We start from the raw sequence: 71615 nt of genomic DNA on the forward strand, positions 1-71615 counted from the left end.
ATGAGTTTTAAATGTTGAGTTGTTGAGGGCTTGGGTCCACCGGGTACTCCAAATGCCCAAGTGATGCACGCATTTGTTCAATTGCTTGAGTCCTATGCTCTCGTGCCATCGTATCTACTTATTAGTGTGAACTTGAATCTGCTCACCACTGGCCTATGCGTCTTCCCTTAGTCTGAATCAGCCATTCACCTTCATTACGATTCCATTACTTGTAGGCACGAGAGACACCGGGAATATTACACTAATATCATCCTTGGCAAAATGGAAGGATCTGAGGCTACCAAGCTCCTCCTCTCATCAATCTTGAGAAAATGGAACAAGTCAGGCCTCCTTCGTCCAGAAACGTAGAGGGCGAGGCCAGATGATATGCACAAGGAGAAGTACAAGGTACCAAATCTTAAGAGCCACTCAAGAGCCAAGGGCCGGCGCTGCACTTGTGGTGCCTCTTTGGCAACAGGACGTGGCGGGATTTGGTGGTGGCCATGCGGCAAATGTCGTGGACGCCGGCTGTGGCTGGCTGGTAATGCCTCCGTGGACGCGACACCGGCCGGCTGGATGCATTCATCGGAGAGCTAGGGGCGATGCACGGCGGCAGTCATGCCCTCCCCTAGGATGATCTGCTGCCAAAGGCAGAGATGTCGGAGGTAGTGGAGGCATGTAGTGGTGTCGTCTATCGTAGATCAACCATCAGTTGCCACTTGTGAGGACAGTTCAAGGCTGCCGAAGCGTCCCAAACTCATGATTTTGGCGGTTCCAATGATCTTATTCTCTCGTCAAAGATTTTGTCGTGTGTGCAACTATGAGCTTTCATTGCTCAGTGCCCTTTTGTGTTGTTCAGGACCGAGCATGTAAACTGCTACTCGGATCATGGCAAATGGAGGAGACGACATATGATGACTTCGATTGGGTGGTGCTTTCTGGGTGAAAACCCTAGGTCTGGCCCTAGTTCATTATACCAGGCAATGATGGTGTTTTTGCGCCATTACCCTGTTGAATCATTGCTCGGAGTTTGCTCGGGCTAGATCTTCAGGGTGAAAACCCATGATCTGACAGTGGTTGGATCCGGCAATGATGGCATTTGCACATCGTTTCCTTTTTGGTAGTACTTGTGTTGTCAAGGGTTAGTTGGTGTCGAAGGTCGTCATTGTATATCGTCGATCATTGTTTTGATCACTTCAAGGTTTTTTCTCTTTCTTCCTCCGCCTAGCATAGCTTTGGTCTTCTATGACTTTACTATCTACTGGCGTGTTTTTCTTTTTGCATGTGTCTATTGATATTGGCTATGTGCATTCTAATTATGCAAAGGTCGGGTGTATTCATTGTGTTTGTATCACCTTATGCTTCATTATGAATCAATCAAAACGGCCTTTTTCTGAAAAGCAGATACCTTCAGCGAAAGGCCGTTGCTTACCTTGATAAAACTTGGCAAGTGAAACGAAATTGTAGAGTGAAACACACCAATAGACCATTAACCCAAATTGGTTGCGCGTTTTAGGTCAACAACTCGGAAAGTGGTTAATTCGGGTCGTAAACTTGTTTATTTGAACAAATAAGGTGAAACCCAATTTGGGAGGGAAAAAGCCGGTCACGTGGATGCCATGCGGATTTCTGCACATTTTTCAAACCCGTGAAGTTTTCTTTTCCATCCAAGAACCCTTTTCAAATCCATAAATATTTCTTTAATCCACGAAATTCCAAATTTGTGAAAAAAATGTGAATTGTTTTCATTTAATAATTTTCTTTTTCAAATGCATGTACTTTTTTAAACTTCGTAAAAAATAAATTTGTAACATTTTTTAGTTCCGCAAAAAAGACAGTGAACATTCATCAACTTTATGTAGATTATTCTAGAACTTCATATTCTAGAACTTCATGTAGATTATTTTATTTCTTAGAAAATCAAATTCATCAACTTTTCCAAATATTTGAACCTTTCCAAAATCCTCGAACTTTTTCCAAATCCACGAAAACTTTTTCTAAACCCGCATACATTTTTTGAATATGTGAACAATTATACAAAATCATGAACTATTTCGAATTTACAAGCCATCTTTTTCAAATTTCATTAACATTTTTACCTAGAAAACCAGCCCTGTTTTTTTAAGAACAACATACCTATGCTATAGGAAAACAGGAGCAAAAAAATGAGCAAGCGGGTGGGAGCCATCTGTGAGCATTACTGGGCCGGGCCCATGCGGACGACACCCAGGTCGCTGGTTCCCCAAGTGGCGGTGAGCAATTAACCAATGGTTACCCCTTGGCTCCCACAAGGGTCACATTTTTGGCCTGAGAGTATGCCAAGTGGTGCGTCCAGTTGACGTCATGTGTCGCATGCTGATTGCTGAGTGCTCCCCCTGGATTTTGGTTCTTTTTTATTTTATTGTATGTGTTTTGGGGTTTTAGATGGGGTTTGGGGGCTTTTTTGGCTTTTTCTGGTTTTGTTTTTACTAGGTCTTGGGGTGGGGGTGGGGGGGATTTTTTTCTGCAAAGCACAACTTTGTTTCTCAAAAAAAAGTGCTCATGGAAACACAGATTTGTTTCTATGAGAATCATAACATGTGCTTTCACTAGAATCACGGGTTGTGCTTCCACGACGAGCATAACGATGCTTCTATGAGAAGTACAGATGCGCATATTGTGGTTTTAAAAGAATAGCATGTGCATCTACAAGTGTGCTCTTAAAAGGCACGGTTGTGCTTCTCATGTGCTTGTACGAGAAGCATAGTTGTGCTTTCATGAGAAACACATCCTTATTTCTGTGAGCAGTACGACCTATGCTTCTGCTAAAAAAAACACACAACATGTTCTTCTAGAAAAAGTGAAAATCGCAACCGTGCTTTTGGGCTTCAGACTTTTGCTTCCGGTTGTTTCAGTATAGTATTTTCGCTTGCATTTTTTTGATTTTCTTTTACTCGGATTTTTCTTTTGGTATTCCTTTTTTTCGTTATGGTTTTTCCTGGGGTTTTTCGGTTTTCTTTTCAAAAGGTTTGTCTAAACATATTAACATGGGATCTAATTTTAAAGATCATTACGCAAGAATTTCAAAGGTGAAAATGGTTCATTATTTGGACACACGATTCAAGAGATAAAATATTTAAATAGACAAATCTATGAAAAAATGAAAATTTCTCATGTTGTGACAAGTGATGCACATACAATGTGCCACTTTTTAGCATCACAGAAGGTGGGGAGTGACCGTTATAAGTGGTGCCTTAAGTGCCAATGAGGATGACTCGTGGATCTATACCTTGCTTATAGCGAGGTGTGTATCGCACTCGCCTATACCTCACAGATTATGGACCTGGCCCAACAATGTTGTTCTTTGGAAAAATCAGTATTTCAGCGAGAGGTTTACTATGTTTCCTTTTTTTCTTTTTTCTTCATACTTTTAGGTAACAACCATTATGCAATCTAGAGGCATTTAAAATATGATCATCATTTTAAAAATATGTCCATTAAATTTTAGTAAATGTTTATATGATGTAAAAAATGTTACATAATTTTTTTAGAAACTACTATCATTCAAAAAAATGTTCTGGCATCTAAAACAAATATTTAAATGTTACAAAAAATGGTTGTGACATTTGGAAAAATGTTTTTACAATTTAGAAAATATCACGTAATTTAGAAAAAGGTTTAGTACCATGCAAACAAATGTTTGCGTCATTTCAAAAAATATGTTCACTCATTTAATAAATACTAGCTATGCCCGCGCGGCGACGCGCCCCATCAATACATTACGTGTGTCGTGGTATTTTTATTTTGTGTGAGAATTTAGACCAAAAAATACTTTTATGCACATATGTTTGTAGTCACGGAAACGAAAGTCATGCATTGAAGTAATTTGAAATATATACATTTATCATCACCATATTTATATAGAAAGAAACACTCCAGAAATTTCGGAAGAAGCGGTGTCGAGAGTCTCAACACAACCACACCTGACGAATTTCGCGCGGGACGCAACTACGTGCATGGGAACATGTGGTCATATCACGCATCCATGAACACGTGGTCATATCATGCACCACGTTAGTTATCATGCAAAAGGTAGCAATGTAAGAAGCAAACCGACTGATCTCTACACCCACTAAGGGCATTTACAATGGGAGAGAGGCACTTTTTGGGGTGCTTAGAACATTATAAAAAAATTAACCAAGGAAGAAGCGCCGATGGAGAAGTCTGCCTACTGGAGCACTATCGTAGTCGGTTGAGGATCTGAGCGCTTGTTAGAAAGGATCACGTGAAAAAAAAGGAGGCCAGGCACCCGACGACTGGCTTGGCATCCATGCCAGCTAGAATCCTGGGAACGTTCAGGATTTTTACGAAACGACCAGCAATTGGAACCTAGCGCCTTATCTTAGCACCTGCATTGTAGATACCCTAAACAGTGAAACATGGATCACACATCAACAAACAATTGGCAATCCACCCAAGAAAATGTGCCCAACAAAATCCCTGAATAATTCAACATAGATTAGTCCAATGAACACAAACAGAAGTTCAAACACAAAAACCTCTTCGAAAAAGCGAATCAAAGATAGACATATTCATCGAATGATAAAAAATAAATTTTAGACAAACAAATACCATTTTGTAAATAATAACCAAATGGAGAAAACAGGCAGCACAAATAAAACAAACAAAATGGTACAATATGTGATTTCAATAAAAAAATGTAGAAGTTTTCACTAACCAAATAAAGCAATTGTATAATCAATTAACTAAATAGAGAGTCAAAGATAGACAGATTCATCGAGTGATAGAAGATTCATCAAGTGGTAGAATACAATTTTGACAGATAATTACATACCAATTTAAAATAATAACAAAATGGGAAAATTGTGCAGCACAAGTAAAACAAATAAACTGGTTACGATTTCAGTAAAAAAATGTTGGTAGAAGTTATTTCACTAACTAAATGAAGCAATTGTACAATCAATTAAGTGCAAATAGGCATTGAACAATCAGTTGTATCAAGTAATACTCCTATTATGAGAGAAATTGATACTTAGTGGAAGAGATCCATGAATGTTTACAGCAATCTACAAATCAGATTCAGACTTGGGGGAAAATTATGTCTAGAAACTACATTTTATACCAATTTATTTAAGGAAGACCATACGTGTCCAAGATTGTCTATTATCTAAGCACTAAGCAAGTTTGGGGCATGATTTTGCCGAGACCTCCACAGATGTCATTTCATCACAAAAATTGGCACGCATGTGAAAGATACATAAGTGTTTGTTGCCAAAAAGTTTCAGATTTTTTTGATTTCTAAAAAGATTGATTTTACTGTAGCAAAGGGTGCATGTGAGCTCGAGTTCACATACTCCATGCCCCTATACACACACACACACACACACACACACACACACACACACACACACACACACACACACACACACACACATATATATATATATATATATATATATATATATATATATATATATATATATATATAACTTCTAGAGTTGTAATCACACCAGGAATAAATAGAGTAAACAACAGCCACGTAACATGCCCATGTTTTTTTTTCTTCAAAGAAGTGTCAGGAGCTTTGTCATTTCTATTAGGACTAGCTGGATGCCCGTGCGTTGCCACGGAATGGCAAATAATATACACACAAATAGAACTCCTTAGTTGCCATTTGTATCTCCTTACCTAACATCCTTGCAATCAGATACTTACATGCAAGTGGTGTAAATGGTAAGGGATAAATGTAGGTCGCGCGCCGCTATTTTATCCTAGCTTATTTTTTGTCAACAAATAGGATGGAACAATCCTAGCTCCAATCACGTGTTGTATAAATTTATGCTAAAATAAATATTTATATCCAAGCACAAAACAATGCAAATTGCAGCTCACAATTTTGTAAGAAATATGGAGTATAATACATCATAAGTGGTACATGCTACGGGATCAATCAATTAGAACTAATATTAAACCAATCATTTGCTTGCTTTTTTCCTCAGTATCTTCAGAGGAAAAGAAGACAGATAGATAAACCAAATTTTGAGCTAGCTCCGTATCTTAATATAATGGGAGGTGGGAAGCAAAAAAGGAAAACAAAAAAGAAGGTACAGAAGCCTCACATCCAGGTTTTCAAGAGAGTGGCTTTGAAATGTTTCCATTAGTATTTCAATACAGCAACATGCAGTGCTCACATTCAAAATCAGAACAGAGTATATGAAATGCATAGCATGTCCATCACCACAGAAACGAGGCAAGGAATCAATCGACGAGGGCGTCAAACATAATACAAAAACTGCTGATAATATAAATGACACTAACAATAAAACTAATTCATACATATTTTTTCTTTCTCCTCTCTCAATGGCTATGATGTGAAATAATGCTCAAACTATTCACACATATAAGGGGAGAAGGTAAGGTCCTGAGTATAGCTATCAAGAAGATGGATATTTCTTCAAGGCAACTACAAACAATTAACTGTGTAACCTGCAGGGATAACACAATACTACAAATTATAAGATTTATTATTTGCGAACCACAATATCTAGCTTTGGATACTAAGAGCCAGTTAATTGCATGAGGTACATCCATCTTCTAGCAAGGCTCAGTGGCTACTTGAAAGCAGAACATGGCTGTTGATGCTGCCCTCCACCTCCAGATCCTTACCGAAACGAGATAGAATTGCATTAGTGTACAAATAATAATGAGAACACGATAAAAGATGCTTGGTCAATTTGCCAGTGAAACGATGCATATGGTATTTGACAGTCAAAATACAAGGTCTTTTGTACCTTTTTGCAGGGTCAATGTTGGTGTATGAAATATCAATACCTGGACACTAAATATGAGCTGGTAAATTTGTGCAGATAATAAAATAAACATGTGTATGAGCTGCAAATTTCTAGAATATAAACATACCTCTACATACATGCTGCTAATTTAACTAAGCAACACATTTTACGTTGAATGTAAGGAAACTTTACTGAAGTAAAACTGTTGGCAATCCTGTAGCAATAGTCACCACGCTTCAGTCGAGGATTAATTCATCACTAAGGAACCAACTCCACCAGCAGGATGATTTGCTGAACCCGCGATGACCAAATCCTAAAACTAAGCACAACGGGAAAGAAGCAAAAAAACAGGACACACATACGTTCTTGCCTTCTTGATGTACTTCATGGGAACGAGCTCCTTGATGTTCTTGTCCTTGACCAGCATCATGTCGTCCGCATTTGTTCCTGCATGCGTCCGCAGCTGTTAGGCCTTCGTGTCGTCCACACAGCCTATGATTACCCCTGGTATGCTCGCTCGTCCTTTCCATCACGCGTTGCCGCTGCAGCCCGTATATATGCAGCTGCTTCCCTACAGAATTGTCCAGGATGTGGCAGGGTGGAGTGAATAAATATATGGAACGACCAATTATATACTACTCCATGGAATCATGAACCATCCAGATGCCAATTTTGTATACCACGTAAATTAGAGAGATGCACATCCAGTCCAGGTTGATGCTGCTTATAGGATGTTAAGGATCTGAAACAGGAACCACTATCAGGGTCATAAATCAACCCTCTACAACCCTCTACTTTCAGGTAGAAACACAACCTGGGAACAAACAAAAAAGAGATGAATTCATATGAGAAGTTAGGTCAGGTAACACCTACTTCCTCTCTTCGTAGGCCGGTAGGCGGCGTCTCCCACGGCGTCGTCGTCATTGGCGCGATGTCCGTGATGCCGAAAGACGACCAGTGCCACGCGGAGATCGGGATCGTGCTTGCTCACGCCCTAGGGCGCGGCGTCCATAAGGCGGAGGCGCTCGACGTTGGCGACCTACACGGCTTGGAGCGTGTTGAGGCGCTCGTGGACGCCCGCTCTTGAGAAGGTCGGATTTCCACTGCCACCGCCGCCGCCGCCCTGTACCTACTCATCCTCCCTCTCTTTCTCCATCATCTCCTCCGGGCGCGTCATGGGTGGGGATGGGGGAGCAACCACATGAAAGGACAGAGAGGACGGAGGAAGGGGGTCACGATGGAGGGGATCGTGGGAGCCTCGTATGAGAGGATCGTGCGTGCGTGGGTTTGTTTACTCGTGGCGGCTATTTTAGCGCTGCTCTTTTTTTTCATTTGCGTGTTGAACGGGGGAGCGATCGTGGCCCTCGCCAGACGCGGAGAGTTTTTTTTCGTCGATGGTTATCGCTCGTGGGGTAGAGGTCGAACCATCACAACGACGGTAGATTACCCTTTAATAGTAGAGATGAGTGAGAAATAGTACATAATCAGACTACAGATACGGCAGGCTTTAAGAAAGCACACGAAAAGCGGCACCGATTAAAGAAAATAATATAGTCAAAACGACAGCGACAGGAGAGAGAAGCACACAGAAAAAACAATGTCGTACGGACTGTTCCCCAGCCAGTAAAAAACACTAAACTTACCAAGCAAAACTGTACGCTAGTTCAAAAAAGTTGAAACAAAAATATAGGCACACCACTCATTTCTACACAGCGATATACCAAAATAATACACGTGCCATATTCATATTTACCCATGGGTCATTTTCAGCCAAGTGGTTTAACCTTGGAGCAAAAACTTGGTTAGATATAGTGGTTTTGGTATGCTTGTGATATTTTAAAAAAAATGCGTATACAATGTAAAGATTTGCCCACGTGAATTTTAGAAAAGTTGGGTATCATCTATATCTATACCTCTACCTCTATACCAATATAAAAAGACCCAAATGGGCAGATCCAAACCATCTCGGCCGTCAAATCATGTTATCTAGCGGTTCAAATTGCTCCAATGTTAAGCACAAAACACGTTTAACGCTCTAATTATCCATCAGTGCCATTGGGTATAAACACGTTTTGACTCAACGCTATCCCTTGAAATTTGTCATTTAATTAATATCCTATCATTCCCGCGAAAAAATAATTGATATCTTACTAAATACCAACGTGCAATAGATATATCTTACCTAATATAACGTGCAACTAATATCTTACCTAATATAAACGTGCATTGCACGTACATTCGTTAAGAAAATGCTAGTAACTTTAAAAAAATCTAACACTTAACAAATATTTTGCATCTTTTAAATAAATAATAATGTTATTTATGAAAAAAATTCAATGTGTGTTAAAAATATATTCATAGTGTATCCAAAAAAATGTTCAATGTGAGAAGTGTCTACAAATTGGCTGCTGCTGGGCTCCCCCAGATGGCCCAGAACCCATCAAATTCTTCTAAAAATCCAAATGATCGTAGCATATGGGACCTGATCTGGAAAGCCAAAGTCCCCGGGAAGATCAGAAATTTTGGATGGAGGGTGGCTACGAACACGCTCAGGGCCGGTCCTGAGTTTTCGGGGGGCCGGGGCGAAACTAGAATCCGAGGGCCCCTAAATATAAACATCAAACTAATAGAATTTGAACTTTGAAAAACTTTTCTCTACATAAACTTTGGTGCAACTTTTAAGGTTTTCGCTAGTTCATCACATCACAAACAAAATATACATCCCCCTAAAAAAATACAGTACGGCCCATTAATGTTTTCTATAAAACAAAATGGTATGGGAAGTACAGTCACTTTGATCCCTAAGCTCACAACATTAGCATGGTTTTTCTCTTATACTTTGTTGCGGTCCTAGTTAATAATACAACAAAATTAACCACACCAACGTCCTAAGATTTAATTATATAGCGTATTTTTTACCTATGTTCTATATTTCGTTTATTACTTTCCTCGAACTGAAAGTAACTTCACTTGGCAAGAACAGGCAAACACTATTTATCATTGACCAATTTAATCCGGCCAAGAGGCAGAAAATTTAAAATCTACGATACTTTTATTGTATAAAGAATTTACATGGTAGTATCTGTTTACTTGCATGCGACAGATGTATGGCTCATCCCCAAATTGAGCCCTCAAGCCGTCCATGGATTTCTCCCCATCCTCCAAGGACTGAAGACAACACTCAAGACGACCTTTGGTTCGGCTTGAACAGGCACGGCCTACGAGCTATGATCTCGCTGAAGTCGTACGCCGCCCCTGAAGACCTGCATCTGGCCAAGGTAGTGGATGGGCACGGCGAGGTCGCTGAAGACTTGCAACGCGGTGTACTCTTTCGGCCCGCCGGAGGGGGGCCTTGGAGTTGCCGTACCCCGCATATCTCGATGTGTGGCGCCCGATGGGCCGATGATCTCGGGCGCGCTAGATGTGAACAACAAGCGCCGATGGATGAAAATCCGGAAGACGGCGACGCGCAATGGAAATCCTGTAATCAAGCGTCGCCATTACAGGCAGAGTTCTCGCTGTGGCTTACGATGTTTGTTGGGCCTCGATGGAGATCGTTGAATCAATGAAAAACTGGTGCCTACACTACTTTGGGCCAACAAAGTTGGGGGGCCCTCAGTTTCGGGGGCCCGGGGCAGCCGCCCCCCTGCCCCCCCTCAGGGCCGGGCCTGAACACGCTAGCAACAAAGGAAAACAAGTGGAAAAGAACTCTGGAGACGGACGCCATTTGTAACATCTGTGGGAATGGTATTGAGGATGAGTACCATGCAGTGATCATGTGCACAAAGAGTAGGGGCCTAAGAGCAGCCATGAGAGAATCCTGGAATCTACCGTCGGAAAAAAAAATTCAGGCACACAGGTGATGATTGGCTACAAGTGCTCTTGGACTCTGTTAATGAGGACATGCGAGCAAGAATCCTTTTGCTTATCTGGCGCAGCTGGTTTCTCCGGGAAGATTGTGTGCGCAATGACGGTAGGGAAACAATCGGACGGTCGGTTCACTACCTGACACAGTATGAGGAGGAGCTGAGAAATGCAGAAACTTCAGTTGAGTGGACGGGAGGGAAGAACACCTGTGTCAGGGATTGACACATACCCAGGATATAATGTGGAGCCCTCCAACGCATGGTACTGTCAAACTCAACACCGAACACCGATGCGGGTTTTTTGGCCGAAACAGGTGAGAGTTGTGCTGGTGCTGTTGCCCGTGGTTCCAGGGGCTGTGTACTCTTCTCTTGCTGCAAAAAGCTGCCTTTATGCAGTAGCATGGAAGAGGCCGAGGCCAGAGCCGTTCTTGCTGGCATCAAGGAGCTGACCAAGTTTTCAAATGGCCGTGTAATCATTGAGACGGACAACCAATTCATTGTCAATGCAGACTCCCAGGCGCTGCCCCTACTACGGAACCATGATGGGTATCCGTCAGGCCATGAGTTCCTTCTCGGAGAGCTCTGTGAGATACGCGGAGAGAAGCAGAAACTCCCTGGCTCACAATCTGCCAGCACTGACTAGGAGTGCTGGAGATATTCGGTTGATTGCAGATGTCCCGACTAGTTTACGATCCCTTCTGATATCTGAATATCCTAGTCTTTCCGAGTAGGCCTGTCTACTTCAGATCTCAAAAAAAAAAATGTTCAATGTGCATTTACCAAATAACGTGTATTTCAGAAAAATGTTCAGCGTATATTTGAAAATTACTCAACCTATATAAGAAAAATGTTCAACGTATATTTTGAAAGAAGTTCACATGTATTGAAAGAATGTAGGAAAATTAAAAACAAACAGGAAAAAAACAAAAAACCGATGATAACGAATGAAAAGAAAAAGAAAACATGAACCTAGAGAACCACCCACCATGAAAATCGCCTTAAACCCGGATTGGAGAAGAAATCGCTTGTAAACCGTTATAGTTGTCTCGTACTGAAACAATTGTTGTTCTCGTCCACCGTACGGCGGCGACCAAATTCTAGGTGCTAGAGGCGAGTCTAACATATATCTTGCAGTAAGCGTGCTTGACTCGGATCAATTTGAGAATGGATGACTGACTGAGAAGTTCATACTGGGAGCGCACAAGGACACTGTGCAAAAGGAAAACTAGTGTTGCTCTGTGAGCCCAGTCTAGATCCCACCAAACGGAAGGGCCAAGAACCTGTGGTTGTGGTCGGGGAATACACGAGGTATCGGTACATGTGTGACTTCATCAATAACACAAGAGTTGAGGGCAACTCCAATGCAGTTCACCAGAATGGGCATCACCAAATGACACGTTTGGACGTGTCCACAAATAGAGATAGGGGGAGGCCATCCAAGTGTAGTTACCAAATGTTCCCGCTTTTCCTCGAAAAATGAAATAAAATTAAACCAAATGTCCGCCTTGATACAACCTTACTTTAACAAATGTCTCTAAATTAATAGCAATTCAATCATACAATTTAAATCCGAAAGAATTGGATGTTCCACCAGTTTTTAAAATTCATCGATCTCAAAACCACAAGAACCAGTGCCAAATACCTCACTCCTCAAAAGTGGCCTTCATCTCAAGCTTCCTCTCCTTGAGCTCGGACTTCTTCATAGGCACATATCAATCCAGTTGCTATGCCCATTGAGCGTCATCCAACAATGCATCAATATAAAGGCTTGCTCTCGGTTGTTTGGTACAACGTGCATGCCCGTCTGGACTAGACAATGATGTGATCAACAAATTACAACGTTGAGGAAAATAATTACAGGACCAACCCGTAGAGTAACAAGAAGCAAAACTTGCAAAGCTCTACGAGTGACACATTCATTATCGACCGTCTTTGCACTTGTGCATGCACACTGCAATACTTGTTGATGGTCTTTTGAATGGTGTAACATCTATGGAGTAGCGACTTTGCATCGCGATCACAGATCACTTCCATGTTGTAGGGTGCGTATTGCTTTTGCTTATTAAACCAAACATGCACACTTTTTCAAAATGCAGCATTTCCCCTCATGCCTTGAAACTCCGCACTTGTGGCCAACCAGCCTCACACACAACAATCCATCCTCCTTCACCAACTACGCATTCATCATATTTCCTTCAACGACAACAATGACAACGCCAAAATATTCTGCTATGGCATCGAATACTTGTTGGGTATGGCATCCACCATGGATGGCGTCAACATGGGAATATGGTACCTAGGCGCTGATGGAATCCGAGGTGGAATGGCAGCGTAGGCCTAGGTGTGCAGGCGTCTGGCTAGAGTGGCAGAGGTTTGGCAAGGCCAAGGCGGCGGGCAAAGTGGTGCAATGGCGGTGGCGGTCATGGGAAGATGGTACCTAGGCGCTGATGGGATCCGAGGTGGAATGGCAGCGTAGGCATAGGTGTGCAGGCGTCTGGCTAGAGTGGCAGAGGTTTGGCAAGGCCAAGGCGGCAGGCGAAGTGGTGCAATGGCGGTGGCGGTCTCCGAGGGTGCAAATACAGAGCATGGGGGAGGGACGAAGTGGGGACAAAAGGGCTCCGGATGGGGTATTTGGATAGGCCGATGGTGTCGGAGCCCAATATGGTGGATGTCAGGACTTCCCCAAACCTCCCCAGTTTGGTTCCAATTCACGGAAATCCGAACACCTGGCCTGGTCCCGAGAATTTTGATGACCCCGTTTGATGGCAAAATAATGAAAGGTCGGGCAGGCGATTTGGTGATCCACGTTGGAGATACCCTGAGTGGGACTTTGTTAAGCTAGAAAATTGCTTCACACCAATGGATATTTAAGGCATAGTATAAAGAAGATTCCACTGTGAACGCGGCGCCAAGAGGATTTCTGCTCATGGCATTACGAGCACACTGGGGTCTTTACGGTCCGTTCAGCATATCGGCTTCTAGTACATACCCAGAAACGAAGAGAAGTTGCGGCGACGACGGATGATCCACGAGGGATGAGTAGTTTAAAAGTGCCGTCCCCTACTCCCGTCTTACTAAAGTGCTCTAGTCGGAAAAAAATTGTGGCCTCGAGTGCTATTTAGAGTTACAAAAAAATCTTGGCTGAAGAAAAATGATGGTTCAAATTAAACAATTTTGAACGCTACCGCTTCTTTGAGAAATTTCAGAGAACAATGTTGAAGCCTCAACTTATGTCTAATGGCCCTTCTTTATAGACATCCCCCTCAGCGTAAGTCAATTAGTTCCAACAAGATCCTGGATTTGCCCTCATTAGTTACCTACTAAAAAAAGAGCTAAATGCATCAGTAGGACATTTGCTTCTTGTTTCATCATGTCGAAAGAAATTCCCACAAAGCTTCGCTCGACCACATCACACGTTGGAGTACACTTTCAGAGAACTGCTGGTTCTTAGGAAACAAGAGGGACCAACATTTCTCTGATCTCATCAAAGAGCAAAAGGATGTCCCCAGCTGCCACGGTGGTATCTCGATGCTGGCAAAACCGCCCGCCCAGGTCAGTAAATCATTGGAGATGGAGCATTCAAAGGCGAGGTCGACGGCTGCAACATCAGGGAACCCTACTTAGATCCAGACATCCAATGGACTCAGCATAAGCAGCAGCAAGTGGACCGGGATACCGAACTACTGCCGGTTCACCTTTTCAGTTCCATCTTGTTTCCAGATTTCAGGACTAGAACATATATAAAAGGTAGTAATTATAGCGAAAAAGATGATATGCAGAAGAAATTTCTACCTTATGAGAAAAACAAATAACATTGCAAGTTCATGAAGTAGGGGAGATTTATTGATACTTCTATTTTTAACTCATCTGTTCCCATGCAAGGGGATATACTCTATCATGTTGTACATGAATATTGTGACACACAATATGTTTACAAAAATCAGAATTTTCTGCACTCAACATATTACTTATGGAAGCAAATTCTAATGGAAATAATATCTGGAAGGAGGGGGGGGGGGGGGGGCACTTCATATTCACCTTATTAAAACACTTCGGGGTAACATAGAACATATCCTACTGGTGTCATTTCAGCCAGGATTCCAACTCACTAAGTTGCTGCATGAAGATTGTTACCTTGTTTGTAACCCTCGTTATGCTGCAGTCACAGGAAACATGTGCCCTCTTTTCAGAGTCTCCGAAGGTGTTCGGTTCAGCTGGCACCCCACAAAGGGCAAGCACAACACTGAAATCCAAGATGCCATTATTGGCTTATGAAGGATTATACAAATCGCACATAATTTTTGAAAATACCTGACAAATATACAGCAGATGTGGTCTCTTGATCATATCCACCCACAGCTTTCAAGTCTAACATCTTGTCCAAGTAGGTACAGTTCGAGAATACCTACTCGCAGAACTGCAGAAACTGCTGTAGTTTGATCAGGTACAGTTTGAAAACAATTATTTAACCCATAGCTAGCATCTTATGTAAGTATGCCAATAGTAACCTATTCCTGCACTGCAAATAAAAGTTCTGAAGTTCCCATCCTGGCTCTGAAAAGAACAAACCATGCACATATTTCTATCTCTGCCATATTTTGCTAAAATGATTACTTACCATATAAAATAGGCGTTAATACACCCAAATAAGAGGCAACTAATTAAAAACTGCAAGCTTGCCTTCCTTTATTCCTTCCTCTCCACAATACAACTTTAAGAAAATTGCTGAAATTAACAAAGACTACTAATATCGACTACAAATTATTATTACATTAAAGTTGGAGCACCAGATTGTTCCGTTACAGCTGCAAGCAATCTTGGCATTGGGGGCACATCAATCTCCTGTTGACCCTCGAGAACCCGGACCACTTCACCCATTGTCGGGCGATCAAACTCATTATCTTGGATGCACCAACCTGCAACTTTGCAAACCCTTTCAGCCTCTTCCAAGTTGAAGTCACCATGTAACTGTGGATCCACCAAACTCTTCAAATCTCCGCCATGAAGCTTGCTGATGGCTTGGACAGGGAAATATTTAACATTCTGGTTACCGCTGCTGCTAGCGTTGTATGATTCTTCAGGTGAGGAATTCCTCCTCCCAGATATGATTTCCAACAAAACCATGCCGAAGCCGTAAACATCAACTTTCGGTGTGATTGCCACTCCGGTAAGCCACTCTGGGGCAAGATAACCTGCAGTGCCCCTGAATGAAGTCAGAATTCGGCTGAAATCCCTTCCCACAAACGCTGCCAGCCCAAAGTCTGCAACTTTAGGAACAAATGATGTATCCAGAAGTATGTTCTCCGGCTTAATATCGCAGTGTATGATGCACTCACGACAACTCTGATGCAAGTAGGATAATCCTCTAGCAACTCCTAGGGTTATCTGATATCTGGTGTTCCAACTCAGGACGGCAGCATCAACATTGCTCTTCTTAAATAGATGACCATCAAGAGACCCATTAAACATGTGTTCATACACAAGTAATCTGTGGTTGCCTTCGCAGCAGAAACCAATCAATTTGACTAGGTTTATGTGCTGGATCAGTCCAATTGAGCTCACCTCGGCCCTGAATTGCTTCTCTCCTTGACGGTCACCATCAAGCTTTTTCACTGCTATAGTAATCGTCGAATCACTTAACATTCCCTTGTATACAGAACCAAAACCACCACCTCCAAGCTTTTCTGAGAAGTTTTTAGTAGCACTAACTAATTCAGTGTATCTGAAGGCTATAATTCCACCAGCACTACCTTGATTGCCGTATAAAGGCAAACCACACCACTTGAATTTGTTCCTCCAATCAGTAACAACAGCATGAGCATTAGTAACCCAAAACCAATAATACTTGCAGCAGTAAAAACTCCGACGTTTGGTTTTCTTTTCTTTTTTCTGGAACCTGGCAGCAAATCTTTGGTGGCAAGGCGAAGGTAAAGAACATCTTCAGAATTATTATCAATGCCATCATTCAGATTTAAACTAAACAATTCCCCATGCCAGACAGAGCATCTGCTATTGCTATAGGAATAAGCAGTGCAGGAGCAGGAACCGAGACATGCTTCTTCACATCTGCTCTGAGTGGTAGCAACATCTATTATTTGCGGGTTGTAGGGCAATTGAACTTGAGCAATGGGGTGGAACATGTCTGATGAACTTGTCATGTTTTTGCTGTTACCACTAGTGCTGCAATGTAACGGTGTGTTTCTGATACATCCTCCTGTTCGATCCTCAAACTCCCAATCCTGCGGTGACTTATGGGAGAAGCTCTCCATACAGTCACAGGGTGGATGTGCAATGCCATTGCAGACCGTGAAAGGTCCGCATGTAGCAGGTGGGCTGCAGGGATCTGCAGGCTCAGAATATATGGTTTGCCAGGACTGGTTGGCTTGTGACCAAATATTCAGTTTGACCTGACCAGAGATGTCTAGTGAGACAAACATGGAAGTTGATGATTCATCCAGTAAAGTGTACGTGTAGTACTCCTCTTGGTTGTTATCGACATATATTGGGTTAATCAAACCTTTGGTCCGGGGATCCAAATCTAGTAATGACTTGAGTACTGGTATCAAAGATGATGATCCCGTGGTTGCATAAGTCAGATACTTTACCAGGGGGTTGTTGCTGCGCTTGAGGACAATCCCGCTGGTGTCTTTTAGTTCAATGCTGTATGAGCCAAGACCCAGATCAATGAGGCTCTTTTTTGATATGTACTGGCGACTGAAACCAGTGACCTTGTTACGGCCCAACTTGGCGCCAGGAAGCCTGATATCTGTTGGGTAGTCGAAGCTCTGCCACAACATCTCTTGGCTATTTACGAGTAGGGCAAGGTTTCCACTGTTCAAGAGAACAACGGAGCTAGAGGTGGTGGTGTTTATGCTACTGTTTTTCCTATTGACAATGTGAGTGGACCAAACTATGGATTCAGTTTTGGCGGCATGGTTTACGATGACAAGATTGCCATCGCTTGATATCTTGAGCTGTGTTAGGTTGACACTAGGGTTGGTGATGGGCTGATCCCTATTAGCAACCCACACGGTAGTGAAAACTGGGATCTTATTGAACCATATGCCAAGGTACCAGCTGGAGCTGGGGGAGGTGGCATTGTGGGACGACTTACTGATGCCGCTTGCTGCTGGCTGGAAGAAGCCGAGGGCAAACTTGCCGTTTCTTGAGACGAGCTTGCCACCGACGGCGAGTGCTTGGCCTGCCGTGAGAGAATCTTCATATGCAGCTACAGAGAAGCACCAAAGAGGAGTGTACAAGAGGAGAAGCCCGAATAGTATGTAGAGGGGAGGCATGCTGAAGAAGAGTGAATAATTTAGAGAGGAAGAGTGGATGTATATATAGAATGGAAGGCCAAGTGTTCAGCTGGCTGAAGCTGACGGGGAAGTCCACTTGGGGTCAATTAAGTTCACATTGGAACAGAATAGCCATAAATACAATGCAGTGCTACTCCCTCCTTCCATCTATATAGGGCCTAATGCGTTTTTCGAGGCTAACTTTGACCAAATACTAAAGCAATACTCCCTCCGTTTCTTTTCACTCCGCATATAAGATTTGGTCAAAGTCAAACTACACAAAGTTTGACAAGATTTATATGAAAAATATGAACATCTACAATACTAAAACTATATAGTATGAAAATACGCTACATGGCATCTGATAATATTGATTTCATATTGTGAATGTTTATATTTTTTTAATATAAAGTTAGTCAAATTTTACAAAGCTTGACTTTGACCAAACCTTATATGCGGACTAAAAAGAAACAAAGGGAGTAATATATGACATGCAACTTACACAAAGCACACTGTTAAATTCGTGTGTGAAAGAAGCTTTCAATGATATAATTTTCACATTGTGCATGTCATGTATTATTAATCTTGACAATAGTCAAAGACGGTCTTAAAAAACACATTAAACCCTATATAGATGGAAGGAGGGAGTACCATAATTGCAAGGCAGGACTTTCAATGGACCATGGTCAGGTCAATCATGAGGCCTCCATCAAGCTCACTGTTCACCAATCAGTGAGCTTCAAACCAGAAAATATACCTCACATATTAGAGCGATATCTTCGAATATAACCTTTCTAAACCCACAAAATATTTGCTTCAACGCATGGTTGAGCATTAAAAATGCAAATTCAAGGCATATCAACAACAAAAGGTCCCTCCCTGAAAAAGCGCCATCACAGAAATACAAAAATGTTGAGCTGAAGTCGGCAAACTTAAAACACAAAAAAGAGAGCTCGAGAAAGAGCACAAATTAACAAAAAGGGGTGGTGCTAGTGCCAATATCAGACTCACAACTTTAGTACAGAAATTCAGCTTATGCTTAGATAAGCTTTGGGACCGTCCCAGGCTAGGAGAATAGGTAAGTGCACCTTAGCTGGTCTGCGAGGACTTGCATGGTCATTGGTCAAGTCAATCACGAGGACTTAGCATGGTCATTGGTCAAGTCAATCATGAGGCTTCCAGCAAGCTTACCGTTCACCAACCCTCATGGCAATGGCTTCAATGAGCATGGCAGGCTGGCATAATAGGGGACATGGCAACACCCAGAAAAGCAGGTAATAGAACTCTGTTTTTGAGAAATAGAAAGAATCATCAATATAATGGTAGACGTAATTTGGCAATGTCGGTAAATCATAAATAAGTAACAGTGAGGGAGCTTCCTTCTATATCTCCTACAACTGGAAGTGTACATGTCAAGAACCCTCATGGCATGCTATTTGTCAAAAGATGAGCCAACAAGGCAATGGCCTAAATGATCATGGTATTAACCTAAACCAGAAAGAAAGACCTCACTTATACGAGGGTTATATTCTACAAATACAAATTCCACATATGTACAAAAGCTCCCATCTCTTTAGGACTGATATTTAACTTCTACCTAGACAAGCTATGGCACCATCCTAGGCTCATTGGACCATGGTCCAACCAAGAAATCAGATTCATCGATCCCTCTCATTAGGTCGATCACATGCCTAGTGTGAAGGCAGTCAATTCTCCTTCTTGGTAAACTTGAGTGCGAATGGTTAATCTACAAAAGGTCAGAAAGAAACCACCTAACAGGCAAGCTTATTTTTTTTATAGCATGGCCATGTTCAGGATAAAGGAAAATACAGCATACATCGACATCTAAAAGCAGAGCGCCCATAGAATAGGCTGCCTCCTATCCCAACTCCCAAGTCTGAAAAGAACACCTGAACTATCACTTGTACTACATTTTTATCGAGGACGAAGCGAACCTGCGGAGGAGAAGGTGGTCGATGAGGATGGTCGGGGTCGTCGTAGAGGTGAGGTGAGGTGCGCGTCGCTCCCCATCCGCCTCACCACGCACGACGCCCGCTTGCAGGCCGAACATCGCTCGCCGGTAATACCATCTCCGGCCGCCGCGGCGAGGCCGGCTGGGAGGCGACGGCGGAGGGTCGGAGAAAAAGAGGGGCGCGCCTGACGGCAGGCTCGCCCACGAGCAGCTACAAGGAGCCGGTCGTGGGCTGGCCCAGGAGAGACGAGTCGCGCTCAAGTCATGCCCACGTCACACTAATTTATGTTTCCTTATTTTCATTTTTTTGTTAGAATAAATATATTTTAAAACTTAAATTTTACTTTAAAAATAAAAAATGTGATTTGTGTAGTGCACCATACAGACGTAGGCGTTTATATATGTGCGTACACTCAACCTCTATGAACACACACGCATATCCTACCCCTAGGAGGATCTCCGAGAGACTGAGCTGACATGTTTTCTTGAGATTGACGATGTCACCACACACACTTCGTAGTCGATGGGAATATCTCCTCTTGAACGCGCAACATCATTATCCTCCTAACCATCCAACCACAAGTTGGTTCGCAAAAAAAATGTTAACAGGTATAAAAAATGTTAGCGCGATTAAAAAATATACATGACAATGAAATAATGTTTCTGTGATTCAAAAAAGTGTATGTGAACTTCTTGAGAAATGTGTATATAATGTAACAGGAATGTTGTGCGTAGTATAAAAAATGTTTCATACCATTTAACAGTGTACATGACATTTTAAATAAATGTTCCTGTGCTGAAAAAAATTGTGACATTAAAAATCATGTACTTTAAGAAAAAATTTATTACCACTAAAACATGTTTCAAAGATTTGAAAAAATGTTGGCCATGTATCCAAATAAGTGTTCAAAATGTATTGAAAGAAATTTGTACATCATTTATTTGAAAAATATTCAGTTTGTATCAACAAAATGTTTTACGTGTACAATAAAAAATGTATGTTGTGTAGTAAAAAAGGTAGCCATGTGTTTTAAAAAACAAAACCAACAAAGAAAACAAACAATGCAAAGAACCAAAGAAAAATGAAGAAACCAAGAAATAAATAAAGAAAAACAATTTATAACAAAGAAAAAGCAAGAAAGAGATAAAGACCAACGTATAACAAGGATAAAAGGAAACCAAACAAAACCGGTGAAAATAAAGAAACCAAATTATAATGAAGGAAAAAACCCAAAGATAACTGATGAAGAAATTTAAAAAGGTAAAAAAGACACTCGATATTTCCATGTTTATGTTAATATTCTTCGTAGTGTTGGGTGAAGTGCACCACTTAATTTTTGCCTATTTCGACATGAAGGGTATTACTATCTAGATGAAGCGGGGAACGAAGGTATTGCGGTGAGAAAAGCTACCTAACTCCTCGAGACTCTGCTAAATCCGTGTGATGGTGGGATGTGGAAGTACGGATGTAAATGGTACAGATAGTTTTGGTTCCGAATCCGTTTTTAAGGATATTATACGCACTTGCACGAATCCGCCGATATGGACGCGGATATGGATTTTGACAAACAGATATCCGTGTATTCTGTATTTTTTGCAGATTATCCGAGGTTATCAAATAGGACTATCTGATAAATTTGCCATTAACAAGCCCAAATACCCAATTAGCCTGCTAATTAGAATCACCACATATAAAATTGTTACTGTATTCGTGTGCGTTATGACATCAAACAGCTAGACACACTCCAGCGTTATGTGGTTGGAAAAAATTGTGTTCATATTTTTTGGGTACTAGAAATAAAATCATGTCTCATTGCACGTATGACTCGATATTTTCTTACCCGTTTTCGGCTCGTGTCCGATCTGCTCCGAACCCGGAAAAAATATGATAAAGGATATGGGAAAAGCATTATCTGATCCGACCCGATCCACAGTAGCTACTTATCTTCCCTTTCTGATCATTCGGTAGGGGAATAATGGAGATCCCCATTGGCCACGTCCACGAGGAGACTCTTAATCATCATTGCCATAACCTCAATATGGGGAGGAACCGTGGTTAGGTTGCATGCACGCAGATCTGCCCCGAGACGAAGGTTGCCCCCGCGTTGATTTGCTCGTTGATCTTCACTCCAATCGAACCGCGATGATCGCTTAGCAAGACATGCATGGGACACCAATGACGGAGATTGACCCGAAAAATCTTGAGGTGGGGGATCCCAAGCTAACCATCCAAGCACTATATATGGTAACAGGGATACAAGGTTTTACCTAGGTTCGGGCTCTCCGAGGAGATAATACCCTACGTCATGTTTGTTTTTATTACATTGGAGTAGATACAGAGCACATATGACTACCTAGAGATCATAATGTGTCCTCTACGAGCCCAACCCCTCAATTTATATAGATACCCGGGGTCTAGGATTACAACATCCTAGTCGGTTACATATGAGGAAATTGAGTCTTAGATGAATCCAACATCTTGGAGCACACGACAAGTCTTATAGAGTCTCCCGTTTATGCGTCACGGGCCGCTCGATGTGGGCCACTCCCGAACCGACAAAGGGGCCCTTGCCCCGACCCACCAGGCTGAGAGACGACGTTGTGAGAGGCCCCTGGATGGGACACCATCAGGGGGGTCGGTCGAATCGGCGACAAAGCTGGCGGCACTAAAGACGAAGATCTATCCCAACACGTAGATAGCGTCGGATCCGATCATAACTCCCATCGAGTTGCGATGATCACCTAGCACGGGAACATTTAGGATCACCTAGCACGAGCACCCACCACTATCGGAGCTAATTTCGATAGATCTCTCGGTAGGGGATCTTGAGTTAGGCGTCTTGGGACGATGGTAACAAGAATACATGATTTTACCCGGGTTCAGACTCTCCGAGGAGATAAAACTCTACGTCCTGCTTATGTTTTATTGTGTTTGTGTGAACTGGCGTGGTGAGAGACCCCTCACCCAGGACACCATCAATGTTAGCACTAGAAAACATGCCAAAAAAACATTTTAGCATTCTTTTGGCATGTATTTTGCACATAAAAACATATCGCAGCAAGAGGTACAAGATAATTATACAGAACAGTCTATTCTAGTATTTTTTTTTTGTCTAAAGTGTGAATGCTTAATGTTTTAAACAGTTGTCAAACACACAAATTTGGTCTAAGAGGCCACTAGAGTAGACAATCCCATGTCCAAAGTCCAAACTAACTAAATCCCACACCTGTCCCCGCCCCACCACTCATTGCACTGCCATTTATATCTTCTTCAAGTTTATGCTCGGCTAGATACTCGATCGCTCAGTCCACTTCAAGATCTATGTGACTGCAGGTGGGACCTCCTGTTGTGGTTTTTTTTTTTTTTGCGTTGTGGGCTTTTTGTGAGTGCTCTTGAGAGTTGGGTTGTGGGATGTCCAACTGATTATTTATTCAGTGAGGTATTCTAAAAGAACAGTGAGGTTGAATCATCTATTTGCTATGAGTTGGCGGGTCCACGGGATGGTGTGTTTTTGATCCACAATGGTTGGTATTTTCTTATAACTAGTAAGCTTACACGATAAAATTCACGTATATAGAAAATAGTCTAAACATAATAGTTAAAACTATTACAAACGAATTTGCTCTCTCCCTCCCTCCCTCCCTCTCTCTCTCTCTCCCTCTCTCTCTCTCTAATGGAACATGATACAGTAAATGTGACCCACCGCTCTTGTTATGTTCAATTCGTTCCATCCCATTGTTGTTCTGTTACCACCTAGCTGTTCACAATGCATTTGTATGAAGTTGCTCAATCCCTTTTGTTGAAAGACAACGCAATCCCACTAACAGATGCAATGCAAATGTGAAACAGAGTCCAAGGTAGGTAGTCTACAGATTAGAAATAGTTGAGCTTCAGAACGCAAGGCAAACTTACTTGCTTAAGGACCGGGGGCGGCGGGGCAGAGGCCAGGCCAAGCTGAGCGGGAGCGCGACAGGCGGCTCCGGCGACAACCTACGAGGAAGGGGCGCGGGGCGGGGCGGCTCCCGCTCTAGCGGCGGCCCGCGGCGGCTCTAGTGGCGAGCGGCGAAGGGCGACGGCTCCAGCAGCGAAGGGCGGCTCCGTCTAATGGTTGCGGGAGTTTGCGAACGGCGCGAGAGGAGGAGGGCGAGAGGTCGTGTGAGCGTTTTTTTTTAACGACGGACATGGGTTAGCGATAGATGGTTTGTTGGATTAATGCATGGTTTGCAGCGTTAAACACCGAAGGATTAAGGACCATTAGATCTTGCTGATGGATGGATCTGATTGTTTGAATCTGCCATCTCTCTTCCTTTTATAGGGGTAATAGATAGATAGATTATATAAAAAGAATATATCCTACCTTAAATTAAAAATACCCCATGTGTGTTCTCCACATGTACAAAGAGCCTTCTCCGAGTAGAAGAAAAAAGTTTAAGAAAGAGCACCCATTTACACATACCTTATTTTCATTTTCAGCGTTGGTCATTTTCAAGGGCATCTGATCACCATTCAATGGTCATCTTGTGCGCGTCATATTCTTCTTCTTCCTCCCAAACTACCCTATCCTAGCTGCCCGCTTCTGTCCTAACCGCAGCGAGTGATGCTTCTTGCCGCCTCGCTGCCCCACCCTCCCCTCAACCTCCATTTTTCCGCCGCCTCGGCCAGCTCTCTAAGCCCCCATATCTCCAGCACCAACGACGACCCCACACCCCCCGGCTCGCACCCATCAATCTGGTTCCTCGCCTCCCCGCCTTCGGTCTTTCTACGAATCCGCTTGGCTCTAGAAAATATTTCAGGTACCTATGATTTAGCAAACATGTAAAAAAAGGATACACACCAGGCCGTCACCAACATCGCGTAACTCCAGCCCACGTAAATTCCATATGTACAAACACAACTATACCTGGTGCGTTCTAAGAGAAGAAAAGAGTTGGGCACAACGAAGTGTGCCGTACCATCTAGTCTGGATATATAGCTATATAATTTGCTCCCATGCTAGGCACTTGTTTGTTCTCCACTTTTGCTACCTCCGGCTACTACTCATTCCCACTTTCCTTGGCATGGAAGGCATCAAGAAGTCTTGGAGTAAAACAATGGTTGATGGAGGATTTATCATGTTTAACTATGATAGCAATATCATTATCTTTAGTTGCTGCCAGTTCCTGTGTCACATTTTTTTATGTTCTGATGGGGAAAACAACAAAAAGTACGGCTTATTAAGGGCTAGAAATGATCTCAAGTGCAAGTATGCTGGCCCGTAACTTACTAACTACTCCACTTAATCTTTTGGACTTAATTTCATATGATTGTCTAGTGGTTCTCATATTTACTATTCATGTTGTTGTGAGATGATTGATGTGTCGTAAGGCTTTGTAGTTGAATGCCTCATCAACTAGTTACGGCATATCGTACCTAAAATTTAGATATATTATAACTGAGCACTTTTTCTGCCCTCTCAGGCCATCAGCGTTTCTGACCATCCGATCATCAGTTTCAGTCGTTTTCGGTCATCCAATTAGCTTGGAATCCCGCGCCTGATCGCTTCTGATCGCCACCACCGAGCACTAACCTATTGGTCCACTGCTCCCGTAACAATTTCGGAAGTCTGACATGAAATTGGGCCTAACAGGCTTTAGTCCAACTGAGGGGAAAATATAGCATGGAAGGTGAGGCGATCTCCAGATTCGCCACCACTTCTCCGCCGCATGGGATCGCCGCCAGACCCTGCAGTACCCTCTTGGCCTGGGAGATGAATCTCCTCCTCCTGCCCTCACCCACGTTCTTATGGGTAGAGATGCAGCCTCGTCCTTCCCTCCCCGGTCCCGGTCCAACATGTTGGCGTCCCCTCCTCCCCGCCTAGCTGTTGTCGTCCATCCTCTTCTCTCCTCCTTCTATCCTGCTGGCTTGATGTGGCACAATTTCTTGATGAATAATGAATCAAACTCCACCCCATGATCTCCTGGAGAGAAACGCAGAAAACTGAGGTACTGCTATGCTGCATGATCTTCCTTCTCCCCAACGGATCTCCTCCTGCGTCATCCCACGACGGTCGTTGTGCAGGTATTGACTTTTATTTCTATATTTTAGATATCACAACAGGGTAAATTTTTGCCATGAAGATGACTAAGCATGGTTTCTCTTTGTTGTCCACTATTTTTCAGTGCATAATATCGCACCTGACAAACAGAATTGAGGGGACTAGAATGCCGCAAGAACCTTTTCTAAACCGGCTAACACATCTGCAAGGATCCAGTCTCTCGGTATTACATATCCATTGCCCCAGCCATATAAAATCAAGCAGGGTAGGTTATATCGATGAATACTATTAAAAACATTTCTTCATACATTGTGAACAATGTGATTTATTTCTTGTTGCGTAGCATCGCTTTGTGGTCTTAACTCTGGAATATGCTTGCAATAATCGAGTAGAAGGAATACTTATGATGTTGTCGGCACTTCCGTAAATTGCAGTTCTTTTTATCATTGCTACCAGTATGATTTTCAGATGTACGTTTTAATTATTTTTCTCATTCTCCCATTTACAATGCATAGGAGTTACAGATTTCTATCATCCACAAGTAAAATCATTCACTGATTATTATATATTGCTTTTTGGCTTTGAAAAAAGTAAAGCATAATAATATATAAATACTTCTCAATATTAGTGACCAAATAGAAATGTAACATTAGATTTGATAGTGGTTTACCTCTTTGTACGTAAAAAATCAACTTACACTTTTTACTTCAACGTTTATGTGGAACAACTGGATGTATATGGTCGTCCTCTTTGGTTACTATATACTTATCCAGATGGCTGTAGCAAGACTTTTGTTTCATAACATTGCATTTGGTTACTACACACTTTGTCCGGACAACCATAGCAAGTGTGTTTTGGTGGGACTATACCAAGTGTTTTTTTGGCAAGACTATATCAATTCTTCATTTTAGGACATCGCCTTTGGTTACTACATGCTTATCCGGAGGATAATAGCAAGTCTTCTTTTGCACCACAATAGGAAATCTTTGTTTCATAGCATTCCATCATTTCTTTCTTTTCCTCTACAACAAGAACTGCAAGTTTTTTTGAGATCTATGGCTGTTCCTACATGAAAACTTTCATGTAACTATGGTTCTCGAAAAAGTGTAGCATAAATTGTTTATCTAGACCCATATGATTTATTATTGGGACAAATACCGTAAGCATATTAGCCTGTAATGTTGCTGTAGATTCCGGTGTTTGCATTTGTGACCTTGATTTCCTTTTCATGCGGTTTTAGTAAGACCATCACATGGGTGTCAGGAGGGCCCAACATCCAACAAGATATGGTGTTGCATACTGAATGTGTAGTTCGTCCAGCTAATCAGGTAAGAGTGTTGCAGTAACCATGGTTGTTCATATCTTATTTTCCTGTTATGATTGCTGATCTCCTGATTCTGTTGTTGTTGCTTAGTAGTGACCGATTGTCATACATGTGTTATTTCAGTCTATTTTTATCATTTCCATTGATTATGTTGTCTCCATGTATTTACAAAAAATTCTCTCTCTCTCTCTCTATGAAGAAAAATCATAATACACGGGCGCAGCAATGCGCGCCCTCTCAGGCCATCAACGTTCCCAACTGTCGGATCGTTACTTTTGAGACTTTCTGACCGTCAGAATAGATGTGAATCCCGCCTAATCTAGCTCCATTCACTAATAACGTGGTTAATTGGGCCCTCCTTCTCTCGGCAGGCCCATTTTTAAAACTAACGAGGAAACAAGGAACGAGCCAGCCACCGGGCTCCCTTCGCTCGACGCCCTCCTCCCTTCCTTTCGACTTCTCTCTCTGTCTCCCTCTTAGGGCAAACCCTAAACGGCGCCCTCTGCGCCCGTTCCTTCGATGTATGCAATCGGGCGCACACCCCCCGCGCCGAGGTGGGCTGGCCCATATTCCCTTCTGTTTCTGTTTTACAAGGTAGCTTCGATAGCCAACTAGACCAAACCCACCGATGTGGTTATTTTCAACCTTTTATTCCTTTGCTCTTTTGTTTTTGTTTTTGTTTTTCCTTTTTCAAATTCAACGGAAAAAGTTCATCGAATTTGATGAACTTTTTTTTCAAATCTAGTGAAGTTTTTAAAATTCATTGCACTTTTTCAAATCCGATGAACTTTTAAATATCGATGAACTCTTTTTTCAAATTCGGTGAACTATTTTTCAAATTCGATGAACTTTTTTTGAAAATCGATGAACTTTTTTCAAAATCGGTTATTTATTTTTCAAATTTGATGAACTTTTTTTTAAGTTTGTGAAAGTTTTTTGAAAATCGACGAACTTTTTTCAAAATCGGTGAACGTTTTTTCAAAATCGATGAACTTTTCTTAAATTTGATGAACTATTTTTAAAAAATGCGATGAATTTTTTTTTGGAAACGGGTGAACTATTTTTGTACGTTTTTTTCTGAGTGGAGAACGAAGCGTACGTCTTTTTTTGAGTGAAAGAACGAAGCGTAGGTTTTTTTAGAAAAGAACGAAGCGGAGCTGGCGACCGATTCACTGATTGCCTCATGTTGGCCTGGCCCATACCAGGTGCGGTGTGGGCGCCAGAAACTCCAACCGGCGCTGAAGGCGCCGGTTAGGAGCTCCCCCCTCTTAGCGCCTCCTCATCCTGACCACTCTTGGGCGGCGGTGCCGGTGAAGTGCCTCCCCCCTTCCAGGTGAATTTTGTTCTAACATTACAATTAATATTGTGGCGATGCAACTGAAACTCCTATGGTATTAGAAGTTTAGAACACAATTATGATCTTAGGGTTTGGTAAATAAACTTTACGATTGTATTTGTCCTATGTTGTCCTGCTGAGAAAAGTTCGTCTATACTATCCTTCCTAAGATATCAATATTCTATATCATAAAAGAAGAAAATTCCATCTACATTATCCTCCTAAGAACCAGTACATCTATTTTACATAAAGGATGGGCGCGGTAACACACGCCGTCGTGGTCTAGTATTCCACAAAAAGGTACTCCCTCCGTCCCATAATATAAGATGTTTTTTAACACTACACTAATGCCAAAAACGTCTTACATTATGGGACAGAGGGAGTACTAAATGGCACAAGATAGTTTTTCTCATGTATGATGGTATATCATTTACTCATAGGCAAGAGAAGAATTGAGAAATTGTTAGTAGGGTGAAAAATGATCAAGGGTATGCAATTGAAAGAATGGATTTGAGTGTGACAATCATATCTCGTCGGGGTCATTGGCTTAATTAGCAACAATATACATTAATGCATTTCCATCCACTACATCTAAACAATTTTACAAATAGGGCATTCAGTGTGAGTATGTGGGTTATGAGTTTGTAACCATACCCAAAAACGAGAGTTCATGTAAAGAAAAGTTTGTTGCTGAAAGCTAGCTACAAACGTAATCCCTCATGCCGGTTTTGTGCTTTAGGTGTGCTACCAAAGCATCGAGATATCAATCTATATGGTGTTTTTTCGATGTTTGTTTATCACTTAGTAACACAACAACTGGTCCTAATAATTTAGTCACCCTTTAGTGAAACTAAAATTTGAGCATTAAACACGATTGATGGAGGCTTTAGTATGCCAAATTAGGATGGTATATCACCAATTTTGGTGACCTATGCCCTTTTTATGTGTGTTTCAATTTTATAATATAGCAAAATGTATAGTCTCTGAAGGATTGGAACTGCATGGTCCCCAAGTGCAATAACGGTTAAACCCCAATTTTATAATATAGCAAATGTGTAACCTCTTAAGGATTGGAAGTACATGATCCCCAAGTGCAATATCGATTAATACCCAATTTTATAATATAGCAAAATGTATAACCTTTGAAGGATTACAACTTATCGATTAATCCACCTTGGACTTGTTTTGAGATAATTGTCTAGTTGTTGCCATAATTACTACTTCCTCCGCTCCATAATATAAGATCTTACATATTTGATGTAATAATATCTTATATTATGTGACGAGGGAGTACATTACAGATTTTTTGTCGAACACCTTGTGAACTAGTCACCAAATGTATTTTTTGTGGGAAATAGTGAGATCTCATTGCTAACAGGTAGGTTATACAATTAGCAAAAACTAGTTGGAAATACAGTATGGTGGTTGGGGCAACCAACATGCAGTGCACTTAATACTTTTCATGGTATGAATCGTACGCTTCACAAATATATTTACCAGCGCTCGCTCTGATGATATATGGTATGGATGGCCTCGACATATTTGTCTTTCCCTCACATACACTCAAGACACCAAGCTCCACTTTCACAAGACTTACACATTCATGTGTTAGACGATATGTTTTCTCATGCACAATGGCACATCGATAATCTACTTGTGGGCATGAGAGACATTAGGAAACTGGAAGTAGCACGGTGAATGACGATAGATACAAAGTTCATTTGATATGGACACGATATTGTCAACAACTGATACTTCAGAGCTTCAACTTGTTAAGGAGTTAATCCATGAAAAGTTGTAGACGAGACCGTTGTGGATGGGAGCTAGATTTCACCAAGGAAGGGTTGTTCCTTGTCCCCATTGTGTGGGCTGAGAGTTGATTTTATCCCCCGCAAAAAAAAAGAGAATTGATTTTATGTAATTAGCAGATCAAAGACCAGCTATGTGACGCATGCATCGGGGTGTAAGAAAAATACGATTGGATCGTCAACACATACACTTTTGCACTCACATGCACAATCATGTTTCATCGAAGTGAAAGAAATGGAGAGAGTACACATGAGATGGAAAGATACTCCATCCGTTTCTTTTTACCCTGCATACAAGATTTCTCTCAAGTCAAACATTGTAAAATTCGACCAAATCAATTCGTATGAAAAAATACCAACATTCACAATGTTAAATCAACATTAGTAGACGTATCATGAAACTATTTTTCATATCGTATATCTTTAGTATTGTGGATTTTGATATTTTTCAATGCAATTTTCGTATAAAAACCAATAAAGTGTACACTCAAAAAACAAAGAAAGTGAGAGAGGGGCAAAGCCATGGACGACGAATGAGAATGCACCGCCCTAAAAAGGAAAACCGACGAATTCGGCCCAAGGGGCCGCCGGACTGGACAATCCCTAAAGCCCACACCGGCCGAAACCCTTACCTCCTCCCCGACTCTATATAATCCAAACCCTAGCGCCACTGACTCCCAGCAGCAGCAGGCATCTCCCCTCCCCTCGCGCCGCCGCCGCCGCCGCCGCCGCAACCAAGAAAGTCGGTAACGACCCCCTCCCCTGCTCTCCGCCTTCCCGCCTTTGAACTCCAAGCGGAGCGAAGCAGCCAGCATGCTGTTGCTTCCTCGCCTAGTTCTAGGTCCGTAGGCTGTGCGAGCTGTTGATATATGCTACTAGTAGTCGGATAACCAGGATGGATTGCTGTTGCGTCCGGATGAGTTCCTGTAGTTGCGCATCGCAAAAACTGATTACCGACGGATCTCATTGCCGCCGCGTATGAGACGATGCCACAGCGATCCGCCCCGCCGTCGCCGTTCTCTATTGGGCTCGCTTCTGCGGTCCAGTAGGTGATGGTGGTGTACATTGCCTTGCGATCTTACGTTTCCGTGCATTCATCAGGGATTTCACTGAATATTTATAAGTTGCTAACTTGTTAGCTCTTTCTTCTGATTATTGTCCTACACAGCTTAGGTGCTGTTATTTAGCATTACAGTAGGTGATTGCTGTCGTTGTCTGCAAAGGCATTGTTTCGTTGGTTATTCCTGTACACAGCTTAGGTGCAAAAACATTGTGTGCTTCTAAGATAATTTGGTGTCCTCAGAAACTAGTGTCGTTGGCTAGGTTTATATGTTGGTTCTTTTCTTCTGGCTGTAGTTTCAGCTGTTGGAATTTATATTTCTTTCTCGTTTTTGCTGCTGTTTCTTGGAGGAGCATTATTGATGCAGATGAGGAGACACTAGTTTTATGGGTAATTTGCGTCTGAGGCGTCTCTGTGATGTCACACCCTTTTCACCTTGGAGATCTGATGCATCCTTGATAATATCCTTATTCTTTGGTTTTTTTATGTTTGATTCGTTTGGGTGAGATGAGGATATAATTACATTGTTGATGGATGATATGATGTCCAATGAATCATGTATTAGCTCTATCTGATCATACCCATACAGGTTTTATTTGTGTCTTCAAGAAAGAAAACTTTGAACTCCGCCTATGTCTTCTAGGCATAGCCGGTCCCAAGCTCTGGTAAAGGAGGAGGGTTGTGATAGGCTTGGCGAGCCAACGTAAAAACTAGCCAGTCTTTTGGGTATGAAACCCATTTGGGCGAGAGTAGTACTAGGATGGGTGACCTCCTGGGAAGTCCTTGTGAAAGGGTTTCATATCTAGCCTACCCCAACTTGTTTGGGATCAAAGGCTTCGTAAGTAAGTAAGTAAAGAAAGAAAACTTTGCCGTTTTGTCTTTTTTTTTCTTATTCTTAAGCAGCATGTTTTTTTGAAGGAGTTGTCGATGCAGATGATGAGACACGAGTTTATGGGTAATTTGCGTCTGAGGCATTTCTGTGATGTCACACTCTTTTCACCTTGGAGATCTGATGCATCACCCTGTCCATGTCTTTTGTGTTCTTTGTACTTATATTTCAAAAATCTTTTTGTTTGGTGTTTTAATTGGCGAAAGATGAAATGATGAATGAGATTAATTTCCCTATTGGTTTGATTGGCTGACATGATAGCCTAAATACTGAACCGAATCTGATCATCCTGCCTTCTCCTATGTACGAAGAGAAATGAATTTCTTTTAACCTTTTCTAGTTCCAATGTTATGGTGGTGTTTGTTGCAGAATGGTACTGAAAAAATGATTCTAGTGTTGTTTAAAACAAACAAAGTTAGATCAATTCAAAAAGAAACTTTGTTTTCTAATTGAAATGGGCATAGTTGATGCAAATGAGGAGACATGAGTTTATGGGTAATTTGCATCTGAGGCATTTCTGTGATGTCACACTCTTTTTCACCTTGGAGATCTGATGCATCTGCCCTCACTGTTGTACTTCTCCTTGTTGGTACTTTTCCATCTAAAAATATTTAATAATGGTTTTAGTAGGTGAGAGGTGAGATGATGAATGAGATTAATTTCCCTATTGGTTTGATTGGCTGATATGATGGCCTCAATACTGAACCGAATCTGATCATCCCCTTGCCTCTGATATGTTTTTACTTGCCTTGCTTTATCATTGTTATCATTGCTTTGTTCCATAGTAATTTCATCTAATCAGTTTCTAATTTAATCAGTGGATTTGAGATGATGAATGATTAATTTCCCTATTGGTTTGATTGGTCAACATGATGGCCTAAATACTGAACCGAGTCTGATCCTCATCCCTGGTTTGATAAGAAAAAGTTATGTATTATCTTAGCTTTCTGGTTTTGAAATGTTGTAACTCTGCCTTGTATGATGGTGTCAAAAATGAGTTTGATTGTTTCTTGCTGTCTTCAGTTTTTTAAAATTGTTGCTTCTGTTTTTGGGACGAGTGTTGTAGATGCAGATTAAGAGACAAGTTTGTGGGTAATTTGCGTCAGGCATTTCTATAATGTCAACGATCTTTTCACCTTGGAGATCTGATGAATTGTTGATAATGTTCACTTATTTTGATTTCTTCCTTTTTGTTTCATTTATTTCTAACATCTACTTGGATCTTGGCTTCTATTTTTTTTTTGCTTTCTGTGCTTCTATTTTTTTCTTTTGCATTTTTATCAGGTGTAATTCAAGTACTTGTGGTTCTTCTTGTTTAGAGTTGAACATTTGGTGGTGCAATGATTATAAACCATTCCTCGTACTGATGGAAGATCCACTTGAACGACTCCTATACACCCATAGAATCTGAGCACCAACAAACCATGCATCTTCTGCATTTTGTCCTGATAGAACAAAACCCTGAGGTCTGTTTTGCATTTGGACATTCTGGTTTGTTACCTTCAGAGTTGATATTTGATTGACATTAGTTCTGTTGTCCTGCTCCATGACACCAAACTCGTTCATAAGCGTTTTAAATCTTGTAAAGAGTTATTCTTGTGCAGTGATTATAAAACATTCCTCGTACTGATGGAGATCCACATGAATGACTCCTATACACCCATAGAATCTGAGCACAAATTAACTAAATTGATCTTGTTCCAGGTCTACTTGCAGTTGTTATCCTTATGCCTCTCTGAAATGCTTTAACCTGTTGAGATTCTTCAGCTGATGATTGGTTTACTAGTAAGTGTTTTGTTTGTTGGTGGCCAAGGATTAATATAAATTAATAGACAAGCATATGTCCGAATTTTCTTCATGTGGACCAATCTAATCTTCTCTATGAGGCCGTTATCATGCTCATTTATGTATCTGTAGTTTATTTGATGTTTTTTGTGGTTGCATGATGCTGATGATGATTAGTGTGAACCTTTCTCAATGAAATCACTCATGATTGCATAACCTACTGCCTTCCTTCTGAGGCATCATAATTCCAGGAATAGTTCTTCTATTTCCTTTGATTTTGTTTCGTTTCTCTCTTGAATGCTGGTTGCCTATGTCGAATGATGATTACAAGTGCATAGTTCATATGATCAAATCATGATTACTTGAACAAAAATAGTCTTTCGCTCCTATCTGACGACCTTTCATCCTCACCTTTTTTATGAGAATCAAACCAGTTTTTGTCTGCTCTGTTTTGCATTTTACAAGGACAATCCTGCATTAATATCAAACTTAGAGGACGGTGAAGATTGATATTTGGTCTCGTTCGTCGTAACTGGCATTTATTGCCTTGCCGACCATCCTGCTATATCACCACCCATATTCTGAGTCCTTATAACATTTACTATCGGTGTTTGACATGCCAATCTTTTTATGGTGTTTGTCCTATGATTAAACTAAACTCCTTGAGAAGCAATTTCCATTTGAATAATAAATAGTGAATTTTTTATTTGCTTGGATTTGAGCAGTGATGAGACAATTGAATAAATATGATCATCTAGGTGTGATTATCAATCGCTACGTTCTTACTGAGCTCTTATCTTTTTACTTTTGGCAGTTCGATTGCAAAAGTGTATCAGTTCTTCTAATTGTTTGACTTTGATTGCTATTGTACAACATATATTTGATGTTAGCAGTGAGATTTTAAACCTTTTTGAGGATGATGACTACATATTTGTCGCTCCACGCTTAGGGCCACCATCGGTGGATCTATGCAGATTGACATACTTATGAATCTGACTCTAGTTATTTCTTCCAGTTAGTTCTGTTTTCTTTCAGACTTCTTTTATTCCTTCTGTGATGGCAGTGACGATTTGCAAATATTCAAGCTCAACAGACCAAATCACAGGTTTTCTCTTGGGAGTTAATTTGTATGCCGAATATCCCGCTGAACTGAGCCATCCGATACCTGGTTTTATAATCAGTTCATTGTTCTTTTCTCGTGTTCCCTCTTTTCTGCTTCTTTTTGTTGGAAGGATCATGCTCATTTCTTTATCTATAGTTTTGTTTAGTTTTTTTGTTTGTTTTGGTGCACATAGTTGCGATGAGGATAACAAGCTCCCTCTTCTGAAAGAATTGACGACATTGCTGGCAGAATCGAACCAATTAAATATTGCCACCACTGAGCAACTATGTGTCTTGAACAATATTTCTTTGCTGTTATTGATCGTTTGCTTCTTTTAACTTCCAGTTTACAGATTTGTTTGGATTGTGATTAGGGATTTTGCTTCTGGCGAAGCAGCGAGTTCATGCGCAAGTGAATGAACGAGCAGCGAGTGAAGTGCAACAGTCATAAGTAAGTCTCGCCATGTTCCTAAAAAGGGTGACCATCTTTCCTTCCCTTCTACTGACACTGAGCGAGCAGCAAGCATAGGCAATAGTTTCCATAGGGGTGGGGCGCAAGCAAGTGTTTTCAGGCTCCACTAGCTAGCGTACTCTTATGCTATCAATGAAACTGAAAGAAAAAACTAGTGCCCTTTTGTATAGATAGACACAGTACTTTTTCTTTACTTCTTCCATACTAGGAAGAATGGAAGGAAATCCTTAGATAACACTTCTTCCTTATTTGAAGAAATGATATAACACCCGTGGAAACTCTCTGGGCGTTGCTATTAAAAAAGTGGGTCTATCCGCCCCGGCGTGACTCACACTTGACCAACCACTTCTATCTAAGAAAATACTTAGGTAGGGTCAATCTCCCTTACGGGTTTATGCGTCCTAGTCCGAACCATTGGATCGATCAGAAGAAGAAATTCAAAGGAATTGAAAGGTACCGAATGATGTTTTTGTGCACCCTGCCTTTTTTATGCGGCTAGAATGCAATTGATGCCTATGATGATTAGCTTTCCCCGGCCCAATGGTCTTCTTTTTGTTTTTCACTGTTATCCAACACTTGCACCTTGCCTTTTTTATGCGGCTAGAATGCAATTGATGCCTATGATGATTAGCTTTATGTTGGAATTACCGTCAGATACAGAATGATGATACTTTTGCGGCTTTCTGAGGTTAAATTTGGCTCTGTTTTATTTTCTGGCTGTGTGCTTTGCTCTGTTTTCTCCGTATCGTCTTTTGCTTTTTATGTTGATACAACAGCCACTAATAACCACTGAAGTGGGGATGGTCCTTTGGCTGTAATCTCTGTGTACACCTGATTTGATTCAGCTGTGTCCTTTGCTCTGCCTTTTTTTGCAATGTCTAATTCTCTTGTGTATAAATTTGCCTGTTGCTATGAATAGTTGAATACTGATCGAAGATGCTTTCATATGTTGATATATATGTACCTGAGACCGTGTTTATTGATTTATAGATCTATATATTTATTATGCCATATGGTCTGATAAACTGGGGAAACTGTATGGCAGTGATGATGAATTTAAGGCTTGTTTCTCAAAACATTCGCAGTCGCCGCCTAAGAGCTTTCGCCCAGCCAGGCTTGAGAGCTAATGCTGCTAATTCCTTCCTTGGATGTCTGAGCCTTGTTAACATCCCCATTTTGTCTTTGTTTCAGCTTTATTAGTCTGTTGTCTTCACTGCTTGGTTCTTTGCATAGCAAATGAAGATCAGTGAAAGGCTTGTTTACAGTTTGAGTTGCTGCCAAAGTGTTTTTGCTAGTGCTGCTACATCGTTCCTTTGAATGGCTGGAACCATAATTTTGTTTAGTGATTGATTTCTTTTTGTCGAAACTTAGTGATCAATTATTGAGAAGCAATCGCGCATTGTGAGTGCCTATCAGCAATGTTGAAAAAGCGTCCGTTGCCACCTGAATGAATGGCAACGAAAGAAGGGGGAATATGCTTCTTGTTAGAAGACCATCGATCAGATATCCTGCTGTTTGTTTACGTTTTCTGTAGACATTGGTGTGTGCATGAAGACTACCAGAATCCTTGTTTGGTCGAGGATGCTCTTTTTATTTTTGGTTAACATTTCTAATGTATTTGAGTCCCTTTCTAATAAAGTTTGCTTTGGCTCAGCATATTGCTCCTGGAGCACTATTTTTCTGAAGCCTGAATTTTATCTGTCAACGTAGTATTTTTGGAAGCAAATGCCAACTGATCCCTGGTGATGTGTTTCCATGAAGTGTAGATTCCCTTGGCATCCTGTTAACTTGTCAATAGAAAGTGAAATCGATAGATGTTCATTGTGCACCTCCCGCATAAAAATGTTTTTCCAGCGCTTCAGGAAAATAGACCCTGCTGGGCATTGATGACTGGACTTAACGCAAGAGCCATCAATACCCTGCGCCAGTTATTAATATACTAAACCTAGCCAGAATTGATTACCTGGTTTTTTGACTTTTTCATAGTACAAACCTGGCCAATGAGGTGCTGACATGCCCTGAGCGTGTACGCATTGGCGATTTGCATTTATTCAGGTCTGTTCACTTGAACGGTGGCTATCCTTCGGCCTCTCACCTCTCTCACCTCAAAGGAACTGGTCATATCCCGTGCCACCGCTTTGCCGTGTCTCCCTTCTGTCCAACGAGCCCGCGTTTTGAGTTCATGCACTCTTAACCTCGATTCTGTTCAACGCGCCCGCGTTTCGAGTTCATGCACGACGCCTGTGCCCTTAACCTCGATTCTGTCCAACGTGCCCGCCTTTCGAGTTCATGCACGACGCCTGTGCTCTTAACATCGATTCTGTCCAATGCGCCCGTGTTTCGAGTTCATGCACTCTTAACCTCGATTCTGTCCAACGCGCCCGCGTTTCGAGTTCATGCACGACGCCTGTGCTCTTAACCTCGATTCTGTCCAATGTGCCCGCGTTTCGAGTTCATGCACGACGCCTGTGCTCTTAACCTCGATTCTGTCCAACGCGCCCGCGTTTCGAGTTCATGCACGACGCCTGTGCTCTTAACCTCGATTCTGTCCAACGCGCCCGCGTTTCGAGTTCATGCACGACGCCTGTGCTGCGCCACGGGCTCCTCAAGCTTGCGCCGTAGCTTCATCGCGCGTGTGTGCTAGCTGCTGGGTTCGTCTGTGTCCTACTCCTTCTGATTTACTCGTTGTGGTTTTAGTTCAAATTTGAACTAACCATGACGAGTAAATCAGAAGGAGTAACTCCCAACAGCCTCTCCGCCCGGTGAGGCCTCATCCAGCGAGCTCACCGCCCCGGTCTGACATCGTTTGCCTGTTACAGCACCAGTGTTCAGGTTGCACCTCATCCTGCGAGCTCACTGACCCGGTTCTCATGTTCCAACAGCAGTGTCCAGGTCGCCTGCAAGGTGTTCGGTCAATTGACCGGACAGAGCCCAGGTACAACTAATGTGGATAAAGACGCCTGCTTTCTTCGGTACGCAACCAACATAAGGGATGCTGTATTTACATGCTTTCTGTTCCATGGGTGCACTATTTTGTAGACGTGTGCTTTGTTCAATAGTTGGGCTAAAAGTATTTTTTGGTTTCTGTTTGCAGTTGGAGCAAGCAGTTCAGTGGATGGATACCATTTTATGCCCACTGTTTTTGTGGTATTAACAATCATGATGCCAACATGATGTGCACCATGTATTTTATGATGCTATTTATGTATTTATGTAACTGGATAATCTTTTTCTTATTTGCAAATCAAAATCAGCCCAGGCAAATTAATATTGATGACTTCCAGGCAAATCAAAATCAGCCCAGGCTATTGTCTTCTGTTTCAGATTGGTGACTGGGTATGTTTAAAAAGAGAATGCCCTAGAACAGTCATGCAAGAGAGTTTGTCAGTTTCAGATCAGTTTCATATCTTCAGAGTCATTCATTTATCATCATAGAAAAACCATCAAATGAGTTCACTTTACCGGATTCCAGTTTTCTTAGTGTCAAGTAAAGATTCGATTAGCTGGGTTTAATGCATTTCTGATTAGCAACCTGGAAACCAAAACGGTTAAATAGTAAATAGTAAATAAATTTAATTCCACACTTCCGTATTCAACCAAAGTACACCCTGTTCTTTTGCTGCAAGTGCTATTGTTAATTAAAATATCTCCTTAGTATAATGTGGCAGAATCTCAATACACTTGTGGTGGATCCTCTAATCCTGTACCTGCCAAATATATAAATCATTCTATTTATACATAGAGTATCTATGTAGTGCCATCCTAACTAGGGGTGACCATTTTTGTATGATGGATAGTTGAGCTTGGTGAGCGCGGATGGGGAGTGGATGGCATGGAAGAGAAGGTTGCGAGGAAGGAGAATAAGCAGGGGAGCCAGAGCATGAGTAGCGACCTTGCGAATTTGGTAAATGGGTTTCCAGGCTTTGATTATGCGCCAGGCAAGGTTGGTAGTTCTTTACCGGCAGCGGCGGGTGGCAGAATGGCGAGGCCGATTTGAACCCGGCTGCCCCTCTCTGTTGGTCTAAACGCTTATTTTTTATCGTTGACAATGAAGTGTTCATAGTCATTTAGATGCAGTGGCGAGCTCATATAGTAGCTTCAGTTCTATCAAATGTACATGTTTAATGTAGCTTCAATGTTGCCCTTTCTTTATCTTGAGTTCAATGCTACACTTGGCAGGTGTCAATGAACATTTTTGATAGCAGAAAAAAGACTAGATGCACACCATGGCACGTGTAGAATCAGATTTCATCATTCGTATCCATCGCTCAACAGGGTCTTCCGAGCTCATGGATGGGTACTGCCACAGAAAACTCGAGTCTAGATGCATGAATGTGCTAGTAGTTTGTTCAGTATACAGGTGAGTAGTTTGTTCAGTATACAGGTGATTGCACATTTTCAGGTATATCTGAACCATGTATGTGACTATAACCTGACACATAGTTGCTTTGTACATAAGAATGCTTAGCTACTCGGAGCATTTAGAGCCGTAGCCCTGCTACTGTAAAGGCAAACAAGTTCTTATGTTTCAAGCACTAATTGGTGATGGATTATCGTGCAATTATTGGTAGGAATATATTAGCCAACCCTATGAGATAAAAGTCAAGCAATTATTACAGGAATACAGGGTGAGGACTGTGATGCATGCTTCTTTGTTCAATGGCTAGATGCAGAATGTGAGTCACGTTGCTCAAATGTTGAAATTTATTTGAAGCTATATTGGAACTGCAGTTTTGATAGCTGTTGGATCATGACTAACTGTGTCGCTCTTCCTGTCAGCACTTGTGAGATATCTGTTGACGATGCCAAGAAGGTTGTTGCTTTTGATTTCTTGGTGTTCAGTTAAGGAGCTAGAGACATACTCACTTCTTTTTCTTATGGGAAACTAATTGAAACGTCTCTTTGGGATTAACGTGAATATATGGTTTCTACTTTCCTATACTACCACTCACTATCACAACTAAATGTACCTAAAATGATGCAAGTGAGTATAGTTTCTTTGTTATTAGGTCCCAGCATTAGACACACATTTAGCTACAACTAATCAGTCAACGGACTACAAAATATGCACTATCGTTTCTTCAACCGCATGGCGTGTCGCCGCATATATGATGCCACATACAGATATTTTTGTGTTAACATACAAAGTTAATTGTTAGGCACGGGTGAAGATAACACCGAGAGATTTACATGTACTTTATTTGAATAACAGTTTAAAGTAGTTTCTGTTATCGTTAACAACACCATAGTTTAACTTGTTAATTGGCATTGAGGGGCGAGAATTGAACTCTTTGGCGAAATATACCATGTGAGCATGTATTCCCATCTCCTTGAGCTTATAAGAACAAATGGGATAGACTGTAAATAAGCTATAATCCCATGAAGGCAATGAGATAGACTGTTGTTGCATCATTTCATTTTAAGTGGGCTAATTGAAAAATTCCCCATTGAAATATTGAATTTCATGATCATTAGCATTTTTCTGAGTTCGTAATATATTGTATTAGGTGCAAGGATATTTTTAATCAGTTTGTCAGTTTGTATGACGACCATAAAGAGTGTGGTTTTGTGTAGCTTGAGCTACATGGTACTCCTTATCTTAGCCATCCATTTTTGCATCGAGATCCATGCAGGCACATTTTTTATTTTTGTTTCTCTCAAACGAAACAACGTATAAACTTCAAACTTTGTAGGACAACAAAACATTCTAATTACTACGTGGGAAAAAAACTTTCAGATTTTTTCATGCATTAAAATGCTAAAAATTAATTTTTTAATCAAAAAATCCTCATTTTGTATATTTATGTTGGTCCAAAAAATCTGAAAGTTTTTTCACACATTGAAGTTGTAAAGTTTGTTTGATCTGCAAATTTTGAAGTCCATATGTTCTTTCATTTGAGAGAAACAAAAAAGAAAAATCTTCTTGTTGCAAGTTAGTTGGAGAGTACGGATCTCAAAGCAATGTTGAAGGACTAAAGATAAGAGGTTCCATGTAGCTCGACCTACAGAGGAACTTTACCATAAAACATGGACTGATAACCCCATGAACTTTGTGCGTGTTTATGGCTTCCTCATGGGCTTTGATGCATTCCATGTAGAGAAAGTGATGGAGCTTGCAAAAGATGGGCACACTATGATGTGCTCAATACACCAGCCGAGAGGTTCAAATTTGATGACATTCTACTACTATCAGAGGGACAAGTTGTATATATGGGGCATGAAAAGAAAAAGACCTTTTAAAATACTTTGCATCATTGGGTTGTTATCCCGCGCCACCATTCCTTTAATGTGCTCATTATTTATTATATAATCTTTTACATGATCTATGCATCTCTTTAGTCTATATTTGCACTAGGTTTAGCGTTTACTTCGCATCGGCATCAAGCTATGCTCGCGGACTGACCCAGTGTTAAGTACCGGAGATGTTAGACATACTCAGCACAATCTCCCTCACCATATGATTCATGGTGGTTTAATAACAAAGAGGTGTGCTTATCATTGCCTAATTGATGAATTATATCTCTTTTCTATCAATTCTGGTATGCAGACAAGACGTGTTCATTGTTTTGAGTTGATTGGATGTTTGTTTTGTATGTGCAAGCAAAGCACAATGGGAACCTCTATCATAGAGGGAAAATTTATACCTTCCTTTACATAGATATATAAGAGCTTGATTGATTTGTCACAAAGCATCTAACATCTGGTGGGTTTTCAGGCTGAAGGAGTAAATTCACAACTGTTTTAATTTCTATAAGAAAAGTTATTTGCTTCAGAAATTATTTGTTGGAAGTTTTTGTGATCTTCTTGGTTGGATCATGCATCCATGATCAAAATAAAACAACACCTCATTTCAGATAAAAAGTTGAAAATTCATTAAGGCTGTGAGATGCACTATTGATTGCTTTGATTACTGCCAACCAAATCATTACGTATATCATAGAGATGAAGTCACAATTCATTGGATTGATTGCTTTGATTTCCAGCATTGTCTCTCAGTGTGTTATTCGATTCACACCCAAGCAATTATTAATTAAGCAACAGAAATGTTAACAGGCAAAAAATTATACACCACATAAAAAAATTCACCAGAATGGATCGGTAAGGCGATTTAATAAGAGAAATTCACTTTGACACAAACGCTATTTGATGTGTAGATCTCATCATTGTATGTGCGCTCGTCAAGTTTCATGAAAATCCGACATTTTATACGCTTGTGTAAAAAAGACAAGAAAAGTCTCATGAAAAGCCTATTTTAACACTAAATTTTGTCTTTTTTACATGTGATACAAAAGTTGTTGGTTTTCCGTGAAACGAGTTTGTGTGCACGTAGAATGTCGAGATGTACGCGGGAATCTTTTTTTTTTCTTCAGAATTTTGTGATATTTCAAAATATGTTTAAAACACATTTTAAAACCAGGAGCATATGCTTGGCAACCGGCACAGTGGTTCCTTGCATCTCTCTCATCAAGTTATCAGCAACATTGTTAGTATTTAATCAATTACTTCATCGTGAACAGATGCCTCCCAGAGATCATGTCTTTTCCCATTGTATAAACTAGCCGAATGCCCGTGTGTTGCCACGGAATAAAAAAAAATATGAACACAAAACAATTATTCTACTTTAGAAATATGCATTGGGCATGACAATATGTGATTTGAATTCTGAAAATTTACTTTCGCTCTAGCATTTTGTTTTCCTTGTTGGACAGAATAGCACATCCAAAAAAGAGTGCAAAAGACTTAAACTGGGCTGCATTCGTTGAAGGTTCCTCATGTGGGAATTGTATCCAGTCTTGATGTAGGGATGGTACTTCATTTAGTAATACTAAAATTATTTGTCTTACACCACTATTGGCTAATCAAATTATTTGGGACATGTTCAGGTTAATGTAAAATTGACAAATATTGTAGGAACAACAATTGCTTACGCATCACACATATATGTTTTGACTAAAGAGATGTAGGCGTTATACTGTAACCTGTGAATCTTGCATATAGTTCAAAAGATATCAAATACAGTATATTTCCTTTCCATGTTTTTTTGCGGGGTATATTTCCTTTCCATGTTCTTCAGGAAGTCATTTTCGTTGTATGTTGTAGCTATAGTACATGTTATAAAGGTAGGCAGCTAGCTAAAAAGTAAAATGTAGAGCTCGTAAACTTGTGATGCACATGCTCATATTTGCTTGGCAGTTGAGTGATGGTTCTCTCCTCTGGCTATCGAATATCTGATCTCGTTGCCCGCCTCTTGGATGAGCAGAGTTAATTGCAAAAGCTGAGTCTTCTGTTGTCAGTAGAATTCTGGAGAAACCGTACCTTGGTATTTCGGTTGGTGCAGTCATAGTAGTGCAGTAGCAATGCATAGCTGACTCCATATCTACACACGACGTAATGTTTGCCACAGTATCTTTTATTGCAGTCCCTTCTGCAAGGCTATTATAGAGACAAAATCATCCATATGTCTGCAGTTGGCACTATTGGTATTGATACCTACAAATGAAACTGACTCTTACAATTTCACCATACGATCCTGAAACAAAATTATGTGACAGACAATTGAAAAAGGAACGAAACAACAATAACGCATCTCACTTCAGAATACTTGAACTATATTTGTTCCTGATTCATACACGCAGCTGAAGATTGAAATAGCATAAGCCCACCTTTCTTGACACTACAATCATTGACCAAATATGATACCTCAATTTCAGTTACTCTGATCTAGAAGGCTGACTCGAAACTGAACCTAGAATCAAATGAAAGCGAAACTGATTAAATAAACAAACAAATGATATATGATTTGAACATCATTCTGCAGTTACTGCCTTTCACTCCAAAGGACATTGAAAACCATACAAAATATAATTTGTACATCGCCAATTTTGGCTCTAGTAGCCTTTCTTCTGCGCTACTGGGCTGTCACCAAGAGCAGCTTGTGATCTCGGATTCTGGTGACAAAGGCAAACAAGCCTTGTTCCAGGAGCCAAGCCGGCACCCAACACCACCAGCAAGACAGAAGTGCTCATGGGAGAAACCGCAAAGGGGCTTGCTAAAAAAACTCAAGCTGGATGGAGGCTTCGTGCAGGATAATGTTGGGGCCATGGTATGGTCATATGGGACGGTGAAGGAACGGTCATTTTGTCCACCAGCCAGAGGATCCCAAGTTTCTATGACGCTATGGAGGCTGAGGCAAGTGCAATGCTTGCGGGTTCAAAAGTCCTGGGTGATCTCTACAGGGCCGCTGATGCTAGAAACTGAGTGTGCTGGAACAATAAAACGAATTACTTTAAGCTGACCAACCAAGAAACTAATTGAAATCGGAGATCTCATAATCCACTCCATTCGTTAATAAGGAAGAAATAAAACATGGACTATATAAATAAATCTGCAATAGTTAAGTTAGATGATAGCTCAGAACTTCTTCAGTTAGTACAATGAATCTCTTCATACATGTACGTATCTCTTCATAAATTCATAGACATGTCAGGTAACACGAACATGTTTCAGAATATTCTGTCCAGAAACTTGAAAAATTAACAGATTTGCTCATTTTCAGTCGGATGAAATTAATTCGTTTTCATTCGTTTTTTAGTCCGTCCGATCCATCTGTCAAGATTCATGCTTTCCTCTTCTTTTTTTGCAACTCTGAGGTGGATTGTTCTTTTATCGGGCCCGCAACCTTCCCCTGGAGACCCGTTAACCGTTTTTTAATTTTCCTTTTCTCCTCTAGCTCATTTGTCTTCGTTCCCATTTCGAGCGGCGAGTGGTTGAAGGCAGAGAGCCATGGCGGCTGGAGATCTCACTCACTGATCTCTCGAGGTCGAGCCGGTGCTTGGGTGTCTGGTGTCCCCCCTGGCCCCGCCCGGCTTGCTTGTCCTCAAGCGCTCGCAGAGGAAGAGGCGATCCCTGTGGTGATCCGGCTGCGCTGTCGTCTCTGCTTCGCTTGATTTCGCGGCGCTCCTCCCCATTCCCATGTGTTAGTCTGCGAGCCCTGTGTCCCCCTCCTCATCCACCATCCATCATGTGGTTGATTTTGTAAGTATCCTCCCCCCTGTGTTCACCCCCATGTTTTTTCTGTTCGAGTTTTGGTAGATGCGGCGAATCCTAGATGATTCCCCTGTGCAGCGGTGGATCCTAGATGTTTTTGGATGCTGCAGGTGTCTCAGGTGTATGGTTGGATGTATTTGTAGTGGTGGATCCCTCATGTTTTTTGTTGATTTTGTGCTTCTGGGCGCGCTTTAGTTGTCACTGTGACGAGTAGCTCCTAGTCCTAGATGTGTCCGTTCCCTCATGTGGATCCCTCTTGTAGGTGTCGTTGTGGAACCCTCCTATTTTGGAAGTAGTTGTTGAATTCCTAAATGTGTTCAATCCTCCCTGTGGATCCCTCCTGTAGTTTTTGCTGTGGATCCCTCCTGTTCGGTTGTATACATGGGCGGAGCTACACTTTGGCAATGGGGTCAAATGACCCCAATGGATTTATGTCAAACTAGTACTAAATTCATGGTAATCAAAGTGTATTCAGGGCTGAATACATGCACTATATGAAGATGACCCCCTTGACAAATATAACTGATTTTGCCCCTGGTTATAGATGCTGAATGTAGTTTGTGGTTTGTGTGGACTGTAAGTTTGTATGTCCCCTTTTGTCCTCTGCTAGCTTTTGTAGATGTACAGCCCCTTGTTGTTTGGATGCACATGCTGAGTCGCTTGGTCACACATTAAACATGCTGGAGTTTAGGTGTTGTTTCGGTGTAAATTTCAGTGCATTTATACTGTCGTCACAATTCATATTTACAGCAGATTTAGTGTAGTTCCAATGAATTTTGCTCTGGTATTACAGTGTAATTATAGTAAAATTAATTTATGATTACAGTGTAATTACGATGTTACTATGCTGTAATTTCAGTTTAACTATACTGGGCATTTCATTGTATGTATACTGTAATTTCAGTGATTTCATAGAGTATCTCACTTAAAGATTTTAAGATATCTTATTAGTGTAATTAAGATATCTTATTAGTGTAATTATACTAGTGTATTTTTACTCTATCTCTGTGATTTTGATTTACATTGTAAATTCTCATGGAATTTTAGTGTGGTATCACTGTAATTGTTTTTAGTGTAATTACTTTATCATGTCCCTGAATTTATACTGCAATTCATAGGGGATTTTAAGTGCATTTTACTCTATCTCATCAGTGTTTGTACACTGTAAATCTTAGTGGACTTATACTGTAATTACCTATTTTAGCAGTAAATTTACACTGTAAATCATAGTGGAAATTTAGTGTGATGTTCACTGTAGTTATAGTATGCTTTTGGTCTTTCGCTGTTATGCTAGAGCTATGCTTAGTTGGAACTGCTAGTCATTTTAGTTCATTGTTGTTTTGCTTATCGGTATTCTGTTGTTGTCATTCTTTTTTATTTGCTAATATGAGTTTTTGGTATTTTGTAGAGTGTGTGGAAAGTTTCCTAATATTTTTTGTTAGTTCTATTTTTCCAGTTTATGTGTAATTTCTTTTGATAGGCTCCATGTTGTCTATGTTGGGGAACAAACTATCCCTTCACATTCTATATTTTTCTGGTTTGTGTGTGGATGTTTTACAGTGATATGTCCTTTAGTTTTGGGTATTTATGTTGTTAGGAAGAGGGAGTTGCGTGGCAGTGAAATTCTTAGGGAAATTCATACGGTAGAATTACTTGTAAATTACAGTGTAAATCTATTATAAATTACATTCTAATTCAACTGCAATACTACTGTATTTACACTCTCAATCTACTGTAAAATGTCACCAGGATTCAGCTGTAATTATATTGAATTTAAAGTGTAATTCTAGTGTAAATTAAACTGCAAATCTACTGCAATTACTGTGAAACTCACTGCCATTTGCTATTTAATACTACTGTATTTTACACTGTAGTTCTACTACAAAATACACTGTATTTACACAGTAGTTCTAGTGGTCTACCACTGTAATTACAGTTTGCTTACATTGTATTTTCAATGGTCTAGCGATGCAATTCAAACTGTAATTACAAAGGATTTTTCACTCTGGTCCACTACTGTAATTTATATTGCTTACCACTGAAGTTTTAGTGGTCTAGCACTGTAATTACAGTTTGCTTACACTGTAATTCCAATGGTCTAGCGATGTAATTCGAACTGTCATTTAAAGGATTTTTCACCCTGGTCGACTACTATAATTTCTATTGCTTACCACTGAAATTTTAGTGGTCTGGCACTGTAATTACAGTTTGCCTGCCACTGTAAATTCCTTGTCTGCCACTGCCAATGTAATTTAATTTGACAGGTTCCTTTTCAGTTCCTCTGTAACTACAGTGTAAAAACACGGGAAATACACTTTGGTTCCTGGTTGTATATGCACCCTATATGGGGATTTTTTTAATATTTTAATAAAAAGTCAAAATAGGTAACAACTATTTTGACAAAAACACTTGACTTACTTTTGCACTGATATATAAATGTCAACGAAAAAAAAACAAAAGTTGACCTCACAGCAAAAAAGACAAAATTTATTTGCTATTATAGGTCACTATTCACACTATTTTAGCCAAAAATTTGTCTTTTTTGAAAAGAAGTCAAAAGGATATTTTTTTGTGGATTTTATTTCTCACGAGTACACTAGAAGGTCAAGTTTATTTCAAAAATATTTTCAAGAATTTTTGACTTTTTGTTGAATTACTATTTTTTTTTCCATATAGGGTGCATATGTCCCCATAGACCAAAAGTTCCCCTCCGTAAAAACACTTGTTACTTTGTGTAGGATCCCCTCATCTGTATATGTTCTACTCCCTCTGTACCGTGTTATTTGTAGCTGGAGTAACATTCAATGAAGTAATGAATGCTAGTTCTTATTTGATCTTGATCTCTGGATTTTAAGTTTATAACTAGAGTGCTCTGTGGATTGTGATATGTCTTTCTCTTTGGTAGCAACCTGTTATGGGGTTGTTAGGCCTGGCTGTTTAAGCAACAAACATACCTTGTAATGTTTTATCCATTATGCCCTAGTTCTCGGCATTTTTTCTTCCATGTATTTATATATATTTAGGAAATAGTTTAAACTATGGTTAGACTGAGGAAGGGTATTGGTAAGGGCATTCTTGCTGCTTGTTCCGAAGAGTCTGATGGCGATAAATTTGTTCCCAATGATTTTGCTGAGGGCGATTCTTTCCAAGCTTCATTGCTTTTCTAACAGGAGTAAGTTTGTAAACTTCATCATAGTTTCTGATTAGTGTGCAATCTTTGTCAGTGCCAAAGTGTCTAAAAATACAGCCATAGCTTTCTGATAATACAACATTCCTAGATTTTTTTTGTTCAAGCATTTTTTCCTAAATGATTTCATATCTTTCTGAACATGCTCCCCCAAATCTTTTTTTATTTTGTCCATGTGCTGTAACTGTAGTTATGTTTTCAGAAACTCTCGAGTAGTTTCTCTGTTTATGTCTCCCTAGACTACTTTGGTCCTAGTATTCTTCCTGGTTCTAGTGTTCTTTTTGTGACCCATAAGTACAGTTCCAGAGTTCAATTTTTTGGTCCCTGCAGCAAGTAAGTGAGGATTTGAACTGTGTTATATTTCCTAACAATTTTAATAAGGTTTTTTCATGATTATCATGGCTATGATCTTAGATTTGGTTTGTGAATCTGATGTGTATTTTCAGCTATGTAATGATCGATACACGGTTGTTGCTTTGAGATGTACACATGCATGAGAGAGATCTGTTTTACTCTGCTAGATGTGTGGTGAATGCAATAGAAGGGGGTGTTTAGCTGTGAATCCTTTGCTTCTTCAGACATGAATCCATGATCTCCTTCAAGCTGGTGTCCCAGATCATGGAGGAATTGCCATCACGGTGGTGCTTCTCCCTGTTTCTCCTTGCTGTTCTCCCACCTCCATGTTTTTCCTCTATTTGGCCTTTGTCGATGGTGCCCCCCCCCCGCTCTTCTTTTTATGCTGTTTTGGTGTGTCTACCTTTCTCCCCCCCTTTTGCTGGTTTTTCTGCCTGGGTTGGAAAACAAGGGGATGAACCTGTTAAATTTCTGTTTGAACTACACATTCCGTTTAAAAGTGGGACATGAAAAGGGTCATAAAGGGGATAGGGACAGGGACAGGTGACAGTTGTCACATTCTAGTTGGCTGAAAAATCCGACTGAAACCCAATTGGTTTTCAGCCGGATGTCAATTAGACAGTCCCAAAATTAAATAAAAAGAGGAGCAGTTGTCTATCAGGCCTTTTAACTGTTTATAACTATATACGGATTTCTTTCTTAATTCATTCGGAAAATTTATAGATGCAATAATTCTCAGTGTATAGTACCATGATTTAAATCAACCTACTGTCATCGAACCCACTGATTATATATCAGGAGAGGCATTTATAAGAGGTTCTCCAAAAGAAAGCTTTTATATTAAAATGAACTGGGTGCAAAGAACATGAAAGTAACTTTGGACAATTTTTTTGGCTGAACCGGCTATGCAAGAAGAATCTCTGATTAAAACATGAGTAGCTATCTTGTTGTCAGTGTACACCCGAATCTAAGACTTCTTGTGATAACAAAAGCAAAGATCAGCTAATATTACGTCGTGGGAAATTGATGCACTAAGACTGCATCATGTATCGACAATGAGATACAAAGGATCATAAGCATGTGTGAGCATCTGATGTTGCAACAACTGAAAGCAACGCTCGATGTGAGCAGAAAATGCGAAGCTGTCTATGCAACACAAAATAGGTGCACTACAGTCATTGAGTCTCCACCGCTACTCCACGAGACTAACACACAGACCAACAGACTAACAGAGCATAGTAGCGGTTATGAACGGAATCTTCACAAGACAAAAAGAAATGACAGGAGGAATGACCTGCCGACCTCCAATCCAAAGCATATAACGGAAACATAACCAAAATTTGAGAGATCATGAGAGGAAGAATGCTTACGAAGAAGATCTTCTCCTTGGCACATGTCCTGGAGCTTGGTAACATCCGACGCCGCTGCATTCACCCCAAAGGAGCTGGCGCCGCTGCTAGTGTGGTTGTGAAAAATCCCGATGCTTCTCCTGTGGGCACCACCCTCTGCCTGCTCGGCCCGCCGCCTCTCTGTTTCCCCCACAACGAGAGCCACGTCCCTGTCCTGCAAGGTGACTGGTGAAGATTGAGGAAGCAGCGAGGTCCTGCAAGAGATGACGGCGACACTAACATTTCCTAGATGGCCTTTCCCATGCTGCTTTCTTCCTCCTCCTCTGCCACTGTCGTCATGGACAGGAGGCGACATTACCTCACCGCTCGGAGCAACCCGTAGATGGAGAACTGCCTCGCATCGTCTCGGTGGATGGTGTCAACCCAGGATGCAGGGGCATGGCGGTATGGCGGGGACGACGTACATACCTTGGTGGCAAGCTGGCCGGCTTCTTCCCTGGCTGACACACTCTCAGCGAGCAGCCTCCTCCTCATTCGTCTGCCCTCCTCCACGGCTACACCTGCCCCACAAGGTTGCACTCGTATACCACCCGGCCATCGGCTGCACGATCTGGGCGGCGAGCAGATTGTACAAGTGCGGCGTACAGGAGCTGCACGACGGCGACCGAGATGAGCGTCAAACGGCGATGGAGAAGGGTAGGCCCTCGTGGCAGATCCGTGTGTTGGCGGGGGGCGCGGGCTGGCAGCGGCAGCGATTTTTATGTGAGATGCAAATAGAGAGAGGGGATCAGGAGCGGGAGGGGCACTGAGAGAGGGCGTGGATGTGGAAGGTTGCGTGCGTGGGTCGCGGTTGTTTCCCGATTTATTTTCCGGTGTTCATTTAATCGCGCGGAGGAAGGGAAGGGCACGAGCGGACGTGGGTGCCTGCGTGAGTGGGATGAGGTATCGATAGCGTGAGAAGGAGGTCGAACCATCACGACGTTCGATTCACCTTTAATAATAGAGGTGCGTGGGTCGCGGTTGTTTTCTGATTTTTTTTCCGGTGTTCATTTAATCACACGGAGGAAGGGAAGGGCAGAGCGGACGTGGGTGCCTGCATGGATGGGATGAGGTATCGATAGCGTGGGAAGGAGGTTGAACCATCACGACGTTCGATTCTCCTTTAATAATAGAGATATGTACTTCATCATGAATAAAGGATAGACTAAAATCATTTTGTTCGATTGTCTTGCTCGATTACATATCTCTCTCATCACATTAGCAATACAGATTAGGCCATCCCTGGCGCTTACGGATGTCGTTGTTGTCGCTGATGGCCACATGCAGAACATCACTTGTTTGAACAGGAATGAGAAGCCATCAAAAACAGGATTCAGAAAGGTAAGAAATAGAGAACTGCAACAGAGTGTTCTTGGGTACTGATGGCTCGACATATGACCATGATCGCACGATTGTGTTCACTCGTGCAATGGAGTATCGTGCCAATAGCCATTGCAGGGCAGCTGTTGAAAGGAAGTGAACATAATTGTGCGGTTATGTCGAGCCATCAATACCACGCACCAATACCAAGCTACCGCCGGCGAGCCCCCGGTGCGCTCGTCGTCGCCGCTTGAGAGAGTGTGGGGAGAACGCGAGAGAGAAACAGTATGAAGGAGCGGGCTGCCTGTTTTGTGGGGTCGTCTTACCATGTTGGCGACTGGTCAAAATCGTGCCTAGTCAGCACCTAGACTGGGTCCGCCGAGAGAAGGGATAAATTTTGCCTGGTTTCGTAAGGTACAGTTGGTTGCTGATTTATTTGATCCTGTCATGGGTCAGGTGGGATGTGCAATTGGTTCAGGACGCCAGATGCCGAGGCAATCCTAAACATGCCATGGCCGAGTAGAGTGTGATGACATCTGAGTATGGACATGGGAGAAGAATTGTGTATTCTCAGTAAGATCTGCGTACAAAGAAGTCACGAGCATGAGGTATAATGATGGGAGATTTTACGGTGCATTATAATACACCAGAGCACATGTATTATATGGCCGATCTAACGGATGAGAATAATTAGGCCTTTTTAAGCCCAAGGGTATTTCCGACCTAATTTTTTTACCTTTAATCGGCCCAATTTGGTCCAGGGGTATTCTCGTCCTAAATTTTTCGATTAAATTGATTGCATCAATAAAGCACTTCATTATAGAGGTCCCATCATCGTGCGTACTCTTTTGAATTTCGGTTCGAGCGGTTCGTCCTCTCTCCTCCTCTCGAGCCCTAACCTCGGGCACCCTCGATCGCCGCCGATCGCCTCCGGCGCCCTCGATCGCCCCCGGTGCCCTCGATCGCCGCCGATCGCATTCGCCGTGTCTACCCCTCCTGCTCCTACTCCCCCTCACTCCCTCCATCGCAAGTCACCCCAGTCGGGTCGCGGCGCCAGATCTTCCGACAAGCCGCTAATCCACTCCTTCCCCGAGCGGACGCCACCTTCCCCGACCCGAGAGGCCAGATCATCCTCATCGACGTGCATCAACTTTTTCACACCGGATCTTCGCTGTAAGTGCCTAGCCATCTCAAATCTTTTCTGGTCCCTTCTGCATATAGAACCAATAGGGGTCGGATTTGATTCGGGTTTAGGATATGTCATGTGAGGTTTAGGGTTTATCGTTTCAGAAAGTTGTGGGGAGATTTCGGTCGGATTTGGTTAGGGTTTAGGATACGTCATCTGAGGATTAGGGTTTATGTTTTCAGAAAGTTGTGATGAGATTACGATTGAAAGGAAGTGTAAGTCGGATGTAGCTACGACATATTGAAGGACTTGGTTAGGATTATGTGGCATGAGAAAGTTGTCAGCAGATTTGGATTCAAAGAAAGTTATTTTGGATTTAGTTAGGAGATACTTTTGAATTGAGTTTCGAGATATTTTGGATTTAGTTAGGAGATAATTATTTTGTATGGAGTTTGGACTTATTTTGGATTTAGTTAGGAGATAATTTGGATTTAGTTAGGACATACTTTTGGATTTTGTTACGAGATAATTTGGATTTAGTTAGGAGATAATTTTGAATGGAGTTTGGAGATAATTGATCTATCAGGGTGGATCTATCAAGGCATTTGAAGGACTCGTGGACTTTGGATTTAGTTAGGAGATCATCAGTTAGAGCTAGTACAATCAATTAAAAATTTCTGAATTTAGTCAGGGCATATTTACTTACAGCTTTTGAAGGACTGAGTTAGGTACATGAATCCGATATGAAAAATTAAATCAATTATTTAAGCAGAGTAGTGCATAATTCCGGTAACGTATGCTATCCATCCGTAACATTGACTATCTGTTTTTGCTGGCAGCATAATGACATGGATGATAAAGGCAACGATGGCAAAAACTTGGGTGATACAGGCAAGGACGACAAGGACATGGGTCATAGAGGCAATAAAGGCAAAGGCATGGACCCCAAAGAATTGGATGGTATGTGCATGGATGATAATGATAATGAGGATGCAGGCAAGGATGTCATAGACATGGATGATGTACACATACAAGGTAAAGGAATTGATAATAAAGGCATGGCTGGTTCAGACCTGAATTAGTGTATGGAATACTTAGAGATTGTGAAGAAGACGTTCAGAACTGAGGAAGAAGCCTACATGTTCTACGTAGGCTATGCGAGAAAAAAAGGATTTGATGTTAGAAAGGATGATCTGAAGTACAAAGGTCCAGGTCCGAAACAAAATGCATACAGAAGGACATATAAGTGTTGCAAACAAGGATGGCGGGCCCTTAAGCACTTTAACAGAACTGAAAGAAAAAGAACACCGAGGGGTCTTTCTCGGTGTGGGTGTCCCGCTCTTTTTCAGGTTGAGCTACAAGATAGCAGTGGCCTCTGGTTCGTCAAGAATTTTGTGGACAAGCATAACCATCTGTTTGTCCCTGCTGACCTGACTCTGTACTTGTCGGCTCATCGTAGAATGACTGACACACAAAAGGCCGATGTCATCGAGTATGCTGTCGATGGACTTCGAACACATCAGATTATGAATGTAATGGAGAAGAATGCCGGAGGTCCCGACAAGCTTGGATTTATAGATCGAGATCTATACAACTATGTTTCAGTCCAGAAGAAGCGCAAGATAGAAGACAGTGACGCTAGATATTTGCTCACCTATATGATTGCACAGAAAAAAGCAGACCCGGAATTCTTTTTCAAATACACAAAAGACAGCGAGGGCCATTTGAGGAACATATTCTGTGCTGACTCACAATCCCGCATTGACTATGTTGCCTTTGGTGGTGTCGTGGTGTTCGACAGTACATATCGGTCTAACAAGTACATGCTTCCGTTTGTTCCATTTGTTGGTCTGAACCATCACCGCAGCACAGTTTTGTTTGGGGTCGGTCTAGTGTCAGACGAGGCAGTTGCATCATACCAGTGGCTTCTTCATGTATTTTTGGAGGCAATGTCCCAGATGGCACCAATTTCAGCAATCACCGATGGGGACGGTGCAATGGCTAAAGCAATAGCTACTGTCTGGACCGGAACAAATCATCGTTTGTGCACATGGCATATCGAGGAGAATATGGTGATGCACCTCCGCGAGGAAAAGCTGGAGCAATTTAGGGAATTCATTTACCGTCGTTGGGATGTTGATGAGTTTGAGAAAAGATGGGATGCTTATAAGGTTCGGTTCAAAATAAAACCAACGGGCAAGAGGTCGTCATGGGTTAACAGGATGTACGAGCTGCGACACAAATGGGCTGTTGCGTACACAAAGGGTAGATATTTCCTAGGCATGATGATTAATAAGAGGAGTGAGTCTCTCAACTCAAGGCTTCATGTGCACCTGAACAAGAAGATGCAGCTTGTTGATTTGTTGCAGCATGTTGAGCACTGTGTATCCATAATGCGTAAGACTGAAGCAGCATTAGACGCAGTAGCAACACATACGATACGCTTCATTAAGCTGAATGCACACCCTCTGGAGATTGCTGCCTCTTATATTTATACAACTATGATGTTTCCAAAGGTAAAGCGTCAGATTGTCGAAGGGATAAATTGGCAGGTCACGGACCAGGTAGCATGTGATGGTTTGGTCGTGTTTGGAGTTTTGCGCAAAGCCCCATATGATAAAGCCCCATATGGCAGGGATGCTAGAGAATTGCAAGGTAAGGAAGGTAAGTATGCTGAGGACTTGCATGCAAAAAAATTGGATGCTGAGGATCCCAATGACTTGGAAGGTAAGGATGCTGAGGACTTGCATGCAAAAAACTTGGATGCTGAGGATCCCAATGATTTGGAAGGCAAGGATGGTGTGGACTTGCATGCCAAAAACCTGGATGCTAAGGATCCTAATCACTTGGAAGGTAAGGACAGTGAGGAGTTGGAGGCAAAAAAGTTGGATGCACAAGGCATGGATGCTAAGCCTGTGGATTTTATATATCACGTGACTTGTCTGTTTACAGGAGCAAGACTGGATGATGCAGCTTGTAAATGTAAAAAGTTGGAAAGTCATGATTACCCATGCGCACATATATTCTGCGTTCTGGATCATCTTGGTGTACGCACATTTCCAAAAATTTTTGTCAAGAAAAGATGGACAATGCAGGCCAAGCCAGCGTTCCCTTCTTCGAGGACTGCGAATACTCATGTATGGTCTGATCACATGAATAAGTATCATCAACTACGCAACATGTCTAGTGACGCTTTATTCACAGCCACAACTAGCGATTCACAGTCAGAACAGGTGATGGAGTTCCTCCAGAGTATATTGGTTGATGGAGAAAAAACTAATTTGGATGAAGGCCATAAATTGTTTGTTCCTTTGCCGGCATACTTCTCTGCTGCTCGCGAATGCTACACTGATGATGTGGAAAATCCAATCAAAATAGTTCCAAAAGGGAGACCAACTACCGAAGAATCGAACAAGAGGATTAAATCCAGGCGCGAGCGGATGAGAGGGAAAAAAGCAACGAATTTAGTGCACATGTTTATCTCATTGTTCATTTCCATACATGCTTACAATGTTAATATCTTCTCTCTTTTTCTTCAATTTACTCAGGAACAAATCGGGGAAATCAAAGGTCACAAGGAGGAAGAAGCGAAAAGACAAAGACTCAGAGACAGAAGAAGACACAGATTCAGATATAGAAGAAGAAGAAGATTCAAAAAAAGCAACAAAGTTAGTGCACATGTTAATCTCATTGTTCATTTCCATACATGCTTACAGTGTTAATATGTTCTCCCGGAGAGTGTTCACATGTTTTTCTTCAATTTACACAGGAAAAAATCAGGGAAATTAAATAGCACAAGGAGGAAGAAGCAAAAAGAAGAGACAACGTCAGATACAAAAGAAGAGACAGAGGCAGATACAGAAGAAGAGACAGAGGCAGATATAGAAGAAGAGGAAGATTCAGGTACAGAAGAAGAGGAAGATTCAGGTACAGAAGAAGAGGAAGATTCAGATGCAGAAGAAGAGGGAGATTCAGATGCAGAAGAAGAGAGAGATTCAGATGAGGAAGAAGAGGAAGATTCAGATGTAGAAGATGGTGGGCTGAGGAGGGCTAGAAAGAGACCATTGGAGGTTCCAGAAGAGGATTACGCAAAACCAAACAAGTGGGCATTAGCATAATTATGCGTACTTAAACATGTTTTCGAATGCTGGCTGCAGATTCATCTATTTCATTTTTTGCAGGAAACGCAAGGGCGCACCAAATGTCAATGCTGGGAGGACGAAAAAGAACGATGACAAGGGTGCGCGAGGAAAACCAGTGAAGTTAGTGTTTGTACTTACATGTCCGCTCTAGAAGTCGGGTATTTGCTAGTACTATGTTGACGTTTCTTAACTTTTCCAGGAAAGACTCTAGTAAGGGCGGTAAAGAACAGGACAAAGGGGTGATGAAGACAAAAAGGCCTGATAGGAATGTACCACAGGCTGAGCGAATAAGAGCTGTCAAGTTAGCTTCTGTAGCTATGAAAAGAAAATCAGTGAAGTTAGTGTTTTTTCTGTTATAGTGTACTGTACATGCTCAAATCTTTTTTGCTATCCTATTAACAAACGTTGTTTCATGCAGGAAAGCTAAAGTGAAGTCGAGACATGATGTTTAGATGCACAGGGTCAAGCAGAGAAAACAAAAGGATTTCAGGGGTCGAAAAATTGAGAACAAACTAAAGTAGACAGTTTTCCATGCAGTGATCCACCTTGTTTCTCATGTATTAGACCTATTTGATGGACTGCCACTATTTTTTTGAATTCCTCTTTTGATTGGTACACCCTCATTTTATTATGGACGGGTCGACATGGTAGGCTAGTTATGATTTATCAACATCGATGAAACAATGCATTTTTAGTGCAGTTGATTTTCTGTATTTTTTCATTTCTTACATAATATATTGCTGAAATTTATTCAAAGTGTAGTCAAATTTCATACTTGAAATATAAAATAGAAACCGAAAATTTATATATATAAGAAAATAGAACGTTAATAGAAACCTCGTTTTCAAATAACATTGAAAATCGTTTATTTTCAAATAGAAAATAAGCATACTGATATTTTAAAAATAGCATGCTCATTTGAAAAAAACATGTTCAATTGAAAATAAAATATAATGAATATGCTGATTTAAAAATATCATGCTGATTTTAAAAATAGCATGCTGATTTTAAAATTATGCTACTTTTAAAATAACATGCTAATTTCAAAAATAGCATGCTAATTTTAAAAATAGCATGGTACTTTAAAAAATATAATGCTCTTTTCAATATGCTACTTTTAAAATAGCATGCTGTTTTTGAAATCAGCATGATATTTTTAAAAAATAGCATGCTTATTTTAAAAATATAATGCTTTCATTATGCTACTTTTAAAATAGCATGCTGATTTCAAAAATAGCATGCTGATTTCGAAAATAGCATGCTGATCTCAAAAATAGCATGTTGATTTCAAAAATATCATGCTGATTTAAAAAAAATAGCATGCCGATTTCAAAAATAGCATGCTCATTTCAAAAATAGCTTGCTGATTTAAAAAAAATCATGTTCTTTCGAATATGTTGTTTTTAAAAATAGCATGCTGATTTCAAAATAACAGCCTCATTCTAAAAATACAACACCGTTTTTAAAAATATAACACTGTTTTTAAAAATATAACGCTGTTTTTAAACTTATTTCACAAAATACATGGTTTTTAAAATATGCTGTTTTGAAAGCAGCGTGCTGATTTTGAAAACAACATATTTTTAATTACGCTTTTCAACAGATAGCATGTTTTTTTAGTATATACTATTTTTCAAATAAAAAAACATCATTTTGAAAATAGCATGCCATCTCGAAAGTAACAGAAACAGGTCCCGCTCTTTGTTTTGCATTTCATTTTTTTGTGCGACACACATACAAACCACATTTTCAAAACAACTCGTACTAGCCAACACAAAAACCTCGTTCAAAAATGAAAGTAGTGTCTAATCCATTTGAAACCCGGTTAGATTTGATTCTAAAAATACTAGCATCACTGTGGCAAAAAAAGGAAATATAATTGCAGTCCATAAAGGTAATTATATCAAGGAGGGTACCAGGGTGCGTTATATATATAGACTTGCATAGCAAGTACATTACGCCACATAGGGTTCATACTACCACCAAGTTACTGCCAAGTTCCACTTACTGGACGATCTTCATATCCAGTCGGACCCAAAAGTTATACCATCAAAGTACTAGTTACTACCAAGTACCAATTACTACTAAGTTGCACTTACTGGACCCTAAAGCTGATACTACCAACTTGCAGTTACTGGCTAGTACATACAGATTATAAAACTAGCGTCAAACTACTGCGGCGGGTCAACGAATCCTCATGCCACTAACCATGTTCACCCTAAGCCCACCTCCACTCCTTTCCATGAACCTGAAGATAGCCATTTGATCTTCTTTCATTCTGGCGCCCTCAACGACTTCTCTCCAGTTCTTCGTCATGATCGCTCGCCCGTCCTTCTTGCCCATCTTGAACAAGACCTTTTTATTACCTTCAAAATTTTCGCTGGTGACACGCACAAGCATGGGCTTTCACAGATAATCTTTGAGGTAGGCCTGACTGTACTCCTTTGAGAAGCACTGATTGCACAGGGAAATAAATAATGTTACATAAAAAATGAAGTATAATTTGCACAAAAATATAAGAATGATTTGCACAACCACGCCCGTCCTCCTCTCCGTCTCTACATGATGGCATTTTCACTAGTGAAGTATGATTTGCAAAAAGAAAAGTCCAAGTGTTTACCATCTTGGTCTTCCCTCTGATGACTGCCGAGCGAGTGACGGTGCTGACATAGTATGGTATGGGAGGTTGGCACTGCTTTACTATGTATTTGAGATAGTCCCACCGATCCTCGTTTAGCAATACATGGTTGCCGTAGAAGATGCGATCCTTGATAGTTCCTTTTCTCACATGGTATCCCGGACCTGTATAAAAAAATTAAGATGACAGAGTAGTAAATAATTTCATATGTAAGATCTAGAACATCAACATTGGGTTAATGATCAATGCCTACTCCAATGATCAAGAAATGAAGGACATAGATAACCCAATCACATCCACCCAGCAATATCTCGTAGAAACACGGGCAAATTGAATATTTGATTTATTTAAACTAACAACTAAACACTGCTCTATGTAAGCTCTAGTTCAGTCAATGTTGATTTGGAAGGTCATTTAGAACCCAAACAGAGTAATTTGTGGTAATCAAGTGTCACTCAAACATCAACTTTCGATATTTCACGGTTCATCTAATATCTGACCAACCAAATAGAACTTTACCCCGTAGTGCCAAGATAGGATCGTGGTCCACATCTCCATCTCCATCAGAACTATCATCAGTGTCATAGTCGCTAGAGGTGTCGTCATAACCGCTATAGCCGTCACTCCCACATGAAGTGCCGTCTGAAGCATCATCTGAGGTGGTTCGGTGATCACTCTCTTCACTGCTGATGAGGATGGTTTCCCTTGCCATTCAAACATGTTGCATGCATTGCAATGAACAAATGTTAGTTATTGATATATGAAATCAGTCTTCCATTATGACTTGTTAACACCATATACAATGTGAATAATCTTTTCGCATACTTCTTGCTAAGTACGTAATTCATGTATAAACATCTACACGAAAAAGCTAGTCGACAACTATTCGCACGACTAGTGGTTAGACTCATAATCATTGGGTAGACATAACCAATTAGGATATTTCAAGGTTACAATTTTGTGAGCTGGACAAGAAAACTTGGTAACCAACCAATTAGTAGCCATGTAAAAATGAACCATGATTGACTGCTCTCATCGAGCAATACGTGAAACTATAACTGATCTGCCTTTGATCACTGCAAATTTCCTGATGGGCTGTTGTGTGGTACCATCAGGTAATAAATATAAAGTCTTTAAATTTTCCAAACAAAACAAATAATGCATTTGCTGATGTACATAACATTTTTAGAGGTAGCTGTGGAGGTTAATTTTCCAATTTCCAGTGAGAATAAGGACATGATAGAATCTCTCAAGCAAGATGACATCATAGTGAAGGCTATGAGAACGAGCAAGGTATGCTGACCAATTGTCACCCTTTTGTATACTTGCTATTTATTTACTCATTACTACCCATACCAACAAGTAAAATCATGATTATGAAGTATAATGTCAGAAAATCCAACAGTGAGGAATTTGTTGCAATGTGTACTACTAGCTGACAGGAAATTTTCATTGACCCCAACAAGCCCATACCATATCTTGGAGATAGGCTGACATAATTCAAGTAAGCAGTAACAACAATCAGCAAAAATATGCACCAACCAAAAATATTACATGTGTGCACATATCATCAAAAACATGCACCAATCAAGAGCAGTCTATACTTGACAAATCCTTCAAAATATGCACTAATCATCATACTACCATCGAGTAATACATGAAACTATAACTGATCCTCATTCCATCATTACAAATTTCCTCATGGACTACTTCTGTGCTCGCCTTTTTAGTTTTTAATAACTAAGCATCAGCAAATACATATACACAGTCTTCAAACTATCCCAACAAACCAAAACATGTGTATGCTCCTGTGAATATACTTTTTCTATATCTAGCAGTGGGGGGCCATTTTCCAAGGGAAAAAGTACTTGATAGCATCTGTCAAGCAAGATGATAGCATAGTGAAGGCTATGTCGACGAGCAAGGTATGCTGGCCAACACCCACCTTTTTCTCTTACTTGCATGAAAGTGTTTACCCATTACTACCCATACGAACAAGTAAAACCATGATTACGCAGTACATTTTCAGATTATCTTGCTGTAAAATTACTTGTTGCAATATGACCTACTAGTTGACAGTAAATCTGCGAATACCCGAAACATGCACACAAGCAAGTGTCAGATTTTAACTTGGGCGGTGCTGCTAGATCGCAAAATTAAGGTCAGATCGACATTAGAAGGGCAGGGAAGATCAATCTTACCTGCGAAGTGGTACCAGATGGGGCTGGAGTAGACTTGTTCGAAGCTGGCACCACCGGAGCTTCGGGCGACGCGACAAGGATTGAGGAGAAGAGGTGCCGTTGTCGGACCTTGCTGTCGACGAAGCGGTGGAGAATCGTGGCCGGAGCAGGGGGAGTGGGTGGCCTCGCGGATCCGGCCGATTTGACGACGACGGGGGCGGCCAAGGTGACGGCTTGGCAAACCCTAGCCGTCGCCCTCCGCGTCGCCTCTCTGTCTTTGCAAAGAATGAAGTGTGGTGGGATTGGGAATGGGGGTGGGGTTGGGGTTGGGGCATCGCTCGCTTTTCTCTCTGCCTCCCACTTGTGCAGGCCCATAAAAGGAACAAAGTGTTGGGCCGGATCAGATGCAGATTTGGCAGCTATACCAATTCTGGCCAAACACAAAAGATCAGCATGACCACAGGTGTTCTTTTAAACAAACCCTAAAAATACACTGCTGTTCATATTGCATGTGGATGAGTCTTTCAATACCAATTGATCTTGAATAATTTTAAGCACATAAAATGGTAAACTATTAGATGCAAGGTTGCAAATATTTGAAAAAATGAATAATTGAATTGTATGCATTTTTATGATTAAATTTAATAAATGTAACATTTTTGCAAAAAACTATGATAAATTAAAATATTCGTTGGTATTTTCAAAAAAAACACGAATGACTACTTATGCCAACCAGAACTTTTTCATGGTTTCGTTTATTCATCTATTCTTTGGCATGCTGGTTCTCATAACGCCTTCTTCGGACCTTCTCTTTGTCCGACAAATTCCTGAGATATTGGGCTAGCGCCTTGTGTTTCGCCCTCACACCATGCTTCATTTGGTATCCTTTGGCAACTCCTTCGGCGTGCTCAAGAATACTAACGAAAGCCGGGTCCAGATATTTGCCACAGAACGCGCAACGATATGCCATACGCTTAAGCACGTTGCACTGTCCATTCTGCAATTCTTCAAGGGTTTTCTGAGTGTGTGCATCCATCTCTCCTTCGGAAATGTCCGAATAATCATGAGAATAAGGCTGCAAGTTTAAATTATGTATGATATAAGCTGCACCATTGTTTACAGTACCTAATATTCCCTAAGTTTCATACTGTAGTGCCTATAAATTATTTTTAAAGTAAATATTTATTAACTTTGAAAATTTAAGGAGAAAAAAGCAATATCAAATCCATATGAAAGCATAAATCATATGATGTACTTTAAAAAAAATTGTCAATAAACATGCACAACATTTATGATGTCTGACTTTTAGCATAAAACCAAAACGCACTAAATTGTGGAGTGGATGAACCATTAATTTCTCAAAGATTGATTGAATAAATAATGATCATTACATACTGATGATCAACATTATATTTAGAGCTAGATTCCATTATGCCAATTTAACAATGTATTGGTGGTTTAATGATTAACCGCTAACCTTAAACTTGAAGACAGATCTAGGGTTAAAAAATTAAAATTACCGTAACGGAATTCGAGTCCATGCCGTGCATGTGCTGCTGCTTGTGATCGACACGGAGTACTGCACCTCGTTGACACGATGCTTCTCTGGATCGGACATCAAGTAGTCCAAAGCTTTCTCGTGGGGATCCTCATCCATGCGATGGACGACAACGTTGGTGGTTAGCTCCTCAAGTCCATGATCTGTCACGACGGCGTCCATGACAGGCCCCCCACGTCCATGGCCCCGCTCTGTCACGACAGCCAATCGACCTCCACGAGTGGATTTCATATCCGCCAGCAGCGAGGCGGGCGTGTGAGCGGCGGCGGTAGTTTTAGGGCGTGCCCTAGGGGGAGAGATGCGGGGAGTAATTGGTAGTTACCTACTATAGCGGAAATACTTCGGCGTTGGGCACCTACAATGTAGCCGGCTTATTCAGGCGCTTAATTAGGATCCTGGAAAAAAATCACAATCATAGGCGCTTGGGGCAGGCGCTAGGAACTGGATTTTGTACATCTACGTGATGCAATCCAAAGTTCGTGTCCGGGGTGGATGGGTTGGGGATTGAAAATTGCGTACATAAACCCTAATGCTCAAGACTTGTGAAAACATCAGATCAAATTGTCATCAAGTGATCTAGTATTACTTGGATCGAGACTTTGTGATCATCATGTAGCCACGCCACAAACACGATGGTTCTAGTATTACTTGGATCAACACCTTAGGCAGCAAACTAGTGCATTTCCTTTTTGAGTCACCATCTTCCTTCTTGAAAAGCACATGTACACACTCATGATGTATACCATAACACATCAGAATCTGTTAACGAGCGCTCACAAGCTTAACTAGCTTCAAACGAACCTAGCCAATCAGGGTTTTATGCTACTTAATCTAAATGAGCCGATGATTAATGAGCATGAGTTTAACAAGCAGATATGCCAAACCACACACCAATTAACATAGTTCTACCTTAGTTCAACACTTCCATATATACAAAAGCAAGCACCACTTAGTAGTACTGGTGCACATAGTTCGACCATAAATGTTCACCAACAAAGTATAGCATAGGGTAGTACTTAGCATAGTTACAACCAAAAGAGCATCAGTTCTAGCTGCGAGGGTGCGCACTTCCCTAAAGCCTCAAAGAAGCCTCATCAAGTACTCGGCATACGCGGGGTGCTTCGCCCTGAAAGCGTAGCCATTCTTGATGCTGCCTTGGGATGTTCCGACTGCATGGTTGATGGTACTTCTCAGGTCGCCTTTCATCAGCTTGTTGCAGTAAGGGCATCCGTAGCCCCCCCTTCCGATTCTTGGCCTGATATGTTTCTCGAGCACACCACTGTTCAGCTCCCTCGCCTTCTGCCTCCTGTAGATCCTCTGGGTTTCTTGGTCACTATCGACGTCGTCACTTAGGACCTACATGTAGTACCAAATATTGCGTAAGTATATCTAATATGAGAATTCAGCAGGCACAGAGTCTATAAAACATAATGTAATTGATGACAGCGTAAAATATCTTCAAATGATGTTGAAAAAAATAAATGCATAACTTATTAGTTGGTACATAAGCAACTAAATGGGATAGTACCATATAGTAAAAAAAATCAAGGATCAATCATACATGTCGAAGAGAGCACTAGCATTGCCACATTTTGCCACACATTTTTCCCAAGCTTGCCTAAGGTTAGTTCATCAAAATGAGAGCCACAAGCTGGCAAGCCTATGAAGGAAATATGCCCTAGAGGCAATAATAAAGTTATTATTTATTTCCTTATATCATGATAAATGTTTATTATTCATGCTAGAATTGTATTAACCGGAAACATAATACATGTGTGAATACATAGACAAACAGAGTGTCACTAGTATGCCTCTACTTGACTAGCTCGTTAATCAAAGATGGTTATGTTTCCTAACCATGAACAAAGTGTTGTTATTTGATTAACAAGGTCACATCATTAGTTGAATGATCTGATTGACATGACCCATTCCATTAGCTTAGCACCTGATCGTTTAGTATGTTGCTATTGCTTTCTTCATGACTTATACATGTTCCTATGACTATGAGATTATGCAAATCCCGTTTGCCGGAGGAACACTTTGTGTGCTACCAAACGTCACAACGTAACTGGGTGATTATAAAGGAGCTCTACAGGTGTCTCCAATGGTAGATGTTGGGTTGGCGTATTTCGAGAATAGGATTTGTCACTCTGATTGTCGGAGAGGTATCTCTGGGCCCTCTCGGTAATGCACATCACATAAGCCTTGCAAGCATTGCAACTAATGAGTTAGTTGCGGGATGATGTATTACGGAATGAGTAAAGAGACTTGCCGGTAACGAGATTGAACTAGGTATTGGATACCGACGATCGAATCTCGGGCAAGTAACATACCGATGACAAAGGGAACAACGTATGTTGTTATGCGGTCTGACCGATAAAGATCTTCGTAGAATATGTAGGAGCCAATATGGGCATCCAGGTCCCGCTATTGGTTATTGACCGGAGACGTGTCTCGGTCATGTCTACATTGTTCTCGAACCGTAGGGTCCGCACGCTTAACGTTACGATGACAGTTATTATGAGTTTATGCATTTTGATGTACCGAAGATTGTTTGGAGTCCCGGATGTGATCATGGACATGACGAGGAGTCTCGAAATGGTCGAGACATAAAGATTGATATATTGGAAGCCTATGTTTGGATATCGGAAGTGTTCCGGGTGAAATCAGGATTTTACCGGAGTACCGGGAGGTTACCGGAACCCCCCGGGAGCTATATGGGCCTTAGTGGGCTTTAGTGGAAAGGAGAAAGGGGCAGCCCAAGGTGGGCCGCGCACCTCCCCCCTCCCCTAGTCCTATTAGGACAAGGAGAGGTGGCCGGCCCCCTCTCTCTCTTTCCCCCCTCGAGGAATCCTATTCCAACTAGGATTGGGGGGGGGGAATCCTACTCCCAGAGGGAGTAGGACTCCCTTGGCGCGCCCTCCTTGGCCGGCCGCCCCCTCCCCCTTGGCTCCTTTATATACAGAGGCAGGGGGGAACCATAGGACACACAAGTTGATCCTTGAGATCGTTCCTTAGCCGTGTGCGGTGCCCCCTGCCACCATATTCCACCTCGATTATATTGTAGCGGTGCTTAGGCGAAGCCCTGCGACGGTAGAACATCAAGATCGTCACCACGCCGTCGTGCTGACGGAACTCCTCCCCGACGCTTTGCTGGATCGGAGCCCGGGGATCGTCATCGAGCTGTACGTGTGCTAAGAACTCGGAGGTGCCGGAGTAACGGTGCTTGGATCGATCGGATCGGGAAGACGTACGACTACTTCCTCTACGTTGCCTCAATGCTTCCGCAGTCGGTCTGCGTGGGTATGTAGACAACACTCTCTCCTCTCGTTGCTATGCATCACCATGATCTTGCGTGTGCGTAGGAATTTTTTTGAAATTACTGCGTTCCCCAACAGTGGCATCCGAGCCTAGGTTTTATGGTTTGATGTTATATGCACGAGTAGAACACAAGTGAGTTGTGGGCGATATAAGTCATACTGCCTACCAGCATGTCATACTTTGGTTCAGCGGTATTGTTGGACGAGACGACCCGGACCAACATTACGCGTACGCTTACGCGAGACCGGTTCCCCCGACGTGCTTTGCACATAGGTGGCTTGCGGGCGACTGTCTCTCCAACTTTAGTTGAACCGAGTATGGCTACGCTCGGTCCTTGCGAAGGTTAAAACGGAGTCTATTTGACAAACTATCGTTGTGGTTTTGATGCGTAGGTGAGATTGGTTCTTGCTTAAGCCCGTAGCAGCCACCTAGAACTTGCAACAACAAAGTAGAGGACGTCTAACTTGTTTTTGCAGGGCATGTTGTGATGTGATATGGTCAAGGCATGATGATGAATTTTATTGTATGAGATGATCATGTTTTGTAACCGAGTTATCGGCAACTGGCAGGAGCCATATGGTTGTCGCTTTATTGTATGCAATGCAATCGCGATGTAATGCTTTACTTTATCACTAAGCGGTAGCGATAGTCGTGGAAGCATAAGATTGGCGAGACGACAACGATGCTACGATGGAGATCAAGGTGTCGCGCCGGTGACGATGGTGATCATGACGGTGCTTCGGAGATGGAGATCACAAGCACAAGATGATGATGGCCATATCATATCACTTATATTGATTGCATGTGATGTTTATCCTTTTATGCATCTTATCTTGCTTTGATTGACGGTAGCATTATAAGATGATCTCTCACTAAATTATCAAGAAGTGTTCTCCCTGAGTATGCACCGTTGCCAAAGTTCATCGTGCCCAGACACCATGTGATGATCGGGTGTGATAAGCTCTACGTCCATCTACAACGGGTGCAAGCCAGTTTTTGCACACGCAGAATACTCAGGTTAAACTTGACGAGCCTAGCATATGCAGATATGGCCTCGGAACACAGAGACCGAAAGGTCGAGCGTGAATCATATAGTAGATATCATCAACATAACGATGTTCACCATTGAAAAACTACGCCATCTCACATGATGATCGGTTATGGTTTAGTTGATTTGGATCACGTGATCACTTAGAGGATTAGAGGGATGTCTATCTAAGTGGGAGTTCTTAAGTAATTTGATTAATTGAACTTAAACTTATCATGAAGTTAGTACCTGATAGTATCTTGCTTTTTTATGTTGATTGTAGATAGATGGCTCGTGCTGTTGTTCCGTTGAATTTTAATGCGTTCCTTGAGAAAGCAAAGTTGAAAGATGATGGTAGCAATTACACGGACTGGGTCCCTAACTTGAGGATTATCCTCATTGTTGCTCAGAAGAATTACGTCCTGGAAGCACCGCTGGGTGCCAGGCCTGCTGCTGGAGCAACACCAGATGTTATGAACGTCTAGCAGAGCAAAGCTGATGACTACTCGATAGTTCAGTGTGCCATGCTTTACGGCTTAGAATCGGGACTTCAACGACGTTTTGAACGTCATGGAGCATATGAGATGTTCCAGGAGTTGAAGTTAATATTTCAAGCAAATGCCCGGATTGAGAGATATGAAGTCTCCAATAAGTTCTATAGCTGCAAGATGGAGGAGAACAGTTCTGTCAGTGAGCATATACTCAAAATGTCTAGGTATAATAATCACTTGATTCAGATGGGAGTTAATCTTCCAGATGATTGCATCATTGACAGAATTCTCCAATCACTGCCACCGAGCTACAAGAGCTTCGTGATGAACTATAATATGAAAGGGATGAACAAGACTATTCCCGAGCTCTTCGCAATGCTGAAAGCTGCGGAGGTAGAAATCAAGAAGGATCATCAAGTGTTGATGGTTAACAAGACCACTAGTTTCAAGAAAAAAGGCAAAGGGAAGAAGAAGGGGAACTTCAAGAAGAACGGCAAGCAAGTTGCTGCTTAGGAGAAGAAACCCAAGTCTGGACCTAAGCCTGAAACTGAGTGCTTCTACTGCAAGCAGACTGGTCACTGGAAGCGGAACTGCCCCAAGTATTTGGCGGATAAGAAGGATGGCAAGGTGAACAAAGGTATATGTGATATACATGTTATTGATGTGTACCTTACTAGAGCTCGTAGTAGCACCTGGGTATTTGATACTGGTTCAGTTGCTAATATTTGCAACTCGAAACAGGGACTACGGATTAAGCAACACTGGCAAATGACGAGGTGACGATGCGCGTGGGAAACGGTTCCAAAGTCGATGTGATCGCGGACGGCACGCTACCTCTACATCTACCTTCGGGATTAATATTAGACCTAAATAATTGTTATTTGGTGCCAGCGTTGAGCATGAACATTATATCTGGATCTTGTTTGATGCGAGACGGTTATTCATTTAAATCAGAGAATAATGGTTGTTCTATTTATATGAGTAATATCTTTTATGGTCATGCACCTTTGAAGAGTGGTCTATTTTTGATGAATCTCGATAGTAGTAACACACATATTCATAAAGTTGAAGCCAAAAGATGCAGAGTTGATAATGATAGTGCAACTTATTTGTGGCACTGCCGTTTAGGTCATATCGGTATAAAGCGCATGAAGAAACTTCATACTGATGGACTTTTGGAACCACTTGATTATGAATCACTTGGTACTTGCAAACCGTGCCTCATGGGCAAGATGACTAAAACGCCGTTCTCCGGTACTATGGAGAGAGCAACAGATTTATTGGAAATCATACATACCGATGTATGTGGTTCGATGAATATTGAGGCTCGTGGCGGATATCGTTATTTTCTCACCTTCACAGATGACTTAAGCAGATATGGGTATATCTACTTAATGAAACACAAGTCTGAAACATTTGAAAAGTTCAAAGAATTTCAGAGTGAAGTTGAAAATCATCGTAACAAGAAAATAAAGTTTCTACGATCTGATCGTGGAGGAGAATATTTGAGTTACGAGTTTGGTGTACATTTGAAACAATGCGGAATAGTTTCGCAACTCACGCCACCCGGAACACCACAGCGTAATGGTGTGTCCGAACGTTGTAATCATACTTTACTAGATATGGTGCGATCTATGATGTCTCTTACTGATTTACCGCTATCGTTTTGGGGTTATGCTTTAGAGACATCCGCATTCACATTAAATAGGGCACCATCAAAATCCGTTGAGACGACGCCTTATGAACTATGGTTTGGCAAGAAACCAAAGTTGTCGTTTCTTAAAGTTTGGAGCTGCGATGCTTATGTGAAAAAGCTTCAACCTGATAAGCTCGAGCCCAAATCGGAGAAATGTATCTTCATAGGATACCCAAAGGAGACTGTTGGGTACACCTTCTATCACAGATCCGAAGGCAAGACATTCGTTGCTAAGAATGGATCCTTTCTAGAGAAGGAGTTTCTCTCGAAAGAAGTGAGTGGGAGGAAAGTAGAACTTGACGAGGTAACTGTACCTTCTCCCTTATTGGAAAGTAGTACATCACAGAAAACTATTTCTGCGACACCTATACCAATTAGTGAGGAAGCTAATGATGATAATCATGAAACTTCAGGACAAGATACTACTGAACCTCGTAGATCAACCAGAGCGAGATCCGCACCAGAGTGGTACGGTAATCCTGTTCTGGAAATCATGCTGCTAGATCATGATGAACCTACGAACTATGAAGAAGCGATGGTGAGCCCAGATTCCGCAAAATGGCTTGAAGCCATGAAATCTGAGATGGGATCCATGTATGAGAACAAAGTATGGACTCTGGTTGACTTGCCCGATGATCGGCAAGCAATTGAGAATAAATGGATCTTCAAGAAGAAGACTGACGCTGATGGTAATGTTACTGTCTACAAAGCTCGACTTGTCGCAAAAGGTTTTCGACAAGTTCAAGGGGTTGACTACGATGAGACTTTCTCACCCTTAGCGATGCTTAAGTCTGTCCGAATCATGTTAGCGATTGCCGCATTTTATGATTATGAAATTTGGCAGATGGATGTCAAAACTGCATTCCTGAATGGATTTCTGAAAAAAGAGTTGTATATGATGCAACCGGAAGGTTTTGTCGATCCAAAGGGAGCTAACAAAGTATGCAAGCTCCAGCGATCCATTTATGGACTGGTGCAAGCCTCTCGGAGTTGGAATAAACGCTTTGATAGTGTGATCAAAGCATTTGGTTTTATACAGACTTTCGGAGAAGCCTGTATTTACAAGAAAGTGAGTGGGAGCTCTGTAGCATTTCTGATATTATATGTGGATGACATATTACTAATTGGAAATGATATAGAATTTCTGGATAGCATAAAGGGATACTTGAATAAGAGTTTTTCAATGAAATACCTCGGTGAAGCTGCTTACATATTAGGCATAAAGATCTATAGAGATAGATCAAGGCGCTTAATTGGACTTTCACAAAGCACATACCTTGACAAGATTTTGAAGAAGTTCAAAATGGATCAAGCAAAGAAAGGGTTCTTGCCTGTGTTACAAGGTGTGAAGTTGAGTCAGACTCAATGCCCGACCACTGCAAAAGATAGAGAGAAAATGAAAGATGTTCCCTATGCTTCAGCAATAG

The 71615-nt window shown here is 41.3% G+C and overlaps 2 long non-coding RNA genes, 16 other non-coding genes and 3 pseudogenes across 18 annotated transcripts; 19 read left to right on the plus strand and 2 right to left on the minus strand.

Moving 5' to 3' along the window:
- Positions 1-6259: 6259 nt before the first annotated feature.
- Positions 6260-8077, minus strand: LOC123106349 (uncharacterized). Its single transcript, XR_006451305.1, has 3 exons — positions 7644-8077; positions 7451-7512; positions 6260-7341 (listed from the first exon to the last, which is right to left on the minus strand). It is a non-coding gene; the product is annotated as an uncharacterized lncRNA (long non-coding RNA).
- Positions 8078-15184: 7107 nt separating this feature from the next.
- LOC123102020 (G-type lectin S-receptor-like serine/threonine-protein kinase At2g19130) lies at positions 15185-18093 on the minus strand (annotated as a pseudogene).
- Positions 18094-31824: 13731 nt separating this feature from the next.
- On the plus strand, positions 31825-31922 carry LOC123109323 (small nucleolar RNA Z101). Its single transcript, XR_006452564.1, has one exon. It is a non-coding gene; the product is annotated as a small nucleolar RNA Z101 (small nucleolar RNA).
- A 44-nt stretch (positions 31923-31966) lies between these two features.
- LOC123109344 (uncharacterized) lies at positions 31967-32047 on the plus strand (annotated as a pseudogene).
- Positions 32048-32390: 343 nt separating this feature from the next.
- Positions 32391-32487, plus strand: LOC123109322 (small nucleolar RNA Z101). The gene has a single exon (XR_006452563.1). It is a non-coding gene; the product is annotated as a small nucleolar RNA Z101 (small nucleolar RNA).
- Positions 32488-32559: 72 nt separating this feature from the next.
- Positions 32560-32645, plus strand: LOC123109335 (small nucleolar RNA Z102/R77). The gene has a single exon (XR_006452573.1). It is a non-coding gene; the product is annotated as a small nucleolar RNA Z102/R77 (small nucleolar RNA).
- Positions 32646-32819: 174 nt separating this feature from the next.
- LOC123109320 (small nucleolar RNA Z101) lies at positions 32820-32917 on the plus strand. Its single transcript, XR_006452561.1, has one exon. It is a non-coding gene; the product is annotated as a small nucleolar RNA Z101 (small nucleolar RNA).
- Positions 32918-32990: 73 nt separating this feature from the next.
- On the plus strand, positions 32991-33076 carry LOC123109336 (small nucleolar RNA Z102/R77). The gene has a single exon (XR_006452574.1). It is a non-coding gene; the product is annotated as a small nucleolar RNA Z102/R77 (small nucleolar RNA).
- A 103-nt stretch (positions 33077-33179) lies between these two features.
- LOC123109346 (uncharacterized) lies at positions 33180-33260 on the plus strand (annotated as a pseudogene).
- A 158-nt stretch (positions 33261-33418) lies between these two features.
- On the plus strand, positions 33419-33512 carry LOC123109331 (small nucleolar RNA Z101). Its single transcript, XR_006452570.1, has one exon. It is a non-coding gene; the product is annotated as a small nucleolar RNA Z101 (small nucleolar RNA).
- Positions 33513-33686: 174 nt separating this feature from the next.
- Positions 33687-33772, plus strand: LOC123109381 (small nucleolar RNA snoR8a). The gene has a single exon (XR_006452615.1). It is a non-coding gene; the product is annotated as a small nucleolar RNA snoR8a (small nucleolar RNA).
- A 178-nt stretch (positions 33773-33950) lies between these two features.
- LOC123109382 (small nucleolar RNA snoR8a) lies at positions 33951-34033 on the plus strand. The gene has a single exon (XR_006452616.1). It is a non-coding gene; the product is annotated as a small nucleolar RNA snoR8a (small nucleolar RNA).
- Positions 34034-34301: 268 nt separating this feature from the next.
- LOC123109358 (small nucleolar RNA U83) lies at positions 34302-34379 on the plus strand. The gene has a single exon (XR_006452592.1). It is a non-coding gene; the product is annotated as a small nucleolar RNA U83 (small nucleolar RNA).
- Positions 34380-34448: 69 nt separating this feature from the next.
- Positions 34449-34542, plus strand: LOC123109241 (small nucleolar RNA snR60/Z15/Z230/Z193/J17). Its single transcript, XR_006452525.1, has one exon. It is a non-coding gene; the product is annotated as a small nucleolar RNA snR60/Z15/Z230/Z193/J17 (small nucleolar RNA).
- Positions 34543-34634: 92 nt separating this feature from the next.
- Positions 34635-34729, plus strand: LOC123109303 (small nucleolar RNA Z43). Its single transcript, XR_006452548.1, has one exon. It is a non-coding gene; the product is annotated as a small nucleolar RNA Z43 (small nucleolar RNA).
- A 323-nt stretch (positions 34730-35052) lies between these two features.
- LOC123109388 (small nucleolar RNA U31b) lies at positions 35053-35139 on the plus strand. Its single transcript, XR_006452622.1, has one exon. It is a non-coding gene; the product is annotated as a small nucleolar RNA U31b (small nucleolar RNA).
- A 56-nt stretch (positions 35140-35195) lies between these two features.
- LOC123109349 (small nucleolar RNA Z107/R87) lies at positions 35196-35299 on the plus strand. Its single transcript, XR_006452582.1, has one exon. It is a non-coding gene; the product is annotated as a small nucleolar RNA Z107/R87 (small nucleolar RNA).
- Positions 35300-35430: 131 nt separating this feature from the next.
- On the plus strand, positions 35431-35526 carry LOC123109136 (small nucleolar RNA R30/Z108). Its single transcript, XR_006452431.1, has one exon. It is a non-coding gene; the product is annotated as a small nucleolar RNA R30/Z108 (small nucleolar RNA).
- Positions 35527-36327: 801 nt separating this feature from the next.
- Positions 36328-36408, plus strand: LOC123109356 (small nucleolar RNA snoR77Y). Its single transcript, XR_006452590.1, has one exon. It is a non-coding gene; the product is annotated as a small nucleolar RNA snoR77Y (small nucleolar RNA).
- Positions 36409-36752: 344 nt separating this feature from the next.
- On the plus strand, positions 36753-36873 carry LOC123109118 (small nucleolar RNA SNORD14). The gene has a single exon (XR_006452412.1). It is a non-coding gene; the product is annotated as a small nucleolar RNA SNORD14 (small nucleolar RNA).
- Positions 36874-37978: 1105 nt separating this feature from the next.
- Positions 37979-40348, plus strand: LOC123106350 (uncharacterized). Its single transcript, XR_006451306.1, has 4 exons — positions 37979-38507; positions 38596-38685; positions 38808-39049; positions 39511-40348. It is a non-coding gene; the product is annotated as an uncharacterized lncRNA (long non-coding RNA).
- Positions 40349-71615: the final 31267 nt, after the last annotated feature.

The sequence above is a fragment of the Triticum aestivum genome, chromosome 5A (genome assembly GCF_018294505.1).
Source record: "Triticum aestivum cultivar Chinese Spring chromosome 5A, IWGSC CS RefSeq v2.1, whole genome shotgun sequence".
NCBI lineage: Eukaryota > Viridiplantae > Streptophyta > Magnoliopsida > Poales > Poaceae > Triticum > Triticum aestivum.